Here is a 72089-nt window from a genome sequence, read left to right on the forward strand (position 1 = left end):
TCGATTATCTATCTGCCGCAAACTAGACGAGTTCAAAAAACAAGCAGCGCTCTAGATTGGATGAAAAAGAATTCCTAGAACAAATCACCGTGATCCACGGAAAAGTTTCAACATCAAGATTCTGACCTCATATGCGGAGACATTTATTGCGCTCCGGTTCCGCGGTTCTGCGGCCCTTTATGGTGGCTTTCTTTAACGTTTTTTTTCCTGCGGTCCAGACACGGTCCTCGTGGCGGAAGGGTTATAGCGCAGAGAGTGGTTAATGCTGAACGCATTAAACGATTTTAGCATGAGCTGGTCTGGTTTGAATAAAAAAACTAACTTAATCCACCTATGTGGTTGATGCCATCCTCACTTTTTACCAACAATGAGTAATATGAGTGGTTTGGACACGTATTTTAACTTTTTCTTTTTAATCCAGAAAAATAAGTACACAGATATAACTTAAATGGTCATAACTCGAGACAGGGTTGCCAGATCTTCAATGATGTGGACTCGTTGGAAAGGTTTTTTAATTACCTAACCAACGATGGGTCGGGTTCTGGATCCGGACATTGTTTACATACATTTAAGTGAGATCCGGCTTCAAAAAAGTACATAAATATCACTTAAGTGGTCATAACTCAAGACAGAGTTGCCAGATCTTCAATGTTGTGGACTCGTTGGAAAGGGTTTTCGATTACCTAACCAACGATGGGTCGGGTTCTGGATCCAGACATAATTTACATACATTTAAATGAGATCCGGCGTCAAAAAAGTACATAAATATCACTTAAATGGTCATAACTCAAGACAGGGTTTCCTGATCTTCAATGTTGTGGACTCGTTGGAAAGGTTTTTTGATTACCTAACCAACGATGGGTCGGGTTCTGGATCCGGACATCGTTTACATACATTTAAGTGAGACCCGGATTCAAAAAAGTACATAAATATCACTTAAGTGGTCATAACTCGAGACAGGGTTGCCAGATCTTCAATGTTGTGGACTCGTTGAAAAGGGTTTTTGATTACCTAACCAACGATGTGTCGGATGATGGATCCGGACATCGTTTACATACATTTAAGTGAGATCCGGCTTCAAAAAAGTACATAAATATCACTTAAGTGGTCATAACTCGAGACAGGGTTGCCAGATCTTCAATGTTGTGAACTCGTTGGAAAGGGTTTTTGATTACCTAACCAACGATGGGTCGGGTTCTGGATCCGGACATCGTTTACATACATTTAAGTGAGATCCGGCTTCAAAAAAGTACATAAATATCACTTAAGTGGTCATAACTCGAGACAGGGTTGCCAGATCTTCAATGTTGTGAACTCGTTGGAAAGGGTTTTTGATTACCTAACTAACGATGGGTCGGGTTCTGGATCCGGACATTGTTTACATACATTTAAGTGAGATCCGGCTTCAAAAAAGTACATAAATATCACTTAAGTGGTCATAACTCGAGACAGGGTTGCCAGATCTTCAATGTTGTGGACTCGTTGAAAAGGGTTTTTGATTACCTAACCAACGATGTGTCGGATGATGGATCCGGACATCGTTTACATACATTTAAGTGAGATCCGGCTTCAAAAAAGTACATAAATATCACTTAAGTGGTCATAACTCGAGACAGGGTTGCCAGATCTTCAATGTTGTGGACTCGTTGGAAAGGTTTTTCGATTACCTAACCAACGATGGATCGGGTTGTGGATCCGGACATCGTTTACATACATTTAAGTGAGATCCGGCTTCAAAAAAGTACATAAATATCACTTAAATGGTCATAACTCGGATGATGGATCCGGACATTGTTTACATACATTTAAGTGAGATCCGGCTTCAAAAAAGTACATAAATATCACTTAAGTGGTCATAACTCGAGACAGGGTTGCCAGATCTTCAATGTTGTGGACTCGTTGGAAAGGGTTTTTGATTACCTAACTAACGATGGGTCGGGTTCTGGATCCGGACATAGTTTATATACATTTAAGTGAGATCCGGCTTCAAAAAAGTACATAAATATCACTTAAATGGTCATAACTCGAGACAGGGTTGCCAGATCTTCAATGTTGTGGACTCGTTGGAAAGGGTTTTTGATTACCTAACTAACGATGGGTCGGGTTCTGGATCCGGACATAGTTTATATACATTTAAGTGAGATCCGGCTTCAAAAAAGTACATAAATATCACTTAAATGGTCATAACTCGAGACAGGGTTGCCAGATCTTCAATGTTGTGGACTCGTTGGAAAGGTTTTTTGATTACCTAACCAACGATGGGTCGGGTTGTGGATCTGGACATGGTTTATATACATTTAAGTGAGATCCGGCTTCAAAAAAGTACATAAATATCACTTAAGTGGTCATAACTCGAGACAGGGTTGCCAGATCTTCAATGTTGTGGACTCGTTGGAAAGGTTTTTTGATTACCTAACTAACGATGGGTCGGGTTCTGTATCCGGACATAGTTTATATACATTTAAGTGAGATCCGGCTTCAAAAAAGTACATAAATATCACTTAAGTGGTCATAACTCGAGACAGTTGTTGTGGACTCGTTGGAAAGGGTTTTTGATTACCTAACCAACGATGGGTCGGGTTCTGGATCCGGACATCGTTTACATACATTTAAGTGAGATCCGGCTTCAAAAAAGTACATAAATATCACTTAAATGGTCATAACTCAAGACAGGGTTGCCAGATCTTCAATGTTGTGGACTCGTTGGAAAGGTTTTTTGATTACCTAACCAACGATGGGTCGGGTTGTGGATCTGGACATGGTTTATATACATTTAAGTGAGATCCGGCTTCAAAAAAGTACATAAATATCACTTAAATGGTCATAACTCAAGACAGGGTTGCCAGATCTTCAATGTTGTGGACTCGTTGGAAAGGGTTTTCGATTACCTAACCAACGATGGGTCGGGTTCTGGATCCGGACATCGTTTACATACATTTAAGTGAGATCCGGCTTCAAAAAAGTACATAAATATCACTTAAGTGGTCATAACTCGAGACAGGGTTGCCAGATCTTCAATGTTGTGGACTCGTTGGAAAGGTTTTTTGATTACCTAACCAACGATGGGTCGGGTTCTGGATCCGGACATCGTTTACATACATTTAAGTGAGATCCGGCTTCAAAAAAGTACATAAATATCACTTAAATGGTCATAACTCGAGACAGGGTTGCCAGATCTTCAATGTTGTGGACTCGTTGGAAAGGGTTTTTGATTACCTAACTAACGATGGGTCGGGTTCTGGATCCGGACATAGTTTAAGTACATAAATATCACTTAAATGGTCATAACTCAAGACAGGGTTGCCAGATCTTCAATGTTGTGGACTCGTTGGAAAGGTTTTTTGATTACCTAACCAACGATGGGTCGGGTTCTGGATCCGGACATCGTTTACATACATTTATGTGAGATCCGGCTTCAAAAAAGTACATAAATATCACATAAATGGTCATAACTCAAGACAGGGTTGCCAGATCTTCAATGTTGTGGACTCGTTGGAAAGGTTTTTTGATTACCTAACCAACGATGGATCCGGACATCGTTTACATACATTTAAGTGAGATCCGGCTTCAAAAAAGTACATAAATATCACTTAAGTGGTAATAACTCGAGACAGGGTTGCCAGATCTTCAATGTTGTGGACTCGTTGGAAAGGGTTTTCGATTACCTAACCAACGATGGGTCGGATGATGGATCCGGACATCGTTTACATGCATATAAATGAGATCCGGATATATGTGAAAACACATTTTTATACATAACTTTTGAACTAGTTATCGAAACTTCAAAAAATTCAATAGCGATGTATGGGACCATAAATCAAGTCGAATGCGACCGGTTTGATCAAAATCGGTTCAGCCAGTGCTGAGAAAACTCAGTGAGAATTTTGGTCACATACATACATACACACACATACACACACACACATACACACACACATACACACACACAGACATTTGTTCAGTTTTCGATTCTGAGTCGATATGTATACATGAAGCTGGGTCTTTGAGCTTTTAATAAAAAGTTCATTTTTAGAGCAGGATTATAGCCTTACCTCAGTGAGGAAGGCAAAAAGTTGATGTTTCAATTATTTTTCATAAATTTAATTACCGCTTCAGAGAGTGCGGTGAAACGTAATGGCAATCCATCGTCCCTCGCCGTCATTGTGGTCACCGTCATAACTCGACACAGGCTGAACTGAAATCTTGGCCGGGAACACTTCTCCGTGATCTAAAGTGCCTTTTTAACGAGCCTATTTGAGGCGGAAAGCGCAAATTGCGTGCACCACAAGAACGAACTCGAACTAGTGTTTTCCTGAATTGTCTCATTATCTCACGCTCTGACTGAACACAGGCCAGGTAACGTCACATTTTGAGCGATGGAGGCGTAGAAGGATTGCTGAGTGTCAACGCCAGGCGTTAGGCAATTACCGATGATACCGAGCTGTCTCCAGCAGCATTCGTTTGAGGTTAGGTTGATGAGAAGACGGGATGAGATCCAGAATTTATTGTAGTGCTTCCTGCTGTTTGAATCGCTACTGCCGCTGGTGGTTTGTTGAATCGTTCTTTCAGACTATTAACAGAATTTCACGTTGTCATGTACTGCCCATGTTCGCATAAATGTCCCATATGCAAAAACAGCAAGCTGAGGAAAATTCAGTTGAAGTTTGTCCCACACATAAGGCTACGAGTTAATTTTTCGCGAAAAAACTGGATTTTCACCTGATTTCTAGAACAAAGTACTGGATGTTATATGCTCTTTTGAAAGAGCACACGATTTTGAACCAAACTGCATCAATAACTCAAAAGTGATGAAAATGCATATGGGACATTTATGCGATCATGGGCAGTGTATGCCTGTGAATATTTATAAGGAATTTCAAAAATATCATGTTATTTATATTTCATCATTAAAGCTGAAACAAATATTTCACAAAAAATTTAAAACAGTTAAACAAAAAATAACGCTGTTTTGTAGGAATACGTCGTTTAAAGTTTGTTCCTGAAAAAAGGTTTTTGGTGCACAAAATTCTCTAACTTTTAACCAATAGAAGTATGGATGTCAAAGGATGTTTATAGAAGATATTGAGGTTTTGAAAGTTTTCATTTTTACAATAATTTGCAAAAAAGTTTTGAAAAAAAGGCGAAACAAATTCAATATAACACCAATTACAGGGCGCAAAAAGACAATTCAATGCAACAAAAAGATTTTCAATATTTTCGGACCTTCATAAAGGCTCATATTTGGTGCTAGTTTATCTCATATTCAGACAAACAAATCTAGAGTTTTTTTTAAAAAAGTCCAATAAACTATTGTCTTTCATATGTTTATAGGACCTATTCAAAAAAAAAACTCTAGAAATGCATTCAAATCGGTGAAACTCGATACTTTTCGAGGAAAACTTTATTTAAACTCGCTTTTAAAAAGTCCAAACCTCGTTTTTAAACACACCGTCGGATCTAGAGAGAAAAAGCGTACAGAAGGCGTGTTCACGACTTGTGTCAATCAAGTTAACGCCATCTTTGGCAGTACAACAAGATGCAGCGGGAATCAACCCTAGGAATAATGTTTATAGATTATTAATGTAATTTAACGAAAAAAATGTCCGAATATCTTTTCAAGTTTTGTGAAACTTTGTTCAGAACATCCGGTTTTCAAATTTTTCAAAGGGTCCAACATGTAATGTTCTTATGGATGAATGTTGTTTTTGTAATGCCACTTTTTGTCGTTTTTTTTGTTGTTGAACTTACGCCGCTATCTAATCTAATCTAATCTAATCAGACCCTAGCGCAGCCAATCTTTCGAAGGGATCCTGGAGAGTGCCTTAGGTTAGATGACGCCTGCTTACCAATCCAAAGGACGGAGGATCGAAACCCCGCCTCGAGCGACTTTGATTTTTCGTTCATATTCATCATTTTAAATTTATGGGTTCTTAAATTTCTCGTTAGGAGCAGTTGGGAATCGAACCCAGAACCATTCGCTTACAAAACGAACACCGTAACCAGTCAGCCACGGCCGCTCCTTTGTTTGAACTTACGCCGCTATAATAATAAACTCCAAACTATGGACTCAGGAGAAAGTAGCATTTTTAAGAAAAAAATCTTCTATTTAGAAATGTGTTCCAAGTTAAAATCGAATAAAATATATGAGAATTCAGCCTCCAGAGGCTGTCTTTGTTTTTTTTTTCTTGGACAAGTTGTTAGGAATATGTATGAACTTTCCTAATTTGCAGATTTATGCTTATAATTATTTATTAAAAGTTTATCTAAAAAAGACTTGATCATATTTAAATTTGCTCTTGCTGATAGACAAACCAATTGTAATTTTGAATATGGCAAATACAGAAACCAGTAAATTAAATCAAAGTGTTTATAAAATGTTTATACTAAAATCAGCTTCACAGGTTTGCGTTGAGGACTCTCTTGGGGGGAAATAATGTGGCCTTTTGCTGCAATTTCTGCTTTGAGAGGAAGATGAACGCTCTCATGCGGAATCCATCCTGAACACCAGCCGCCGTGGTGGATAATGAACAATATGACAAATTTTGCGTACATAGTATGTGAGCCTCGACTAAAACAGTGAAGGTGGCAGAAGCATGCACTTTTGATTGTTCTTGACACTCTGGTTGAGCTTTGAAGGAAACGATCCTTGGCGATGACTATTGTAGAGGTAGACGCATTCATGAACTTTCACGATGAAGACGTCAAAAAGTCATGATGAAATTAGGAAACAGCTGGAATAGCTCCTAAATTCCATTCTAATGACAAACATACTTTAATATTCTAAATAACTGCAACAGAAAACGTCTCCAAGCTCTCTTCAGCGCTGAGCGTCGTTACGACTATTTCATCCTTTCCACTTACTCATTTGAAGTTTTCATCTCGTCAAGATTTAAAACGGAAAAGTTTTCACTGCTTATCCTTATTTGTTTCCGGGTTATTTTTTTCACTTCCATCCCCAGTGGAACACTCGACAGAGAGAAAAGCTCGACTCACGAGGACTAGACGACCAGCAGCAAAGGAGTAAGTGAGAGCCATATACAGGAACGAGTTGCAAACCGCCATAAAATTAAACAAAAAGAAAAACTAAAGAGCGAAAAGAAAAGTTTAGCTTTTTAATTAAAATTTATCTGATTAATTTATAAGCAAATTTATAAACATGAGCATTGAGACGGGGGAAGATTTTTTTCTTGCGACTATGGCTAGATTTGCCGTAAACTGTGGCGAAATGCTAAACAACTTACGATAGCATAAGAAGCTGATTCTCTAATGGAAAATAAAGTGCACTTTTAAATAGTTCTATCGAGACAATCCCTACATTATCTTGACCGTTGTGCGTTGTGATTTTATTGTCGCAAATCAATACAATTGTGACTGAAACCATATTTGGATTGCTCATTTACAAACTGCACAGTTAAGAAGAACACATTTTAATTTGTACCTACTATAAAGTATTAAATTAATGTATTATTATATGTATGTTTCCCTATTTTATTTTATACTAAACTAATTGCCAATTATTTATTAATTCTGAATTGTCTTCAAAATGGCAAAATGACTTTAGCTGATTCATCCAAATTGATCCAAAAACGATACAAGAAATCCTGACTTTCGACTTGATAGAAAAATATAATTTAATTAAAATAAATCTCAATGCATTATTTTAAAACTTCATTAAAATGCGTGATTAAAATTGATCTGAGTTTACCAGCAAAGCACTAACTAAGGGCTTCAAACAAGCCGCTGTAAATAATCGAAAGGCGATTACTGATATAAGTGCTAAGTGAAATCAAATGGATTTTCCTAAACATGCTGATTTGAAATTTGCTCTCAGCTCCCTCCAAAAACTGTTAATGGGTCTTACTCTTATCCATCAAGCTCGGCGAGCTTTTAAGCCCATACACGCACACATACACATGCTCAAACAAGCTGAGCCTCAAAACATTAGGTGCCTGGAGGCTTTTTCCATCCATTTCCACAGACAATAACATAACCTCTCTCTCACTCCGCACAAGTAATTCAGCGGCTGGAAGCCCCAAAATTCCACATTCATAATAATTAACGCAAGTCATGCGTGTTGAAACCCCTCCGAGAGGGGAGGTTGCTCACCAAATTTTAGAACACCAGCAAATCATACACCACCTCCCTCTTTTCACACCGATCCTACGCCACGTGGATGCGATGTGGGTGGGACAATAGTGTGATCCTGTTCAGATGGGCGTTCAAATCGTTTCGCAGTGCTTTTCTCAAAACGTATCACACTATTGGGACACGGATGTCGCCGTCGCCATGCGTTTCCAGCTGTCCTCGAAATATTTCATTGTTGAATATCGTGGGTGGGACTGTCAACCTGAAGCCCACTGGACGCCAAAACTTTAATGCTTTACCGTCGCAGGTCCGGGAAGTTCATTTGGGACCGCCCAGTGAGTCGGAGAAAATTAACTCGGTGATCACGTGGAATATGCACGCTGATCTGTGTGGTTTCCATTTGGGGTTATGACCATTGTTTGTGTTACATCGTGGCGAGGACTGATAGCATTTTTTTTCGGAGAAATTTAAACAATCTTGAATTCAAAAATTTAGATACTTATAGCGGAACAATCCGAGAATGTTTATTTGTCTATTTGTTTATTTCTTGTAGCGCAAAGGAAACCTTTCCTCAAGTTTGATGATTTTATGGAAAATAAATTTTACATTGAATTGAATTACATTGCGGTTCCGATTGTGGTCAATCATTCTTTGAAAATACTTTTTGATTTTATAATATTATTTCACCAATCCCAAAACAATGTTTGAACAAAAAATATACTTGTTGGGCTCCTATTTTTGTTATCGTGTATACTCTCAAGCTGGTGCGTATATTTATTGTCATCTACAGTAAGATATAAACACGTTTTAGTTGATATATGTTATCATCGGATTATGTAATGGCAATATACAATAATAAAATTACATGCTAATCATTTCTATTTGATTTTTTGTGTTTTTTAAAAAACTTTACAAATAAAAATGAGTGTATGATAAATTCTTTTAAAAATTTCTTGATGATTCGTTATTATACATTTTGGTGATAATATATTAGTGAGTTATGTTTCAGTTGTTTTGCAAAAAAAAAAAATAAATGAATATTAACCAAATAATAAAAGCTTAACGTGAAACGGGACGCCAGTTCTTGGACAACTTCTGTTCAAATCTGAACTCGACAGTTTGCTTGCTATCAATGCATTTAGCGTCTGCGAAAAACAGAACTTCGTAAGTTACACCATTTTTCTCAAAGGTGCTTCCAAAAACTCGAGTTATAGTGTCAGTATGGCGCTACCTTTCCGTTTCACCTTAATCGGTTGAAACTACGATTTGAGCAGGCGATTTAATAATGGTAAATTGTTTAAACACGAACAAAGCATCAAAAGTTAAAATACGAAGTCGGAGTTGACATATATGAACTGCTGCAGTTGATGTCGGTGTGGGATCAGCTAATTGTTATTTTTATGGGACTCGTTGTCGGAATCGAAATGTCTGAATCGCAGTTAAATCATAAGAAGCCAGAGTCAAAGTTACAGTCGGAGTCATAGAAAAAGAATTTTACATTTAAAATTCGTTGCACATATATTTTGGAATATTTTGATGAATTATTACAAATTTACGTCACAGAGAACAATTTTAAGAAGGCAATAGTGCCATGTCTTCTAGGATTATAGTTCGTATAAATGTATCATTATAACTATAGTTAGAAGCGTTTTATAACAAAAACGTGATTCTAACGTGCAACCTGCTAACCGGAACAAAACTTTAGCCCCAAGCCACGAAGCTGATCAATTAAACCCGACAAAGTTCATCTTCGTACCTGATTTGATGCCACCAATTAGCTGTGATTGAAAACCCACCCTTTTATCAATAGCAAATAACTGATTCGACTGCAAGCATGAGTTTTCACCAACCCACATCACGAATTCTTCAAACTTTGGTAAATCTACGCTTCACCAACAGTTCACGTTCGTTTTCCCGAAACTATTTCCGATGAGCAACGGAACTGTTCGAAAAAAACACGACCTTGTTTCTGCAATTAGATGCGGGGAAAATTTAATATAAACCACATCGTTCTGGTTGCATCCTTTTCTTCTCCTCCCATAAAAAAAGTACACGCAAAAGTTTTTCAACCAGCGGAAAATCCACAACACCCTGCTGAAACTTTTTTCCCCGCTCGTAGTTCCCGTGGCCCGGAGCACCTTTCAGCGGTTCAATAGTTTGGAAAGTTAATCACGGCGGAAAACTGAACTCGTCTGATTTTCGCGCTGATCAGATTGGATCTCAAAGCAAAGTGTGAGGGAGAGAGAGAGAGAAAGAGAGAGTATCTCGTTCTTATCAAAGATGGGATGGGTTCGGGACGGCAGAATCGTGATGGAGAGAGCAATTAGCAGTGTAAACAGGTTCTTTGCACACAACTAAAACTGCCGGAAGCCATCATCGTCACCGGAACGGATTCGTGGAAAAGGGTCGTCGAGACGGTGAAACGGAGGAAAGGGAGAGGGACGCTTGGTTGATCGTGAAGCAACAGTCTACTGCCGGAAGAAGAAGACGAACAGCGCTTTTGTTGAATTGATAACAATGGCCTGGAAGAGAACAAAACGGAAACTCTCAATTGTCTTCCGGTTTTCTGCGAGCCTGTGGCTGTGTGTGTGCACTTTCGTGCTCATTGCCATTTTAGTAATCAGCTTAGTGAGGGTAAATTATGGCAGGAGAGAATTAATTCATTGGTTTGGAAATTATTGAAAAAAATTAAAGGCTATTTTATTTTGTAATTTGAAAAATAGTATTGGACTGCAATAGAATGTACTATTTCAGTATTCAATTGCAATAAAAAAGAATTGATTACACTGACCAACAAAAATTGACAAAAATGACTGCGAAGGCTCAACTCGAGGGGAAGCATAAAGTTTGGGGTTCCCAGAAACCCCTGCATTTTGAATTTTTCAAAAATATTTAGTCTGCAACGAATGTTTTTTCTCCAAATTGTGCATATGAAATGAATATGATTTTCTTAGGAATATAATAAGTTTTAATTGATTGATTTTGTTATGAGTTAGGATATTTCGATAAATGTGATTAATCAAATTTTATTATCAATTTTATTTCACGTTACATTTTGTCTAAAATAAGTGATTTACGCTCTGCTCAAATGTCAGGCTAGATTTCATAAAATATTAGTGTATAAGAGATCAAAAAAAATGTATTAACAGTTTCAACGTCCAACGAGGTAACGTTAGTTGAAAAATGCGGGCTATTAAAATAAAAAAAATGCTCTAAAACAATAAGAAAATTTTAAAATAAAATAAAAATACGTATTTAAAGAATTATTTAATCTGAGTGACCAATTTTCCCTAAAAAATGTTAAGAGGCAATATTTGTAGTATTTGTATCGGTTTGTTCTAGAGGTCATATCGAGGTGCTCCGATTTGGATGAAACTTTCAGCGTTTGTTTGTCTATACATGAGATGAACTCATGTCAACGGGCTTTTAAGTTTGAGGTCCAAAACACATGAAAAATCTTAAAATTGCTCGCATTTCCGTAAAACTTCATCAATTCCAACTTTCTTATATGCATTCGAAAGGTCTATTGAAGCCCTTCAAAATGTGCTATAGACATCCAGGATTGGTTTGACTTTTTCTCATAGCTTTTGCAAATTACTGTTAAAAATTGATTTTTTTAAAACCTTAATAACTTTTGGCAACAGCCTCCAACACCCATACTCTCATCGGTCAAAAGATAGGTAATTTCATGGACTATAAGCCTACGGTAATAACTTTTTGGCCAATCGCGGTTTTTCTCATAGTTTTCCGATTTTTCTAGAACAAACATTTTACAACGTTAGTTTTTGCCCTGTAGACCAATAAGACGGCACTTTTTGGTCTCAATTTTGTCATATTCGGAATCCTCGGACAATTTCACGTGAGTTAGAAGTATTGGAGTTGTAATTTTGATTTAAAAAATAATTAAATAAAAAATTTTTTGAAAAAAGAAATAGATCTTATTTACCCTATGATCAATACGTCAAATGCTGTATCAAGTAGGCGAAAACTTGTTTTACCCCTAATCCGACAAAATGTTAAATAATATTTTAATTAATTCTAAATCGCATTTTTTCCAATCAAATTCAAAATTCCAACACCTCAATCTAATGTAAAATTTTCTGAGATCACCTCCGTGTACGCACGAGTGCAAGCAGCAGTCAAGTGCTCAGTGCTCCATCGCTTTTTCGAAATTTTTCGCCGTAATTTACCGGGATTAGCCGCGAGTTTGCTCCTGCAGCATGCCAAGGGCCGGCCGTGGCCGTGGCAGTTCGAGTGCGGCCTCGAAAAACCCGCGAAGTTCGTCTACCGGCCGTGTGCAAAAAGGTAAACAAACCAACGCCGCGTCGTCCGCCATCGCGCCGGGGAGTGTGTGCGCCAAAGGATTCGACCCCAAGTTATTACACCCTAATTACCGCGTCCAGGATCGCAGCCCTATTAGGCTCCGTTCAACTACTTCCGGCAATCCGTCGACCGATGGCGCTTCAACATCCGCCAACATTCCCACCAGTAACAAGTTCGCGAGACTGAGTGACGAGGAAAGCAACAACAACAACACCGACGGTAGCACTACCGACGACGACGACGACGATGGTCGTACACGGAAGAAAGTGATTTCGCCAAAAAAAGTAATTACTCCAAAGGAACGACGACCACCACCAATTTTCGTTTTGGACACGTTGGCGGACGATGTTGACGAGCAGCTGGAAGGCCTCGTGTACTGCCTCAAAATAGGTAAATCGTCAGTGCAAGTGTTCACATTTGACCAAAAGAACTTCAACCTGGTTGTGGAGAAATTGAAGCGTAAAAACTTCAAATTCTACACATTCGACCCCGTGCAGAAGACCGCTGTTAAGATCGTCTTGCAGGGGTACCAAGACCGCCCGACCTCCGTCCTCAAGGAGCACCTCTCGGGTGTCGGAATAACGCCGCGAGACATAAAAGTCCTCTCGCGGAAGACAACAGTCACAGGTACACACATATTGTACCTGTTGTACTTCGATCGCGGCACCGTCAAACTTCAAGACCTGCGGCGGACTAAGGCGTTGGACGGTTTTTGGGTAAACTGGCGGTTCTACTCAAAGAACCCGTCGGACGCAGCACAATGCCACCGTTGCCAGAAATTCGGCCACGGCTCGCGGAACTGCAACCTCCCGCCCCGCTGTGTGAAGTGCGGTGAAACACACCTCTCTGAGGCGTGTGCACTGCCGTGCAAGGCGGACCTGGGGGACAAGGCAGAGCAAACCAAGGCGCGCATCAAGTGCGCGAACTGCGGCGGTAACCATACCGGTAATTACCGCGGATGCGTCGCGCGGAAGTCCTACCTCGAGGAGCAGGAAAAGAGGAAGAAGAAAGCAGCAGCGTCCCATCCTCCTCAGCGAAGTACGAGCGCAGCCGTTCCTGCAGCTGGCCAGCGTACGGTTCCAGCGGACAACCCAGCGTTCCCTCCTGGATGGGGGCGGTCGTTTGCGAGCGTGGTCGCTGCCGGTAGCGGCGATGCGACCCAGCAAGGAGTCACCGCGGAAGATCTCTTCACCCTGCCGGAGTTCTTTGCTCTCGCGGGGGAGATGATGACGCGGTTTCGGACCTGCCGTAACAAGGCGGAGCAATTTCTGGCCCTCGGGGAGCTGATGATCAAGCACATCTATAAAGGATAAAAAATTGTGATCTAGTTTTAAGCTTTCTCTATTTCTATCCCCTTTCCCTTGCAATTTTAGTAAGTTTTTTTTTCTTATCTTTTTCTTACTTTCGGTAACCCCTTAACTACAAGCAACAATTGTTCCAAAATGGATTATGATGTAACACACAGCTGAAAGGAACTCCAAAACTCTGTTATGTATTTCAAAAGAACTTATTGTATATTGATAATTCACCAATAAAACCGAATTGAATTGAAAATTTTCTGAGGATTTTAAGATTCTTCATGTGTTTTGCAATTTTAAGATTTTTCATGTGTTTTGGACCTCAAACTTCAAAGCCCGTTTTACCCCACTTCCCTTTGTCGTACAGGGCTCATATTTGACATGAGTTCATCTCATGTATATACAAACAAACCCTGAAAGTTTCATCCAAATCGGAGCACCTCGATACGACCTGTTTCACATCGGTGAAAAACTCGCTCTTAACCCTCTACAACCCAACCCGGCCATAAGATGGGCTTCGATCTAAAAATTCGCCAAAAATCAATTTTTCAACAAATTTTTGATGTTTTAAAAGCACTAGGAAGCAGTACTCTTAAAATTTTAGAACTTTTTTTTGGGTTTGATGTTTGACATGTTTTACAATAATTTGGATTGTAATTTACAGTGTTGTTTTTGAAAGCTATGCAGCAACATTGAAACCAATTCTTGAAAGCTATAATTGCGAATCAATTCAACCATTGGCAAATGGAGTTTTACAAACTTCTGGAGTCCTCCAAAAAGATCAGCAATTCCTCTAAACTCGTTCTTAATGGATTTGGAGAACTTCATAGTAAATTTTATTATGATTTTTTGAAAGATGAAAATCCAAACTTTTAAACAGTCTTGCACAATGAAAAACTAAATAACTTGATCAATGCCCTTGTTTTGACAGAGATCCGCTATCAAAGTGTTTCACTGCATCAAAAAAGGCTTCCTGAATGTCTTAAAGATATCAGATTCGATACAGCAAGTATTATGCATATTATGTGATGAAACATGTAAATAATTTGAAGTTTTACCTGCCTCGGTGGAGTCGCTGGTAGGCAGTTTGACAAATAATCCAAAGGTCGTCAGTTCGAATCCCGGGGTGGATGAAAGCTTAGGTGTAAAAAGAGGTTTGCAATTGCCTCAACAATCAAGCCTTCGAACACCTAGTTTCGAGTAGGAATCTTGCAATCGAGAACGCCAAGGCAATGCAGTAGAGCGAATAATTTGATTTGATTTTTTGATTGTTCCCGTTAATGTTCATGATGAATATTATAGTGGAATAATCATTAGCAATGATGGTTAATGGCTTTTTTTTTGTTAATTGGAGGGTTGACAGAGGAATGTTAATTGAAACACACAAAGACTCTTCTTTTTAAAAGCAGTTTTCAAATAGGCAAATTGCAAGTAATCTGTAGTATTCGGAAATGGATTTAAATTGAAAAGCTCAGTAGACTTTGTCCAAATATTAGACCACATTTTCAGCCTGAGAAATTGGTTCGCAGTATTTTCCGGCCCCGTATTCGATTTACGTGAAAAATGTATGTTTAGCCCCTGATCACAGATCTTAATTTTTCCTAAAATTGCGATAACTCGTAACATAATTGTCAGTTTTACAACATTGTAGAGCTTTGTTACAAAATTAAATCAGGGACCAAAATTGCCCCATTGGACAAAGTTACACCCAAATCGCAGATTTCCGATTTCGGGTGAGTGTCAGAAAATGAGCAATACAAAATTTGATTTGCAATAACATGCCATCAAGGGGTCGATCAAAGTCAAAAGATATGAACTAAATTGCATACATTTGATAAAAAAAATCATAAGGATGGGATAAGTAAAGTTAAATGAACTTTAACGTTATTAGAAAACTATAGCAGAAGTTATATTTAAAAAGAAGTCAATATAACTTATTTGAACAAAAATATTGTTTTGAATTTTTCACTATTAAGTGGAACTTTGTTGCTCAATGCAATGAATTATTCATTAAATATTTAAATATTCAAATGATTATAAAATGATAAGATTATACAAAGAGATAGTATACTATAAGCCACCAATATAAACTGGATACAAAAGCATCTAATTTACTCATAAAAATCCTTAACGTGGCAGCGATAAAAAGCAATGAAAATACACGCAAATGAAACAATAAAACTAAATAAATTTCCACTCCCAAAACATCGCCTGTTGGTGCTCGAGAAAACCATAGTCTACGCGATGCTTTCGTTGCTGGCTGATGTTGGTGCTAGCTGACTCCACGCTGGCCGTGGCCGCGGTTCCGTGCGTTTTTGGCCTTCCACGTGCTGTTTGGTCTTCGCGGGGGAGAATATTCGCATGCATTATTTTTGCCGTTTTTAAAAAGGCACCCCGTGTTCCGTTCTAACTCCCGTTGTTTCTCTTCCGCCAACAGGAAGCATGTTTCCGCTTCCTGCCTTGCAGACCCTTGCAAGTCATGGTCTAGGACTGTGGAGGGGGGATTTTCTTGCAAAAGTTTTTCCCACCCCACCAGTTTGGCTTTTCGCCCGAGGCTTTGGGGTGTAGTAAAAAGTTATAATTTATTGCCGCTTTTCCGAAGGCTTTTTATTTTTTCTGAATAATTGGAAGCCAAGTGCGGGGTGCAAATACACAGTAAAAAACATTTCTTCAAAATGTGGTACAATGTTCATCTAACCTTAAAACAACATAAGCAAAGTGGAACATGAATGTCTTATTTTAAACCCTATTTTAAATACATTTGTGACCGTGCAGTGTTGCCAGAAAGAAATGAGGTGCATCAGAAATTTGCGCTTTCGACACCGCGTAGGAGGAAGCAAACGAACAAATTTTCAGGCGATTCTGGCTTTAGCGAGGGATCAAAAGACCAGGAATTGTGAAAGCATTTTGTTTTGTTTAAACGGAGGTTTAGCTGTTCCACGGAGCAACCTTGAGAAGCGCGAGAGTAGTGGGCGTTCAATCGAAACATGCAATGCTTTGAGTGGGAGTGCTTTTTGCAAATTGATATCAGTGCGATAATAAAAAGAGAAATATTGTAATGCTCGAGTGCGAACGTTTCACAGCAAAAATAATAAAAATGAATTCTTTGGTTAGAGGTGATTGAAAATTTTAGCAGGTTTCTTTAGATTTGATACAAACTGATGGCATGAATATTGAGAAATAGAATGTGAACTTGTACTTGAAAAGGCTGTTTCAATGACCAAAGCGGTCGTATTTCGAAGTTCGTCAGATTGGATACCGGTGGTGAAAGGTGAAAGATGTTACAACAGGAATTGATGAACCCAGAAATCTCTATGGCCGTTTTTGTCTTTTTACATATAAAATATAACGTATGAAAATGCAGTATCAAAAACAAGAACAGCATTTAGATTTTTTTGTTATTCATAAAGTTTGTAAAATATCCTCAGCCTTAAAATCATCCCGCAAAAATTATTCAAATAACTTCAAAATGCAAAAGAAAATAGAAGCCTAATCAACTTAAAACTATTTGAAATGCATTTTCCTGCGTAATCATCATATTTAAAATGTTGGGTCAGTTTAAAAATATATTGAATTTTTGTGAAGTTCCAAAGTAAAATACTACAAAAAGTTTTTTTGGCGATTGTTCTTTCATCAGTATTTAGATTTCTTTTGTAAATCAATGATTGCAAAACAATTGGACTGGTGTAAAAAGCATATTACACCACTTTTAAATATTTATATTAATTGGCGACAGCCTAATACAAGTACAAAAACAAAATACCTTCCTGAGCAAAGTGCTATTTTGAACATATGTTTTCAATATTTTGAAATTTTTATTACGCAATGTGAGTTTTTATTAGCATTGTATGCCTTATTTTCACCAGGAAATTCAAACATATTTCAACATAAAACAGTCAAAACCCTGTGACGACATGCAATCATTCACATCCGTCGGGGGCGGCAGCCAACACGCGGCTCAAAAGGATATTCGAGTGTTTCTGAAGGGGTGAGCCAAATAAAACACTCCACATGAGGTGGGCTTCCTCTCTGTACTCTGACTGTGTTTGCGACGATGATTTGGGAAGCAACCATAAACTTCCCCTTAAATTTCCTTTGTTTGTCGCGTTGCAACCACTAAGGAACACCGCCTGATGTGGGGGGTGCCCTTTTTGGTTTATTAATTCTTACCACCCTCGCATTGTTAAAAATTAACCCCTTTTGCTACCGGCTTTAAAAACTGCAGTGAGTCATTTCTTTGGAGGGGTTGACTATACAGAAGGGTTACACATTGCTTTTTAATTAACGCCGTGCCACTTTGTAGATGAAGGACGCCATGAAACTCGGCTTCACCACCCCCGCTGGCATGCACCTTGCCTTGGTACAAATAAAAGAGGCTTAGAATTAATTTTCCTTATCATTTTTGTTCATCACAGCATTTTGCTGAAAAGAGTTATGATATGCAAGGAAGCCCCTCTTCGGGTTTATTTTTATGTATGCATTTCAAATATTTTGTTTATCATTTTTATCCCGATTTCTGAAATCAGAGTTCGATTGACTCTTTAATAATATTTCTTAATTTGAATGCATTGAAATATTTGTTCTTATCAAAGACATATTACGAATTTGTGCGTAAGAATGGTTCAAAGTGGCTCCATTTCCTTCGTTACTGGGGATAATTCAGTCTGTATACAGAGCTCGAATCCCAAGCTCTAGGGGCTTTTAAAAAAATCCTTAAAAATAAAACTTCTTTTTCATTCTTCTAATAGTAATTTCTCATTCAAAACTGTTTTGGCTCGGGCTGATCGAGTTCACAACCAATCGAGTTCCAACTATAGAGATTTGAGCTATGTTTACCGCCTGAATTATGCCCTGTAAATGCATAGCAATTTCTCATAGAGTTCTGAAAGGCTCTCATTCTTTAAGAAGAACTAAATCTGATTAATTCAAGAAGTTTTCAGCAAATCACTTTCCTAGAAGTAGCGGTGTTTGTATTTATATGTGTCGAAGCTACTGATTAACTTTTTAGAGGATTTGGTTTGATTTGCTGTGTGGATTTTATTTAAATTACTATTTAACTAACAAAAAATATATAAAAATATGTTATATTGTATAAAAATCCAAACATTCCATACAAAAAGCACAAAGCCTCACTTGTCAACAAAAGGAGCAAAAGAGCAGCGTCAAAATTCCACTTTACTGCAAAACTATTTTAAGATATCAATGTTAATCCTTCAATCCGGCTCGAGAGCAGCAAATGCCCTCGGGGAACGTGTTCTAGTGCCGTCTGCTGCCGTTCTATTCTCCGAGTGGCCACGGCGACGCGGCCATAGCCAGGACAAGTCCGACCCAGGCTAGGCAACACAATTCAGCCATCCCATTGTCTGCCATGGTTAAACCCAACGGCAGTCGCGGCTGATGAAGCACCGTGATGCGTACCATTGAATGTGGTAGCTTTGAAAATTGAAATTTAAATAAAATTTCAAGAGGGAATTTGCACATCACCTTCGTCAAAATAAACACTTAACTGCATGTACAATTTTTGCAAACACAAAAAAAGTTGCAACCGAAGGGATTCAAACCCAGCACATACAGTAAGGACTGCCGCCTTAGCCCACTCGGCCATCAGACCGATAAAAAGCTGAAAGGATAAACGCATATATGATGCCCGTGGGAGTCGCTCAACCTGCATTCCTGTCACACATGAGGTTTGCACAGCTGATTCCACGTAGATTTTTCCCGCCAGTAATGACAGGAAACGCTGACAAACGGAATATGTGCCAAAATCATAAGTGGTTTTTAACATATAAAGGGAAATCATCGTGAACTGGAACTGCCGGTCGTTAGCCCGGGTAAAGTGGAAACGTTGAGATGATTGCTCTCATCTAGCAAAAAGCCTTATAGAGAACCACGTTCCATTCAACCGGCTCCGTGGCTTAATGGTTACGGCTTCTGTCTCCCAAGCAGAAGGTTCAGGGATCAAATCCCGGTCGGTACCTTTGAAATTTGGAATCAGGAATTTGAATAAGAATAAAAACTAAAATGAAATCAGATGGGATTCGAACTCACACCTTTGGATTGGTGGTCTGGGACGCTAAGCAGTCGGCCATCAGAAGGTTTACACTCTAGCAGTGAATTGATCCGTAGTGTTGAAACATGTTATCTTCTCATATTAAATACGCGCTGATCCCTGATTTGCCTGAAGGGATTGGAAGTCTAAATATAGATCGAGTTTCCTTCAGATGCTTGCTTCTATGTTTAGGTGGGGCCAAACAATGCCCAGCGACCTCGGAATTGGATCGCAAGGAGCTCTGTCATTCTGAAATGGGTCGTTGGAAGCAGCGCGAGGGCTATCACCACCTAATACCCGGGACTGAGATAAGCTGTATCAGCATTCGGCATAAACACAGTCTGATACAAATTATACTTTCCCATAATTTCGCTATCGGTTAGCGGGTATTGGATTGGACCACACACACACACACACACACACACACACACACACACACACACACACACACACACACACACACACACACACACACACACACACACACACACACAGGATAAACGCATATATAAGCTTGACATTTCGGTTGAGTAGGTTTCCCATACTGATGGGCTACATATTTCAGGGTGTAAAATTACATAAAATTTCCGATCTACCACTTACGAGGCGGAAGCGTTACCACTGGGCTACGTGGCTCGGTCAGGCGTTGTATAAGCAAACAAAAATCAAAGTCACCACGGTTTACGGTGACAGTGTGAGGATGATGGTACAGTACACTTCACCACTCGCAGACAAGCGGTGAGTGAGTTGAGCAGAAAAAAATATGCTGGATTTTCACAGAAAAGTGCATCTACATGTTTGAGAGCAGAAAAAAGTACACACGTGCCACGACACACACAGACACATGATTCTGACCGTGAAGTACTTGGTGTGCTCCATGAAACGCCTCTCTGTCCGCCAACCGGAGCAATGTCATTCCGATAGATGGATTTTTTCCCTCCTCTTGATTTTGCCATCTTCACATGGAACGACGTCGAAATTGAGACAACATTGCCATGTGTGTGTGTGTGTGTGTGCAGTGTGAAGTTGTAGGAAAATCTCATTTACACCATTATTTGTCGAGCGGATTGGAAACAACCTGAACGAAACGTGCGACGAGCAATGTTCAAATGCTAACGAAACAGACCAGTGAACAACTGATTGAGTTGGAAATTCTTCCATGTGGATGTTCATTTTATGCGAAAGTTTTTGCATTTTGATATGGTAGGATCATTTTAAAACTCGAGAATTTTAGGAAATAACCATTTACACCTAAACTCCCATGCTCGAGAAAAAGGGGGAATTTATATGGAAATTCCCCCATTTTCTTGAGCTTGAGAGTTTAAGTGTTAAGGGGTTGCATACATGTAGAAAATCTCAAAATTTCATATTACAGAAAATTTATTAAATCCACTTAAAACATGATTTTCAATCACTCCGGAAAGTTTCGTGATGATATTTCATGATTTAACTGAGTTAGAGACGATTTAAGCTCAGAATTTTGCCATGCGCAAAGCCAACTGTCTAATTTTCTGAGTGTTTTTCTCTGAACACCAAGTTGATTTACGGGTGCCACGATATCTCGAGATGGGACGGACCAAATTGGCTGAAATTTTGAGTGAAGACTCCTAAGACATGTCCCATGTGCATACGAAGCCCGATTTTGAAATCTTGAATGTTCAAAAAATACAAAAATCAAAAACTGGCGGTATTTTATATGAAAAACAGAAAAATAAACTTATTGAAAATCGGCCTTCGTCATGCACACGGGACCGGTTTAACGAGTCTTCACCAAAATTTTGAGCCAATTTGGTAGAAGCAATGTTTAGATATCGTGGCACCCGTTTTTTGAAACTGCTAACTTCAAATAGCTATATCTCGGCAATGATACAACCAAATGTCTTCAAATTTGTTTTGTTAATAGATGAAAATGTATATTTTAATGCCCTAAAACAGATTTTGAAAAAGGTTAAAAATGTGCTCATACCATGTTCTCTGACATCTTTGCCGACTTACATGTATGTAACCCCTTAATTCATGCTTTCATGCATGCATGCTTTGAGTCCATTTTTTTCAAAATTAAATCTGCAAAGTGTCCATTAGTTTACGAAGCTTTTAACTTGGTGTGATTTATGTTAAGAATTTCTGATTTAACGGTGGTAATATAAAATACAATGAAGAATTGTTGAAAGTGATATTTTTAAACTAAAAATCAAGCAGAAGTTTTTTTTTATCCGAGTTATGCAAGAAATAAAAAAAGGTGATATTCATCAACATTTCTCCACAAAACCTTGCTATGTATTGCCAGCATGACCTAAGCCCGATCGATCATAAATCATAGCCAACTATTACGCCAAACTAAACAGTCCTTGGACTTAATCCGCATCCTGCAGCGCAACGCAGCCAGTGTTACACCAACTGCTTGTTGATATTTCGCCAAGCCATTCTCACACACACACACGAGACACGTGGCCGCCGATGCTGCTGATGCTGCTCCTGTCGACTGTGGCGCTTTACGTAAACAACGGTAACGTAATTTATGTTGCACATTTCGCATAAAATCAATTTGTCCAAACACCATTACCAGCAGGCAAATTTCCTCGCAGTCTGTGCGATTCTCTCCCGGTGGAGATTCACCCCCGGGAGAAATTTCATCCTCAGCGTTGTTAGCATTACCCGGAAACAGCTCGCATTGTATGACCGGCAAAGCGCACATATCACACCATTGTCGATACTCTGTTAGGATGGGAGGTGGGGCAGAACTACGTAGAATTTGTTAGAGTTTAGCAGGAATTCATTTGTATCAAAATCTAAAAAAGTAACAATTTTCCACAATCCCGAGCAGGGGTAAATAACACGGGAATACCAAATTTTGGTATTACTTGAGCAAATAACAGCGACCACAATGTGCCCTTGGTTGCCCAGTAATAGATGGTAAAATACCATGAAATCATACCAAAGTCTTGTATGTGGAAGGATACAACAATACCAAACCATGTTATTCCAAGGGTAAAATAATACCTCAAAATAGAACCATTTCAATACCAGGTTGAGGTCTTCTGGATTTTTGAACATTGCTTGAATACCAAAACTTGGTATTGCCATGGTTTTAATTTTAGGTATTCCCGCGCCCTTGGAAAATCATATTTTGGTATTCCTGTGGCCTTCCACATACATGATTTTGGTATGATTTCATGGTATTTTACCATCTATTACTGGGCAACCAAGATCACATTTTGGTCGCTGATATTTGCACAAGTAATACCAAAATTTTGTATTTTGATACCATTTTTAGTGCAGCAGTTGCAGTTAGTGAAAAAACGGAAATGATCCATATGCAACAGCCAAATCTACTCACCTGATGATTCCATGTTGTTCTTAGTGATATTCTTCACCACACCGAATGCATTTGTCATTGATGAACGGCCTGTGCATGAAGTTCTTGAAGATTCTGAAAAATAACAAGATTGAAAAATAAGTGTTATTAAAATAAAACTGGATTGAAATTCACCAAAATTCAATAATCTTTCGATTGACTCGTTTTTCAAAGTATTTGGTTTTTTTTTTCAAGTCATTTTAGCGCAAAATTTATTATCTTGTCCAAATTGGTAAAAAAAATCCCATAGTTTCAGAGAAAATTGATGAAACACTTTAATACCAAAATAATACCAAAATGTGCCATCCTGACTTAGAAAATGTTCAACAATTTCAAGTCATTTCTTTAGGGGGTATATCAAAAATGTTTAAAATCAAGTTTGAAATTTCCGGTTTTCAATGAAAGCATTCGCTTTGAGACATCATTTTAGTGGTAAATCTTTCCCAGGCGCCCCGGAAGAGCCGAGGGGTTGTCCCTATTCCACGCCTCCAAAGACTTGTGGTCAGGGGGGACCCGGGACTTCCGGGCGCGACAGTGGTACTAGATTTCCGTTAGCAGCTTGGTGTTCCGAAGATATCGGAGGAGCGCCTTCTCCGCCTCCGGGTCATTACACAGTGCTCCATACACGCTTTGGGCTCCATCATCACGAAGCCCGTCGAACTTCCTGCAGGTGCACAAGATGTGCTCAACGGTCAGTGGCACTCCACATGTATCGCACGTGACCCGTTCGCCCCTAAAGAGACCCTCATGGGTAAGGCGGGTGTGTCCGATGCGGAGGCGGGTTAGCGCGCGTTGTTCTTCTTGGCTGTCTCGGTCGGTTCCTGGCAGGGTGTTTGGTTTGACCCGGCGAAGAAAGAGATCCCGTTCGCCATGCCATTCCCTCTCCCATGCTAGGCGGATGAGGTTTTTGGCCCATAACAGAAAGTCCTGGGCCGGGACTGGTAGATTAATGCGGTCAAGCCGTTTGGCCGATCTCGCCGTTTCGTCAGCGCGTTCGTTTCCGATAATGCCACAGTGGCCGGGAACCCAGCACAATATGGCACCTGTGCGTCTCATTTCCCTTTCAATGGCCTGTACCCATTTACCAGTCAAGAAGAACCCACGGGAAATCCGGGAGACTCGGGGCCCCCCTAACCACAAGTCTTTGGAGGAGTGGAATAGGGAACACCCCCGGGCTCCCGGTTTACCGCTGGAAGAGGACGCAAAAAAGGGGTTTAACCCCCTGTTCCCTGGGAAGAAACTAGGAGACGGCCCAGTAGGCCCAGCGTTGGAGGTGCTGCTACGACAACAAGCGGCGGTTACATCAATCGGCAATTTCTACGACGATCAGTACGGACATCGAGCACAACGGAACGAACATCACCACAAAACATAATCGTGTTAAATAGGCTTAGAATAACAAATTTATTTAATTTTTACCAACGGGAGCGAATGACCCATAGGGTTAAAGTTCCCCTAATAAAATCAACAACAACAACAACAACATCATTTTAGTGCAAAATTAATTATTTTGTCAAAAATGGTCAAAATTTTCCCATAGTTTCAGAGGAATTTGATAAAACACTTTAATACCAAAATAATACCAAGATGTGCCATCCTGACTTAGAAAATTTTCAAAAATTTCAAGTCATTTCTTTAGGGGGTATATCAAAAATGTTTAAAATCAAGTTTGAAATTTCCGGTTTTCAATGAAAGCATTCGCTTTGAGACATCATTTTAGTGCAAAATTAATTATTTTGTCAAAAATGGTCAAAATTTTCCCATAGTTTCAGAAGAATTTGATAAAACACTTTAATACCAAAATAATACCAAAATGTGCCATCCTGACTTAGAAAATTTTCCACAATTTCAAGTCATTTCTTTAGGGGGTATATCAAAAATGTTTAAAATCAAGTTTGAAATTTCCGGTTTTCAATTAAAGCATTCGCTTTGAGACATAATTTTAGCGCAAAATTAATTATTTTGTCAAAATTGGTCAAAATTATCCCCTAGTTTCAGAGGAATTTGATAAAACACTGTAATACCAAAAGAATACCAATATGTGGTGTTCGACCATTGACAAATTCTGCAATTTTTCAATATCAAAACAATACCTTAAATTGGTATGATACCACATTTTGCTCTTGCATAATCCTCAAGACAAATTTTAAAGGGTCCAGGAATACCAAAATTTGGTATTGATACCAGAGAAAGGTATTATTACGCATTTCCCTTGTTATTTACCCATGCTCGGGATGTGCATGTGAGAAGATGAATTCAATATTAAGCGAGTGAGTGAGAGAGTTAGTGTGTAAGTATTTTTCAACAATTCGAATGAAGTTAGTACAGAGACAAGGGTGCATTAACGTGAGTTACTCACTAACAGAGTGAGTAAGTGAGTGAGTGCCTGAGTGAATGAGTGTGTGAACGAGTAAGTGAATGAGTGAGTGAGTGAGTGAGTGAGTGAGTTAGATACCTCAATATTATCGAAACAAGGGTAGTGAGTGAGCAAGTGATTCAGTCTGCCAATCAGTAAGTTAGTCAGTCAGTGAACGAGTGAGTAATTGAATGATTTGATTAGGAAGTGAATGAGTCAGTCAGTTAGTGGCTTAGTGAGTTAATGAATGAGTGAGGAAGTAAGTAAAAAAGTAAGTGTACAATAGACTGCCATATTGAAAAACCCCTTCTTTCAATCAAATTTGTCACATTGCTTTCGAATGACCCTTTTTCTATGCTCTTGAAATAATATTGCGCTAAGCAGATCGTCGATTCAGCCTTGGGTTCTCCGCAGCCAGGTGATTCTTACTCTCGTGAACACGTGCTCTAGAATTCCATCGATTCTGGTGGCCTATCGCTAGAGAGAGTGGATTAACTCACGGTGATTTATTCTCTATAAACACAGCGTTTTGCGTATTTGTGGGATGCCGAAGCCGGACCCACGTGAGGATTCGTCTGCGTTTGGCATGATGAAAACGGTAACTGTTCTCAGCACGGCATAGAAGACAAATATACAAACAAATGTTACGATGTCAACACTGTCAGTTTTAAGAGTCATGATCTTTGCAGCTGCAGTCACCGTGATGAACACATCTCATTTGGTTGGGAGAAAAGGTGAAAAGAGCAGTGGCTTCTAATCTTATCAAATTCGTTAAGTATTCAATAGGTACAAACTTGAAACTATACATTTTCTGTTTCACTCATTCGAAAAAAAAAGTTTGCCCATGAAAATATAGTTGTCCCATGAGAATATGCAGAAATGTATGATAAATCTTTTAGATGCTTTAAAATGTATACAGCACAAATATGCATTTGTGAGCAGTACATTTTTAGTCAAATTACTAGATTTAAATTGAACGAAAACATCAAACAATGAATAATGTCATAAGTTTTGTTTCCAAATCTCTCAAACAAACAACACCACTTGCATGACGGATGGTACTGCCACAACTTAAAAATCCACCCCGGGTCAGCTACAAGATTAATTACGGCTGAAAGGTCAAGAATGGCCGCCGCTCTGTATGAAGCAATCACCTCAGGAGAAAACACTTTCATCGCAATGCGGATTAAAACGAATAAATCATGGCGGCCGAGCAGAGGCAGTGCGAGCCAGCCTGAGCTGTGAGTCTTAAATTATGGTTGTCATAAAAATTAAAAACTGTTTTTCGGGCCCCTCACCATCACATCGCATCTAATGTTGCTTTTGCGATGTTTTTTTTTTTTGCCAACGGTTTTTCGCAATATTCCACGGTTAGGGGGAGGGAGAAGCCCAGAGATGGATGCCTGCCAAGTGCCATCTACCCTTCTAAGTAGGAACTGGTGGGTTTTTTTCCTCGATAGGGAAATGCGGAGCTTATTTTAATTGAATTTTTTCTTCCCGTTATTCTCAGTTTTTATGGTCCCTTTCCGTTTATTTGTGTAGTTGATACACGGAAAAAATATTGAAACCGTAAATGTTAGACATTTTTAAATTTTCTTTCAAGCATGTAAATCTGTTGTTAACAAAGGAATGGTTGTATGATGGAATTTTCTAAAACTTTTGCTCTTATACACAATATCACTAATTGAAAAATTAATATTTTGATTCCTGAACGAGTTGGTTGAAATTTGAATTTTTGCCAGCCATTTCTTTGCGTGACGGAACAACGAAATGAGCAGATTCATGAAAAAACTCCTCTCCTATTCAAAACTCCTTTGGATTGCATACCTTATTTGTTCAACATGTTTGGCTTATGAGATAAGAAAACGTAATTGAAGCACATTGCAGTTATTGAATCATTATAAAAATTAAATCTCTTTTGTAAAAAATTGAAAAAAGTGACATTTCGGCAAGGGGAAAACCACTCTGATCAAAGAGCCCTGGGCACCATCGGGCACGTTCTCGGCACCTTCAGGCACGTTCTCGGCACCTTCAGGCACAAGCTCGGGCACCTTTCACTCTGACTTTGACATTCGAAAAAATCTTTTCAAAATATCAAAGTAATCAGGATTCTGTCCCAAACATTACAAATTATCCGGAGAACTGTTGCTGGTTCAAGTGCATTTTGTTCAATTAAACTGATTTGTGAGCAATAAAATTTGAGTTTGTTGTGAAATCCTGTGTAGTGAAAATTAGTATTCTTCGAAAGAAGAAAATTCCATACAGATTTGAGATAAATTGCTAATGTGGACATTCTGTTTATAGGCCAAAGGAAAATAATTTCTCAATCATGACTTTACACTTGTTAAACCCACCTTTGTTTTCTAGATGCAGGAAGAAAAACTCGTGCCTAAGGATGAGTTCGATTGAAGCAAAACTTCAAAATTTAAAATCCGACTATTGAAGAGCTTTATTTTTAATATTTTATAATGTATTTAAATTGTACAAAAATAAATAAAACAATGGCATGCTTCAGGTGTACCTTTCACGAAAACTGAAAAATAGTCAGAACGAGGTTTATGGTTTTGAAACTGGTTTTGTCTGTGCACGGGTCCCCCACAGACCGTTATTATGAAGAAAAAATTTCCACCCAAACCAATGATTGGACATGGTTTCTGGGACCATTCTGCACCTCTGGGCCAAGTTTCAAAATATTTGCCGGCAGAAAAATTTCGAATACGGTCAGTTTTAGTATTTTTAGTTGAAATTAAGGGGAAATCACATGTAAAATGCATAGGAAAACTTCAAAGTTTCAATGCTTAAACTCTGAAACGTTACTGATCATGGTTTTAAATTGTACTTACATGTAGCAAAATGATATAAAACGTTTTACGGAGCTGACTTAGCCGGATTAAGCCGTAGTTAAGTGACTTAAGTACATTATTTACAAGTTTATATCTAAATATTTTTTACATTCCTACATTAGGCAATTTTAAGTCTAGGAAGACTAGATTGCATAAAAATAATTAAAATGGGGTGACTTTGAGCCAAGGGGTGACAATGTACAAAAGATTGTTTTGATAAGCATTAAGTTTATGTCAATATTTGTTTGTAGACTGCTTAATTTGGTCTATTTATGTTCCCAAACCCAAAAATAATTTGATGATATTGCTTCGCAGATCGCAAATTAATATGTTTGAATAGGCCTATTGATTTTAAATCGCCTATAAGTGACAGATTTAAAAATGCTGCGCACATGTTCCAGTTCTGAATCGATTCGTTCTGAATACAAATAAAAGAAAAACAATTATGTGACGTGGCAAGTTTGTAGCATTGCATTAATAATAAAATTGTTTTTTTGTTTTAAAACGTTTAGAAATTTGAACCATATGAATGAAATGCAGTGAGTATTTCAGCTATAATTTAGCTCAAACATTTTTGTTGCCCTGTATAATGATTATAATTAGCAAAAGTTTAATGGCACAACTTCTCACAGGATTAATATCTCAAACTAATTATGATTTTGCAATATTGCAGGTAACCATCATAAAAACTGTATTTTATAATTGATTAATGTATTGTTGATACAGTTTGATCATCAATGAAATTCATCAAAACTTATTATTGATCAGCAAGTACTTTTACTGATAATATATTTAGTTAAAACAAAACCTACTCCTGTCTCATGTGAAAACACAACCACTCATCCACTATTTTAACAATCCCGACATATCTTAAGAAAATCGCTTCGCTTCGCTTCGCTTCGCTAGGAGACGGTGATTTTAGCGGATTGCAGACTGGATTTTCGCCATGTGATGTGATGATTGTCTAAGCCCAAGTTGCCTAGGAATCGATAATTGGGAATAGAACCAATTCCACCTGAACCAGATTCTCACCACCATGGCAGCCGTCCATTGCCGGCCGCTCCCATCTCCACCGCGCACCAGGGACAAGGAAAGGGAATTGGAAGACGGGAAGTGTTGATGCTCCACTTTTTTAAGAGGATAAGGGAAGATCTCCACGTTATCCTCAAGGAAGTTTCGCTTGGAGTTGGACGGTTTTTGACATATCTTAAGAAAATGTGAAAATAGTATAGTCTAATATGTATAGGTTACAAGTTAACCCCGACAAACTTCGTCTTGTCATTTTTTCACTTCTTGACGTTTTTAGCCTCCTGTGATCAAAATTTGATTTTACGCAACTTTTCCCATACAATCTGCAGATCTTCCAGAATCGGTTCCGGAGTGGCCAAAGTTGTAACATTATGGCGTAAGAACCTTCCTTGGGCTTACACGAACCCAACGCAACAAAGAGCACCTCGATCCGACGCTCCGTATTGAACTGATTCGCGTTCGAACAAAACCGTCGAAATTTTTTATATATATAGATTGAACTTATAAATATTTACATATGAAGGACGATGTAAGTTTTCAATGTAGTTTGTGTCTTAAAACTCTTGTCAGGCTAGGTTCTTATTTAACTTTTTATGGAATTTTTCAAAATTGTGGGAGAGGACAACAATATTTGCAACGAGTAATCCTTACAATTCAAGCTTATCGAGCTTGTTGTTAAGCTATTTAGTTATTAAACAAACGTAAAATTTGGTACAATGTCACCCCTTGGCTCAAAGTCACCCCATTTTAATTATTTTTATGCAATCTAGTCTTCCTAGACTTAAAATTGCCTAATGTAGGAGATTTAAAAAATATTTAGATATAAACTTGTAAATAATGTACTTAAGTCACTTAACTACGGCTTAATCCGGCTAAGTCAGTTCCGTAAATCGTTTTATATCATTTTGCTACATGTAAGTACAATTTAAAACCATGATCAGTAACGTTTCAGAGTTTAAGCATTGAAACTTTGAAGTTTTCCTTTGCATTTTACATGTGATTTCCCCTTAATTTCAACTAAAAATACTAAAACTGACCGTATTCGAAATTTCTGCCGGCAAATATTTTGAAACTTGGCCCAGAGGTGCAGAATGGTCCCAGAAACCATGTCCAATCATTGGTTTGGGTGGAAATTTTTTCTTCATAATAACGGTCTGTGGGGGACCCGTGCTGTGCGAATCGTTTCATAGAGAGATTCCTGCTCGAAATTTGGCGTCCGATGGTTTGATTATTGAGGCAATTGCAAACCTCTTTTTACACCTAAGCTTCCATCCACACCGGGATTTTAACTGACGATCTTTGGATTGCAAGTCCGACTGCCTACCAGCGACTCCAACAAAACAGAACTCAGGAAGACGACTCCTACACTTGGACTGAGCTAACGACCTAACTTCTAGGTTATACCGGGGCCAACATTTACTTCCCCGTCCGACGGATGGCTTGATCAGACAAATCACGTCTCGAAATTTGCCACCAGGACCTTCTGCGATCGAATTCAGGCCGACTGGTTAAGAGGCAACCACGCTCACCCCTACACCACGGGTCCCGGTCGAAATGATCATATATCGACTTCAAATTTTAAATTTCGAGATCGTCGATTTAATTAAATTGAATGTGTTGAAATAGATGTAACCTTGTTGATTGTTAGATTTTATCATTCGAACTTTGCCATATATTGTAAAATAAACCCTTTGTTTCAAGTAAAACTTCAATATTCTTGTTATTTCTAATAAACACGTGTTTTTTCTTAAAATTTTATTGATATGGTATCGATGATGGTGATTTTGTTTTTGTTTTCTTGGCACGTGTTCCAGGCCCTGCAGCCGTATCGTGGACACGTCGTCAATGTGGAACATGTCCAGGAGCAGACTCCGAATTCGGCGCAGTTCCTCTGTGAGTTTCCACTTGTACACGATCACGGGTTTGACGAAGGCTGAGATTTTCTCGCTTTAAAAGTCCTGCAGGCTTTTGCACTGCTCGATGCCGAACTCGACCATGTCCAGGATTTGTCCAGGGCTTTTCGGCCACGCGGAATAGATCTGAAACCAGCTTTGAGTCATCACCGAGATATTTTTTTTTTTTTTTGTTCGATGCCACTATCCACTGCGACCAGTAATTTGATCTATTGCGGACTTGCGATTCTATTTATAGAATCACAAAGGCTTCATCTGTTATTAGGCAAATGGGACACGCACACACGCTATTGTTGAGCAAGTGTGTCGAGCGATCCAAAGCCGTAACTTTGCCGCCGAAGAGGTTTGAATGTTTGAATGTACTGTCCAAATGTATCGCTAGAACCGAAGTGCACATTTACGTTTTACTTATACCCAGTCCCCCACTTTAAACTCTGGTTTCTGAAAACTCGTCCCTTTCAAAGCACATTTTTGCGATCGGGCCGTGGAACTCTGCAGACGCAAATACAGAGAACAGTATGGTCCTTCTACATGTGAAGAGTACAGGGGAAAGGACTTGCCAAGCCATGTGGGTTTGAAACCACGACCTTCCACTCATAAAGCGAAACCTGTAACCATTAGACTACAGGAGCTCGGCACCGAGATATTTAGTAAAAGGGTGACCTGGCCGGGACCAGTTCTTAATAGTAGTAGAATGACTTGCTTTAATTTTTCCTGGAAAGACAAAGTTTCTGATCAAATGAAATTCTTTAGCTTACATAATGCTTCTTACCAATAAAGAAATAAGAAATATTTGCAATACTAGAATTATTCCAGTGAATTAAAACTGGAAATTGCTTTAAGGGTGCACAGCAACGAAGGAAGTTGTTGTCTTCTTATTCCAAAATTGTCTAACTTACGAACCCAATCCTGCAACAACGGGATTGTAAAATTTGTCAAACTTTGTTGTAAATCACTTTGTGGACAGTACTTTAGGGGATGAATAAAACAATATTTCAATAGTACCCGTAATTATGAAGATATTAAAATGTCTGTAACAAAAATCTGGGTGCAAAAGCTCTGGTTGATGTGCACCGTTAAACTAAGCCAAACCAAAAACTCAACACTGACAGGATTGACAAATTTTACAAACAAACATTTTAACACGGTTGCTAAGCTATGTATCGGGCACCTTCGGGCACGTTTGGGCAATTTTAGGGCACAGCTTACTCGGGGGCAATGAGCAGAGTGGTTTTCCCCTTGCATTTCGGTGTAGCTTCGCTAGGAATCGGTCATTGTTGTTTGAACATACCGTGCTCAAACTCAATTCAATTCAACGAATCATCTCTGCGGTAAACTTTACGAAGTAGGCCTGGCCACTTTGACGTTTGTGATGGCGCACTACAAATGTTAGTAAATTACAAGATGGAAGCTAGGCGTAATCTAAGGCTTTCTTCAGGATCCTTCAAAAGATTGGCTGCGCTAGGGGTTTTTTTTAGATTGAATTTGATAAGAAACATAATAAATACGAAAAAAGCAAAACATATTTAATGCTCTCTATTCAATGTCTTCAATAGGCAAAAAATAATCAAATTATATTTTCCGTGCATTTCCTACTGTTTGTGAGTGAAGGACGGAAGGACTCCTCGAAGGACCAGACCAGAATACGAGCGCGCAAACAACAAATAACAGCCAGAGTCGTAAAACAGGAAATAAACATTTGAATGAAACGGTTGCATGTGTCCCCGGATAAGGGGGTGGAGCTGGTGGGTGGGTGTACCAGGATCCGGAAGGCAAAAAAGGTGAGCCGGGGGCAGCATAATTCACGGTCAGCTCCAGATGTTTTACATCTTAATTTTTATGCCCCCGCTGCCGCTCGGACGGGATCTCGGGGACCATTATTATGCTGTTACGCTCGCCCGACAAGGACACCATAAGAAGGTCACCCCAGGCAGGTCTGAACCTCTCCTTGCAGGGTGACTGGAGGAGGAAATTGAAAATCCGTCACCGAAACAAAGCTCCACGCAGAAATGAGGGAAAGAATGGTCCTCCCTCTCCAGCGTTATGATATTTTCAATTAATCTTTTATTTATTGAAAAACTCGCTTAATTTCCTTTCGGCAATTAATCTAGCGCGAAGCGAAAGCGAAACACTAATGTGCCGGGAGGGGCCCTCCTTGGAGAGTTTTTCTTTCCGATTTTTTGTTTTTTTTTTTTTTTTGGAGGGGGGAGGGCTCCCTTGCATAAAACACTAATGCCGCCTCATCAAACGGTTGTGAGGGGCGGCCAGAATCGGGAAGCTGAATTATGGAAATCGGTCGGACCCACGCACTCTTGACTGTTGAGTACGCACCAGAGCAAGGGAGCAAAAAAGAACTCGCGAGCGGTTGAGTTAAAAGTGTAATTCAATAAACAGGCTACAAATTGTGGCCACGTGTTCCGTTTTAGGGAGAACGGATCTTGTTTAGGCTAACGCTGGAGGAACCATGAATTTCAATCACGGACTATAAATGTTAATTGAGTGTTTTGGGAAATGGACGAAAAGGACTTTTTGCCGCGCGATGTCGGCTTTTTAAAAAAGGCCTAATCAGGAAGTGGACCAAGAGGAGCGGAGGGGACTGAAAGCAATCGCACGTGTCTTAAGGTTCAACGAAGCGCACATTTTGGGGCATTATGAGTTCGATAATAAATAACGGCTATTAGTGAGAATTCGTTACATTACATGCAACTGACGCATTTGTAGATAATAATTGAGCTATCCTTTAACTTGTGGTCCCAAAATATAACAAATTTAGGCAGAAATATGTTTTTTAATTTGAAGATTTGGCAAATAATATACAAATTCAAGATTTTTGCATGGTTTTTTGTATCATCGGTCTCACCTAGTATATACATGTTGCAATTCATATTTTTTGTAATTATTTAAATAAATTGATTTATAAGTGGCTCCCTAATTCCTTTCGTTGTTTATTTACATCAATTAATATCAACTTTTAAATTTATCCCCATGTACACTAATCTATGGTAATTGCACGCGAGGCAATTTAAACTTTGTCCCCCCAGCAGCAGCGAAAGTGGAGAAAAAAGTGGACAAATATTTTTTCCTCGAGGCACTTTATTTCGCAGCAGCAGTTACTAGCTTTATACCCCGTTGAGCGTTGTCGTCGTCGATGGTGACCGTAATGAAGCAACAACGCCGGTGCTGGTATGCTGGCATGCTGGACAGTGCTGTGTGGGGAGTACACCCGACCTGGCCAAGCACGCTGTGGGTAAATTACGCAAATCGTTTCTCGCCACTGCCGTTGTCTCGGCCATCGGGGGCAAACTTCCGTCCAATCTCCCTCGAGAGGATGAGATAGAGAAGTGGAAGCTAGAGACGAAATCGGTGGCGTAACCTGTGTGTGTCATTTCACTCACTTGACTCTTGCTTGAGACGTCAGAAATATTAAAATTTATGCACTGTTGATTTTGAACCTTTCAAGCAATTTGTCTAACAGTGAAATGACACAGACCCCCAATAGAGAGAATTTGTCAGAAATAGTTCGTGATTTATTTGTTCAACAGAAGCATTAATAAAATTCTTTCATTTTTTCATCTTCAGCTTATCATCACAGTAATAAAATGTGTAAATTTCAAAGGTGTAATTTTGGAAGGTTGAATATTATCTCGTTTATGATGTAATTTTACCTTGATTTAGACTGAAAAAGTGACATTACCCCAGAAATGTGGTAAAATTTCCCATTTTCAGTAGTAAAATTACACATTTTTTCTGACATAATTGATGTACCCCTTCTGATGAAATTTTCAAAAATATGTTTTAAATAGAACAAAATATGCCCTTGGTTTCGAATTCATATCTAAGAAGTAATGTGAAGACGGATGGCAATACCTTCAGTTAATATACACTTTCCTGAACAATCATTCAGCAGAAGGTTCTCCGAACAAATCCTTGGTTCCCACACAGCAAATGAATTGCTTAACTATGTTAATAAAACATAGCCGAAAAAAAACGAGCGACAACAAAAAAACGTGGGCACTTTCAATTAAAAATCGAGATGGCCAGTAATTAACACAAATGAGAGCATAATTGAATCTCTAAAAGACTCGGTGACGACGGCGGCCGGGGTGGTGGCCAGGCCTGAGAGAATGTCGAAAGGAGAAAAAAAATACATATAAAACATTCGCCAGACAGCACCAGACACCCCAAAATGTCATCCCGAGCGCATTTGCCTGCTCGGCGCTAAAGTTCCATTTTACGGACGATGGACTCGAGTGGAAAATAAAATATAAAAAAACGAAATATGAAAATAAATTAAATCTGCTTGAGAGTAAGCGATGCCAGTTTGAAAATGTGATGTGAGCTTGAAATGATGACATATCAAAGTGCTTGGGTTGGTCCGAGAGGAGAGAAAACATACCAAAAAACATGTTGAGTAATGAACTAATGGATCAAAGGTATACGAACTGGGTATTAGACGAACCAACTTGACTGAGAATTGGAGCAGTATGTGCAAATGTTAGAATTTGATATTTAAACTTTCCGGTACTGGTGTGCTTTGCAGATGTAAACTTGTGAGATATAGATATTATATTCTATTATTTTATGAAACATTACGTAATGATAATGCTTGTTAACTTTGACAGAAATAAAATATAGTTAATTTTATTCACTTTGAAAAGCTTTCTTATTCAGTTTTACTTTCTCAGTTCAGTTGCAAGAATTATCAAAAGGTTGAATATATTTTTTATAAGCAAAATTTCATCGTTTCTCAAGTGTCTGATTAAAACAATAACAGCATCTTTTGCATCAACATGTTGAATAAATATTAAACGGGTAATTCTCTACCAACTCACACGAAATCGGGAAAAGTTGCCCCGACCCCTCTTCGAGGTCCATTTTTTTTATATCTCGTGACGGAGGGGCGGTACGACCCCTTCCATTTTTGAACATGCGAAAAAAGAGGTGTTTTTCAATCATTTGCAGCCTGAAACGGTGATGAGATAGACATTTGGTGTCAAAGGGACTTTTTTTGTAAAATTGGACGCCCAGTTTGATGGCGTACTCAAAATTCCGAAAAAAAAAACGTTTTTCATCGATAAAAACACTAAAAAAGTTTTTAAAACTCTGACATTTTCAGTTACTCAACTGCGTCGTCCGTTTCTGTCAAAACTTTATCAGTATTTAAAATCGTGATAACTCTTGATGTTTATATGCAAACCGCTTATGTTTATATATCACATTTTTTGTAATTGCATACTCTACTGCCCATGTTCGCATAAATGTACCATATTTAAAAACAGCAAGCTGAGAAAAACGCATTTGAAGTTTGCCCCACACATAAAGCTACGTGTTAAGTTTCCACGAAAAAACTGGATTTCCGCCTGATTTCTAGAACAAAGTACTGGATGTTGTAGGCTGTTCTGAAAGAGCACACGATTTTGAACCAAACTGCATCAATAACTCAAAAACGATGAAAATGCATATGGGACATTTAGATGAACAGGGAAAACTACAACTTTCAAAACATTGTTAGACTCTAAAAAAATAACTCTAACTAAGTTAGCATGTCATCTATTTTCGCATGTTAAAAAATGAAAGGGATCGTCCCTCGTCCCTCTGTCACGAGATATGAAAAAAACGGACCTCGGATTCGTTACCAGGGACAAAAGTTACTCCTTAGGACAAAGTTTCACGCAAATCGAAGAGGGGCTGTGTGAGTTGGGTGTGAATTACCCAAATAAAAAAAAATTAAATTAAAAATTACCCTTCTTGGTAATAACAATAGCAATGGCAGATTCGAAAAGTACATTAAATTTCCCAAAATATTACATGTTACAACAATATTTTGCAGTTCAGTAACGAAACTTGGCAAAGGTTTGAAAACTTTATTTGTTTTTTTTTTGTCGATGAAAGATAGTTTTTTCCTGGAATTTTGAGTACGCCAACAAATAAGGTGTCCAATTTTACATAAAAGTCCCTTTAACATTAGAATTCTAAATCATCACCATTTCAGGCTGCAAGTTATTAAAAAATGCGTCTTTTTTAGAATGTTCAAAAATGAAAGGGGTCGTATCGCCCCTCCGTGACGAGATCGTGATTCACGATCATGGACTAAAATTACCCTATAGTTTCACTCAATGAAATTTAAACATAAAACTTTTCTTAATCCACCATTAAATGGTTGATGCCTTCCTCACATTTACAAAGTAATAATGAAAATAAGTTTATGAAAAAAATATATACCTGATACAGACTTTTCCAGAAAACATGCAGACTCTCATTTGAAGCAATGTGGCAACCGGGCGTTTCGCATCTGGCGCGACTCTCGAAAGTGAACAAAAAGACCCGGCCTTTTGAGGTTATGCAAAAAATCATCCTTTTTTGTAGATACAAAAATCTTTTCTTAGCATGACTTTTTAAATACTTTACTTAACAGAATAAATTTTAATATGATCTTATGGGACCCCAAAACGAATCGAATAAGGCTGACCCGGCCAAAATCGGTTCAGCCAGTTCGGAGAAAATCGTGTGGAAAAAAAAATCATGCACAACAAAAAAAAGTTGAATTTTGGAAGGTTGAAAATTTGGCAGGTTGCATATTCCCTCTTTTTTGAGTAATATTACATAACAAATGTGTAAAAATGTGAACCTGATGAATATTCATCAAAAACTGATGAAAATTCATCAATTCCTGATGTAATATTAGACATTTTTTTTCGACACAAAATCTGTCACCATTTCCTGATGAATATTACCATCATTTTTTTTCTGTGTGTCTACACACATCCCCACAGACATTTGTTCAGAATTTGATTCTGAGTCGATATGTATATGTGAAGGTATATTTAGAAGGAATATTTAAGAAGTTCAATTTTCGAGTGATTTTATAGCCTTGCCTTAGCGAAGTGAGGAAGGCAAAAATATGTTTAAATTACATTGACCTAGTTCAAGTACTATTTATGTATTAAAGAAATATTTCAAAAGAAAATATTTTAAAGAAGAGAAAAGTCCTCAGCATATGTTTGTGTTCAAACTTTTTCAAATATTTTTTCAAAGGAACTGGTAATTATTAAAAGTTTAGAAAAAACTCTCAAAAATATTTAAAAGTTTTTAAGTGTCGAGCTGCATCTTACTAAAATTATCTTTGTCCAATCGTCGCAATTGCAGATTGTGGCAAAGCAACGCTATCTGATCGGCAGTTCATTGTATATGAAAAGTGCCAACATTGCACGAAATTGTTACAGGTTTTGATAACCTCAAGGTCAAATTATGCAAAAAAATTGTTCATGGCCGATATTTGGCTAATCCGACAACTCTATGTTGTCAAATTTGAAAACATCGAATTGTTTCCGTATTTTTTTTCGATTTCGTAGTAAATGTTTTAAAAATCGACAACATAGTTGTTCAAAACCGGAAAAAAATGTTGACGATTTTGGAAACATTTCGATGTTTACAAATTCGACAGCTTAGAGTTATCGGATTAGCTAATTATCGGATAGTAAAATTTTGCAATGAACAGCTTACAAAATTTCTATCCGTGAGCAATTAAACATCTTACAAGAAAGGTATTTTTTTTGTTTTTTTTTTTATGCTTGATATTCCTTGAATCTGCAATAATTGCTAAATCGATTTGGATCAATAAGTCAAACCTAGAATTGCTTAATTTTAATTGTGCGAATCGTACAAATCGAACATTTCAAGTCGCAAACCGATACCGATAATCAAAAATATGCAAAAACCCATTAGAAACCAAACCAGGCCACTCAAACTCTATTCACCCCCTCCAATCACGGCGATCCTCCGAAACATAAAAGCTAATTACTAAACCATTCAGCGTGAATCCCCCGCGGCTAGGTGGGACCACTCCGACCGACCGCCGTAAATCTGAGCCACTTCCGGTCGGGCGCAAAAATGGTGCTCCCAGAATCACTCACTCAATAACAGTAAAATCCGATCACCAACCAGGCTCCAATAGTCAACGGATGGTGGTGTCAGTGCAATGAAAACCGTCTCTCTCTCTTTCTCTCTCTCTCTCTCTCTCTCTCGCCTTTCATAGAAACCCCGTTTAGGCTCAATCTGGGTGTCCGATTCTGGGGGCTTCGGCACTGAGGGTAAACTTTTTACTGCCTGACCGGCTCTTCTTCACCCACCACCCAACGTTCCCGATCCGATCAAGTGTGAGGGGGGGTAAACAATGGAAATGTTCCCTCCCTTCACCCCCTTTGGTGGGTCAAACCATCGTTGGATCAGAAATTTTCCGAGGGTGGTGAAAAAGGGCCACTTCGTTAATGCTCGAAATAACTGTTATTGCTTGTTGAATGGGAGATTATGGAATTTAAATTAGGACGAGATAAAGTGAAATTTACATCCACACCCAGCAGCAGCAGCAGTTGGTCCTCACCAGAAGGGAAAGTTGGTCCCTTGGAAATTAGCATTGCTGTGTGAACATTTTTGAAGTTTTAATAAGGCATCGAAACCAGAAACTGTGGGTGTGAACAGTGTCATTTCCATTGACCTTCCGGAATACCGATGAGGACGACCAAGGCGAAGAACTTAAATTTTGACGACCAAAGTCAAAGGATTCAACCTCAAACAAAAGAAGGTCAAAAATAATTCTGAGCAATCTACTCCTAATTGGTCCCCCCTAATTGCTCATTTCCTAACGGTATGATGAATCATCAACCTGCCAAACAAACTCTTTTCTTGATTTCTGAGTGGGGTCAACCCCTCGTTTTTACGTCCATTCTATCAGCAGGAAAATGATGGAAAGATAAAGTCTGATTTTTCGATTTCCTGTCAAAGGTAAATACTGCATTCCATTTGTCGACGAATTGCTGGCTGCTCCGCGGGAGAGCAACGATTTCTTAATCTAATCTAGGGGAAAACTTTCTCCTTCGACGTTCATTATTCTGACCCGTCCGTCATTTCACCAGAAAAGAGGAAAAACAAAGTTTTTTCATTATTTTCCCATTAGAACAATAACTCAAGCGAATGTATTCAGATCGATATGTCCTGCCAACCTGCCTATGGGTTTATCATTGCAGAAGTTGAGTTGTGATTGCCCAGTACACACAAGCTAATGGAAGGGTGGAAAAATATATATCAAAATCTACAACAGTGGATTTGCTGCAGAAAATGTTACATTTTATAACAGTTTTTGCAGCAAGCTCATAGCTCATTTTTGCCCGCGTGTCAACATGTCAGCGATATGCAGTTCTCACCAACACATATAATGCTGGCGCGTCCCCGAACAACACTCCAGAGAGAACAATATATTCGTATATATTCGTATTCAAAATTCATCAAGCGTCCATGGTACAGTGGTAGCGTGTCGGATCAGCAACCAAGAAGTTGCTGGTTCAATCTTCGTTCTGTTAAGATTTTATTTCTGCAATACAATCAATCAGCCGTCGGTAATGTCGATAATTGTCGGTAACGGGCAAAAATGTCATACCCCTATATCGCAAAAAATGCACGAGGACAGATTTCATGCAGATTCTGATCAACTAGGATTCGGCAAGTACATAAAAAATATATATTTATTTTTAGAAATATCGGTGATCCATTCCAAACATATTTTTTACCAAAATACTTAAGTCGAGGTAGGTCTAGGCTAAAAAGTTCTTTATTCGAGTGATTTCAAATCCTTTTCTCAGTGGGAAGGCAAATACAAACCTCTCCCCTTGTTTTGTCACAAGCATCAAACTTTACCCATCTAGAACAAAATTAGTTCTTAAAATCGGCACCCTCCAGCATCAGCAGCCATGTGGCCGACTCTAGCAGCATAATTTACCGGTAAACATAATTAAAAATTTATCCCCATCTTGCCTTGATTCCGACTTGTTATGCGTTATTTACACCGCACAAACACACGTACCGGAATTATCTCCCACACATATCCGCGCGCGTTCCAGCATCACCACGAGCTCAGTACGACAAGGATGCCATCCACCGCAGAAAAACAACGTCCAAATTGGTGTTGAAACCACAGTGTTGCTCCTTGTGGGTTGATATTTCCTTTGCGTGAAAGTTTTATTTCCGTTTTGTGAAAATTTCAATCATACTTTATTTTATGAAAGTGTCTCAATCAAACATATTTAAAAAAATAAAAATAATTAAAGTAAACTCACATTACCCGCAAAGGTGGATTCTTTTCCGCGGAAAATACATGGTATAAAAAAAAAACGTTCGTCTAAGAATATGCTGAGTTCCATCCGAGTCCAAACTAACACGGCAGGCCAAACATTCGCTCTACACGGCGGAATAGTCTCGTGCCGCCAACGTCGTCGTTGCCACAAAAGTGCAGAAGCAACAGGGAAAATTGTTTAGCCCTGGCAAACATGAAACCCATTTCCGAACGCGAAAAACTGTGCTCAGTGGTGGCAGAAGCACCGAAAGAGTATAATATTGTAATTTTTAAAATCCTTTTATTTGTATTTCAAATGTTAAAGTGAATTCACATTTTTGATAAAATAAAACATATTATCCCAGTATATGTCCGAAAATCAATCATTTTTTCACTTACCCTTTCGTCCGGATGTTAAAAAAATATTGTTTAGGATATGACGGGAAAATGATTTTCTTGACCATACGAAAATAATAGGCTAGTTTAGAAAAGTTTGATTTTTTGTCAATTTAGCGAATAAGTGAAAAATATGTAGCTTTTTTATGCCAGATCTCACATATCTGTTCGAAAACTGTGTCCAGATCTATCATCAAACCTATTGTTTGATTGGTAATCGAAAAACCTTCCAAACCATTCTTTAACATCGAAGATCTGGAAACTCTGTCAATACTTTCTAGATCTTTATTAAACTTTGTTGGTTGCATAAATAAAACCATGTTTCTGAGCACTTTGTTTCCAAAAAGTTTAAAATCCAGTTGTAAATTATTTCCGGATCCTTTGTGTGACCCATATTTGGTTAGGAGTGAGGAAAGCACGTATGTGGATTATGTTTCATTTTGAATTCTTGTTTTAACTAAAAACCAGAAATTGAATAAAAATAGTTTAGAATCAATTGATTCTAAGGATTAATTGCATATCTGTTTTAGACAAATAGGATCCTATGTGTAATTTTTTTTAAAGCTACAATTAGTAAATTTTTAGCATCTCTTCGATATTTTTATTATTTCAGCTTTCAGTGTTCAAGCAAGGAAAAAAACATCAACAAAAAATACGACCCACATGGAAAAAAAGTAGTTCCGTTTTTCTTTTGCGTGCGCTCATCTTGCGCTCCATAACTCACACCGAAAAGAGAGAAACAGAGCGAGAGACACACACACAGTTCGCGAAAATACAAAACATGCATTGCACTGCTACTGTGTGTGTGAGTGTGTGTTTCCCAACATCAAGGCTCTTTGGTTGCCTTTTCCGAGCAGTGTGGAAGTCTGCTGTTTTGCATGCCACGACCGACAACGACGACGACGACGCCGACGATGATGGAAACCGTTCCGAGAAGCCCGTAGAAGGAAACGCGATGTGCAACTTGGTGAAGGAAGATGTAGGTGGTGGGTTTTGGCAGCGTGAAGAAGCGGCAGACTGCACGGAAGTGAGCGCGAAGGAAATGATTTTTCTCTATGGTAGATAGGAGCTGGTAGTAGGGTGGTGCTGCAGAATTTGATGATTAGGACTGGGGCAGTACGGTTTTTATTAATTATTATTTTTTCAAGTTTTTATTTGGTTTTCCATCAACATCCTAGAGGAAAATAAGAATTATTCTTATTCAACTGAAATTCAAAAGGTTATGTTGCCAAATTGGCATGGCAGCCTTTTCAAATTATTTACAATTGGCCAAAATGAACATAATTATGAAAACCAATCCAGAAATACGTTATTGACTATAGCTTTTTATTGATTGATTTCAATTAGATCGCTCAAATTGCTGATGAGCTAATTCAAAAGTCTAAAAAAAAGTCAAATCAAATCGCAAACGATATTGCCAATCACGAAGACCCACCCCAACCAGTAGCAACACTATGACGAATGCAAAACTTGCCACCGCATCTCGCACACACATCAGAGCGAAGTGGATTTGTTCCGAGAAGAGCACACAATGTGCGGAAATATTATGCATCGTGTTTAACACGATCAGGAAGTTTTTTTGTCGGATGGCGGTGCGCGACGAACTGCAAAAAATAAAATGAAATAAAATAAAATTGTATGGAAAAGTGTGTTTCGAATAAATTCCAGTGAGTTAAGCGGAAATATGCTGCCCAATTTCCGGTTGATGTCTTGCAGGCTTATATATCTGTGTTTCCTTTAGTGAAAACAATCTTGATGGATCAGAATGTTTCAAAGAAGATTTAGAATGAAAGTATTTTTCAGATACATTTGGATCATGTAATACGTGTAAATAGACAAAAAGTTTAATTTGGTGAATAATGCCACATAAATTTTCTAATATTGCCTAGAAAAGATACAAATAAATCCCCAAGGGCATTTGAATACATGCACAAACCGCAATTTGTCATCGGAATCAACCAATGAAATTTGAAACAAAATCAAATAAACACTGACAGAGCTGTATGATGCAACTGAGATGCAAAATGTGCTTAAATGCCACTCGTGCCATGCCCAATCACGTCCTTAACCACTGGAGAGTGTGTTGGGTTTGTCAATCGAAACTTGCTAATTGATTGTCACTCGATTTGACAGTCCCTCGTGAATATTGTGGAGTGCGACGTGATGGGACAAACGAGGTCAACGTGGATGGTTGGAATGTTGCAAATTTGACTGCAGCCAGACACTTGCTGTAACCTTTTATTCATTTCATTTGGCAATTTTGATTAAGATCCCGATAAATTGATGAAATTAAACTAGTTACAGTGAGCCATTTTATCAATTATTTCTGACATTTGGAATCCATTACATATACATTATATTAATAAATTTATATCACATGTCGATGTTGACGCTATTGAACTGAGAAGTAAACTATTAAAAAGTTAGTCTAGATCCAGAACAGCACATTCTCTACACCCGTTATTAGTTTTGGTGCTGTGAAGGACTTCAAATACTTCTGTTTCTATCCAGATTGTAGTTCCGATTCCCCCGCTTGACTTGCAAACTTTCTGCGTTCTGAAAACTTTTTCAAACATTGAGTTGTTGCATTAGTAAAACACTTTTGTGAACATTGGAAATTTTGAAAGAACATTTCTGAGCAACTTTGAAAGAAAATATAAGCGTTTGAAATCTTACAAGTTATTGTTGAGTCTTTGGTCCAAGTTTTTTGGAATGACACCTAGTACCTTCGAGTAAGACGTAGTCCTACTTCAAAAGGGATTAGAGGATGGGTGAGAATCGGAATGCCACACAAGAATATTCGATAAGATATTTATAATAAAATCCCAAAAAAATCATTTTGAATTTAATTAGTGCCAGTTCCGTAGCTTACTGGTTGCTGCTTCTACCTCGGATGCAGAAGGTTCGAGGATCAAATCACGGTCAGTTCCCTTGAAATTTGAAAACTGAAATGAACAAAAACCTAACACTAAGATGAGTCTATAATCCTGCTCTAAAAAAACGGACTTTTCACCGAAAGCTCGTGTCTTGCTCGTACATTCAAAACGAGTATGAAAGATCTGGTAAGCCTGTCTCAAGTAATGACCACATAAGTGATCTTTATGTTATTATTGTAGCTGGATTTCGGACAACTTAGTTGTTCCAAATCTGCCTTCTTTTTCAATTTACTTTTTGAATTTATGCTGTGTTTTCCAAAACATTACATCATTACATACCTACTATTGCTGATTTTTCTATTAAAAACACTTTTTCATTGAAATGTTGACACCGTGGCCTGTAATTTGAATTATTTAACTTTTGACAAGTGAATCAATGTTTTATAGGACAAATTTTGTATGGGAAAACCCTTGTAAAAGAAGAAGGGTAAATCTTTATGATAAAAGCATAAACTATTATGAAGATTATAGTTTGCAAAACAAAACCATTTCTATATCTTCAAATAAAAATCTAATAAAAAGGGCAAATCTCAATGAAGTGCAGAGAGCTAGTAAAAAATACTCTATCCTCAAAAACAAAAACGTTTCCTAATCCATAGCTTTTTGGTAATATAAAAATTTCCTGCCTGCAAATGTTCTCTAAACATAACTAAAAACAAGAAAAATATTTGTTCCTGAATCCTGTCAGTAGTCAAATATAATTATTTGTGGTGATTGAGAAGATGTGATATTCTAAGGAAAAAAAGTTGATTCTAAAACATTCCCTCGATAGAATTTTAGAAATATCATTTGTAAAAGTATTTGTAAGTATCTAAATATCGCTTCATTAAATACAAATTTGTTCCCCTACATTGCGCAATTTCAAGCCAGTGTGTCTCCCTCATAATGTGTGCAAAAAAACTGCACGCCATAACCTCAAACCCCCCGACGACGACGTGCCAAGAACCCGTTTCATTTTCGCTTCAAAGAGTCAAAAATTAAAATTACCCGACCCAAATCGGCCAACGCAAAACGAAACACCTGTCCCTTGAGTCTCAGCACCACTACACGGTGAGTTTGATTTGAGTCGCTCCCCTTTTGTATGAATTTTTATTTTGTTTTTTTTTTGCACGAAGCCAAGTCAAACCAAGGTTATCGACTCTCACAAAAAAAGCAATTCTGCGAGAAATCGACGTAAATTCTTCGAACGAAACTCGCTCCGTTCGGCCACGTGCACCTGGGCAAAGGATAAATGAGCAAAACAATAGAACAGTAAATTCAGCGGGGAGTAAGGAAAACAAAGAATACACAGAGAAAACATGTAAAATCCTACGAAGAAACAAGGAATTGAAAGCCCTTGCGGTAAAATTAACATTAATGATAAATTACAAAGTGTAAAACTCGCGTACATACGCATCGTATGCTGAGCAACTTCAGAGCATAAAAAAAACAAACGTAACCAAAAGGACAAAAAAGTGCAGCACTGCAATCAACCTTGGTTTGCTGTGTGTAAGTGTGTACGTGAGTGTATGTGTGCAAACCCTTACAAAACAGGATACACGCTTGCCATTAACATTTTTGCGTTGTTTCACTCGCTTTTTTGCGTGGCCAAATTTTTCACTGTTTTTTTTTTCGTTCGCTTTATGCTCTCTTGTGTGGTATTTAAAATAATTATGATTGGCGGTTATCATTAAAAATGGTTGGCGCTGCACGTGTGTGACATACTTCTGGCCAAGGAGCCACCACTCAAAAAGTGAACCGGCGTAACGGCAGAAAAGGGTTTTTGTTTTCGAGTGTGCGGTTGTTGGTTTATTTTTGTTATTTTTGCGCTGCCTTTTGCTGTTTCAGATCAAAAGTGCTCGCGCACGAATCACATTGTAACACAATATTACAATTATCTTCGTGCTGGAATGTGGGTCTTTTGGAATGAAACTGACTAGGGCGTCAATGATTAAAGCTTTATATGTTTTAATTCAAAATGTAAACAAATAATTGATTGTTTTTATATTTACAACATTTTATAAATTTTAAACTATATTTTAACATAACAATATTGCTAAGTAAATATTTTAAAAATATGTTTTATATCTATACTAGGTAATTTTCTACCAACTCACACGAAATCGGGAAAATTTTCCCCGACTTCTCTTCGATTTACGTGAAACTTTGTTCTAAGGGGTAACTTTTTTCCCTGGTCACGAATCCGAGTTCCGTTTTTTGATATCTCGTGACGGAGGGGCGGTACGACCCCTTGCATTTTTGGACATGCAAAAAAAGAGGCGTTTTTCAATAATTTGCAGCCTGAAACGGTGATGAGATAAAAATTTGGTGCCAAAGAGACTTTTATGTAAAATTAGACGCCCGATTTGGTGGCGTACTCAGAATTCAGAAATAACGTATTTTTCATCGAAAAAAAAACCCTATAAAAGTTTTAAAAATTCTGCCATTTTCCTTTACTCGACTGTAAAAAAATTTGGAACATTTCATTTTAAGGGAAATTTAATGTACTTTTCGAATCTACATTGACCCAGAAGGGTATTTTTTTCATTTAGAACAAATTTTTCATTTTAAAATTTCGTGTTTTTTCTAACTTTGCAGGGATATTTTTTAGAGTGTAATAATGTTCTACAAAGTTGGTGTCAAGTCAATTAAAAACATTTTTATATAGAGCAATTCCATCTCAAATCAGGAATTTTTCTGGTACTTTTGTACCCGACCCTCTCCGATTTCAATGAAACTTTGTAGACATGTTATCCTAGGCCTATATAAGCCATTTTTGTGTATATGGAGCCAATTGTACTCGAAAATGACATTTGAGAAGGGCGTAAGTTATTTAGATATTTTTGTATTCTGTAATTTAAAAATGACTGTATCTCGAAGCCGTTGCATCGTACCAAAAAGTGGTCAAAGACAAACTTGTAGGAAATTGGACGGGCTTTCTGAAAAAAATACACTGAAAGAAAAATACACGCCACTTCTATGGGATTTTTCAATTTTTATGCTTAAAAGTTAAATTTTAAGGTGAAGTCACGATTTTTTTTCGTTCAAAATTTTTGAGGAAATAGCCTAAAATGTTACAAAAAGACTCACGAAAAATGCAGGATGGTATGTCTCTCCTAAAAAAATACAAAAATCATTTACTAAAACTGTTTTTTTGAAAAGTGGTCTAAACGTCAAAATTTTCAAAAACCGATAGCGGGAATCGATTTCCCAGACAATTTTACATAAAAGTCTCCATATTGACCATTGTCCTAAGTCCAATACTTGCGAAGTTACAGCGGTTTTAGAAATAAAAATGTTGAAAAAACAGCTTTTTTGGTGGTTTTTGGCATTTTCTATATGACAGACTTGATTTTTCAGTCTCGAAAATATTTTTACCGGAAAGCTCGTCCAATTTCCCATAAGTTTGCCTTTGACAGCTTTTCAATTGGATGCATGGGCTTACAGATATAAGCTTAATTACATTGCTCATAACTGAAAACAGAATATTTTTTTCAGTGTGGTAGAAATCTGGATAGTAAATCATTTTACGTAAATGTTAAAACGAGTCAAATTGAAAAGCTGTCAAAGGCAAACTTATGGGAAATTGGACGAGCTTTCCGGTAAAAATATTTTCGAGACTGAAAAGTCAAGTCTGTCATATAGAAAATGCCAAAAACCACCAAAAAAGCTGTTTTTTCAACATTTTTATTTCTAAAACCGCTGTAACTTTGCAAGGATTGGACTTAGGACAATAGTCAATATGAAGATTTTTATGTAAAATTGTCTGGAGAATCGATTCCAACTATCGGTTATTGAAAATTTTGACGTTTAGACCACTTTTCAAAAAAACAGTTTTAGTAAATGATTTTTGTATTTTTTTAGGAGAGACATACCATCCTGCATTTTTCGTGAGTCTTTTTGTAACATTTTAGGCTATTTCCTCAAAAATTTTGAACGAAAAAAAATCGTGACTTCACCTTAAAATTTAACTTTTAAACATAAAAATTGAAAAATCCCATGGAAGTGGCGTGTATTTTTCTTTCAGTGTATTTTTTTCAGAAAGCCCGTCCAATTTCCTACAAGTTTGTCTTTGACCATTTTTTGATACGATGCAACGGCTTCGAGATACAGTCATTTTTAAATTACAGAATTCAAAAGTATCTAAATATCTTACGCCCTTCTCAAATGTCATTTTCGAGTACAATTGGCTCCATATACACAAAAATGGCTTATATAGGCCTAGGATAACATGTCTAAAAAGTTTCATTGAAATCGGAGAGGGTCGGGTACAAAAGTACCAGAAAAATTCCTGATTTGAGATGGAATTGCTCTATATGCTTATAAACATCACGAGCTATCGCGATTTTACGAAAAAAAAGTTTTGAAAAAGTATCTTCTTGCGTTTCTCTTTGTTTCGCCGTCTTTCTCTGTCGCGGGTGACGATGAACTGTCGCGGGCGACGATGAAATCGCGATAACTTGTGAGCAACTCTCTACGAAATCGGTCTTTTTTCTTCAATTTTAATTTTTGTATTTTTTAATCCGACTGAAACTTTTTTGGTGCCTTCGGTATGCCCAAAGAAGCCATTTTGCATCATTAGTTGGTCCATAAAATTTTCCATACAAATTTGGCAGTTGTCCATACAAAAATTATGAATGAATATTCAAAAATCTGTATCATTTGAAGAGATTTTTTGATCGATTTGGTGTCTTCGGCAAAGTTGTAGGTATGGATACAGACTACACTGAAAAAAATGATACACTGTAAAAAAAATTGGTGATTTTTTTATTTAACTTTTTATCACTAAAACTTTATTTGCAAAAAAACACTATTTTTAATTTTTTTATTTTTTGATATGTTTAAGAGGACATAAAATACCAACTTTTCAGAAATTTCCAGGTTGTGCAAAAAATCTTTGACCGAGTTATGAATTTTTTAATCAAAACTGATTTTTTTCAAAAAATCGAAATATTGGTCGCAAAAATTTTTCAACTTTATTTTTCTATGTAAAATCAAATTTGCAATCAAAAAGTACTTTAGTAAAATTTTGATAAAGTGCACCGTTTTCAAGTTAAATCCATATTTAGGTAACTTTTTTGAAAATAGTCTCAGTTTTTCATTTTTTAAAATTAGTGCACATGTTTGCACACTTTTGGAAAAATATTTTTGAAAAGCTGAGAAAATTCTCTATATTTTGCTTCTTGGGACATTGTTAATACGACCTTTAGTTGCTGAGATTTGCAATGCAAAGGTTTAAAAACAGGAAAATTGATGTTTTCTAAGTCTCACATAAACAACCCACCATTTTCTAATGTCGATATCTCAGCAAGTAATGGTCCGATTTTCAATGTTGAAATATGAAACATTCGTGAAATTTTCCGATCTTTTCAAAAACAATATTTTAGATTTCTTTTCAGATAAAGACTAACATTTCAAAAGGGCCAAACATTCAATATTACGCCCTTTTAAAATGATAGTCTTGGTTTCAAAATTTTGAAAATATTGTTTTCGAAAAGATCGGAAAATTTCTCAAATATTTTTTTTCCAAAAGTGTTCAAACATGTGCACTAATTTAAAAAAATTAAAAACTGCGACTATTTTGAAAAAAGTCACCTAAATATGGATTTAATTTGAAAATGGTGCACTTTATCAAAATTTCACTAAAGTACTTTTTGATTGCAAATTTGATTTTACATAGAAAAATGAAGTTTAAAAATGATTGCGACCAATATTTCGAATTTTTTGAAAAAATCAGTATTGATTCAAAAAATCATAACTCGGTCAAAGAACAACCTGGAAATTTCTGAAAAGTTGACATTTTATGTCCTCTTAATCATATAAAAAAAAATAAAAAATGTGTTTTTTTTTGCAAATCAAGTATTAGTGATAAAAAGTTAGATAACAAAATCACAATTTTTTTTATACATTGTATCATATTAAAATTTAAAAAATCATTTTTCAATTTTATATGAATTAAATCCTGGGTGAATCACCTTAGATCTATATCCATTAGTTTGAAACTTCTTTCACCATTTTCAATTCATTCTTTTTCAGGTATGCTAAACGGTGTTATCCTTTAAATTGCTTCGAACAAAGCGATACACAGGAGAGACAACCCCTGCAAGGATCTTAGAGGTGAACGAACGGGCAACCACGGTAAAATGCAAATTTTACGACAAATCCCCAGCTATGTGATTTGAGTCAACCGTCTACTGAAAACGAAATTAAACCGAACCGACGACGACCGAATGAGTGCTTTAGATTGTAGCTTATGCATTTGCATGATTTCGATTTCATCAAAAAGTGGATTGAAGAAAAAAGAATCTCAACCAATTTCATGGCTTGGGGTGTCCTTTTTGTCGCAAAAAGAAAAGCAAATTAGTCAACCTGGATCGGTAGTGGCGCACTGTTCCCATTTTCTTGTCATTATATCGACACTCTTTCACCAGCGCCCGAATGGTACAACTCATTTTCATTTACCTTTTCGGCAGATTTTCCAAGAAGTACCTCAATCCCGTGCTCTTAACAAATTGTACACGAAAATTTCCTCTCAAGCATTTGAATTAAATCGATTTGGTCTTTTGTTCGCGCGAGATTCCTTTACCTCTCAGCGCTGAGCCCGTTGATCGATCGATGCAAACGATAAATTCCAAAGAGGTGGGAAAAAATAAGTTCCTCCGAGTCGATTTGAAGCTGCGGAATCCCGGAACAAATTGGAATACCACGCGCGAACTGGTTCCCATAGTGAGCTCGCTCCCAGAAGTGTCTCGTGCGATCGGAGCGGAAAGAAGGCAAATTAGGCTGATTCGGCGTGAATGGTTCGAGCAGCCACAGCACAGCCAGCGAGCGAGCGCTGATGGGATTCTTTTGCAATTATTGTGTCACATCATCACCTTCCATCACCGGGCACCGGGCGCAGGTTGGTAAATAGCTGTCAAGTCATGTCGATGCCGTTGCCTAACGGTGGCGTAATTGGATGGTGGTGGCATGTTTACAGCGGAGAGAATTTCTGAATATTGGATTAACAGTCGAACATGATTTTGTCTACAATCAATTGTTTATTTAACCTTTCGGAAGTCGCGTTTTTTGGCCGACAAACGTCCTTGCAAACGGTGCACAAAGTACACTTGCGCGAATCTTGCATAAACTTGTAATTCACCGAAAATCCATTTCAGTGCTTAGAACTTACGGATGTCAATGCTCAATTACATTTTCTTGAAAGAACACTATTGCTAAAATGCAGCTTGTTCCCGCTGTGAAAAGTGTCAAAAATTGTCAGACAAACGCCAAGAAAAACGCTCACTCCGTCTTAAATCAAATAATGATGCAAAACATCGTTATCGCAATCAACATTACATCGGCGTTGACGATGACGACGAAAATGATGATGGCGATGACAACAAAGACCGCGATGTGTTGTCGTCCTGGAGACGACAGTCGGCTGACTGGTTGGTACAGTGTCACAGGCGTCCCCCCATCGGTAGGGACAAATCCGTCAGACTGTCCAAACCCCGGGAGTCGTCACTTGTCGAGGGGGTGGCAAAGTCTGTTGTCGTCAGCTGTGACAGCAGCTCAAAAGGCTCATGATGGTGGTTGCCCTCTTTCTTTTAAGGATCTTAACAAAAGGAAATCACGGTACATTCTTCATATTCATGCAAATTGAGGTTATGACATGAAGTCTTAATAGGGATAGTAGATGTTGCAATACTGCAAATGTTAAATTTTTAAAAACATGTTAACATATTTATTTCGTGTACAGGTCTTTCTTGGAGGCTCCCTACTTTCTCCTGCATTAGTAAGGACGACAACTGCACTTTCTTCAACTAACCTCCCATTTTTATGCTCCTTTCTTTCGTTTTTGTACCCTTTCTGGGGGGGGGGGCTGGATGGCGAGTTGGTTGTACGTGAGGCATCAGTCACTCTCGATTGCTCTCGTTACTCATCGTATTATCATTACAATCAGCACCTAGTCATCACCGGATGGCGTGCACTCTAGAACCAAACAAGGAGTGATCGTTGTGCAAAATGGAAAACAAAATCAAAACAAAAACTGTTTTATAGAAAAATAGGGTCCTAAAGCCTAATGTTGATTTTTATGTAGGTAACGGTAAAAAATACGCTTGAAAACCATTTCCATTTTAAACCCTTTGTGGTCGTACAATGGTTCATAGTACTCAGAGAATTAAGCTATATCGTTGTGAACAATAATATCATTTATTTAAGAATAATTTTAGGACCGAATTCTGATAATGAGAATAAAAATATTATTGCGTTAAAATCATGATGTTGACATATTTTACTGGTTTTTAAGACATCCCAAGGAGCAAAAGATATAAAGAGAATTATAATAAAAACTAAGCACTTTTGTAGCAACAAACCTGGGTAAATGGCAGTGGATATTAAAAGAGAACGATCCATCGCAAGAACCTGCTGAATGATTACGATTCCTCACCTGTGAAGGGTAACAACTGTGAGTTATCCAACTATTTTGGAAAAATGTTGGTAAACTAACTAAATTACTAACTAAACTAGAACAATCCTACACGGATAGAAATCATGTTAGCTTAACCGGTAACTCTATGTTGTTGAATTTGTAAACAGCTAAATGTTTCCAAAATCGTCAAAAAAAATCATTTTTCTAAATCGACCACATTGAATTTGAAAACGTTTACAGCAATATCGAAGAAAATGCTGACATTTTTGGAAACGTTCCACTGTTTACAAACTCAACAATATAGAGTTGCCAGATTAGTTTACAGAATTTCTATCCGTGTAGGTTAAAAGGTCGATGCAATTTAATTGGTTTTTATTATTTAGAAATGACGAGAGGTGTTTCGTTTTTGACCCATAGTCACCCCCTCTGGCGGAAACCATTCTTTAAGATTGAATGTTTTTGTACTCATGTTGGGATATTTTAGGGAAGCAAAAAATACAGAAATAATGTTTTTGCAATTCCGTCGTGAAACTACTTACTTTTCCTGTCATTCTTGAACGACGAAATAGCCTACTTTTCGTAACCAAACATAACAGAATCGAATAGCAACACTTTTAAAAATAAATGCTGAAAAGTTCTACTTTTCAGCACTGAAATGGATGTTTTCAGCACTTGTTTCGAAAAGTAACACTTTTCAACATTTTTTTTATTTTAACGATTTATTGACAAAATGCATGAAAAATTGACTTAAAATTTCACTCAATGGATGTTTTTCGGAATTGCCAAAAATGTTGTATGGAACTCGTTGCAAAACTTGATTTTTTCAGCACTCGTATTAATCCAACTCGTTGGAACCTCGTTGGATAAATGTACAACCCGTGCTGAAAAAATCCTCTTTTTGCAACATGTTGCATAAACTACTATTGTAACTTGTTTTGTCAGAAACAGAAATGTGTGCTGTACAAAATTTCTATATTTTTCAGATTGGCTCAAGGTAATGAAAATTCAGTTGACAGTATGTTTTGCAAACAGAAAATTTAGGGTAAGCGCTAGCAATTCAGCCCAGCAGAATTCTTAACGTTTTTAAATTTGTTTATTTTTTTAAATATCCTCAAAACCTTTAAAATAAATATAAAAAAATCTTTGAATGGAATTTTCAATACGACATTTTTTGTCAAAAATACCCATCATTCTTGACCAACACCAAAGCTCCATACCGCACAAAACTCCACCTGATTGGTTCCACATCGAGAACTCATCTGTGCCACAAACTACAGTGACCTGCTTCGCCATACTGATTATGTTATTTAATTACGAATTTGTTCATTCGATTTCGGTCCCTTCTCCACGTGTTTTTGGTTCAGCTTCCGCCGCAACAGCCGTAGGCCGGATTGGACCGCGGTAAATTCCGTTTCTTCTTTACAAACACACACACACACATTTCCGATTCATCACCGAATTCAAACAAGGTTAGCATCTTTAATTTCCATTTTTAAATTGGAATTACCCCGCCACGTTCCGTGACGAAGAGGAAACGAAACAAAGTTGCGCTCGCTCTCAAAAGCGATGCGGTTCCACGGGAAAAACTTAAGGATAAGTCTACACAAAACTCTTTGGGTGTCGGACATTGCGGTGGCGTGATCGCTTCTCAAGTTTACAAGTTCATTACAACGTCTCCGCTTCGTCTTGACGGCTTCCGATCGCTATGTCGATGCAGATCGTGGTAGATAATATTCCCAGTCAAGCTCCAATTTGGGAAACACTGTTCTAGGTCGTACATTCGATTCACGTGGACCAGTTAGCATGGTAAGATGCTGGGATCGATTGATCCGATGACTTGGACAAAGCGTGTAGAAATAATGTTTGAACAACGAGAAATCGTTATCACAAGGTAAGTAAAAATGGTTGGTGTATTTTATTTGATAATGTTTACAGATTTTGTGTAATAGAATGATTAACCTTAACAAGGTTAATGTGTAAATTTGGATATTTTTTATTCATTACATTAAGGTGACGACTTCCATCATTGCCATGAAGTTTGGTTAGGCGATATAAATTATGCTTCGATTACAATATTTTCACAAAATTCCTTCTACAAGTTGTTTGGAACAGTACCCTGCACGTGTGTAGGGTACTGTTGTATCATGTATCATGTAACAATTTTTCCTTCCTTGTTATGAAAATCATTATTAATCAATGGTTCTCAACCAGGAAGTCAATAATTGCTTCACAAAATTATATAACTTTTGAGACACTATGAATACAAAGAGACGAGTTGTTCCTTTTAATTCCGCTATATAAAAGGAACAACTCGTCTCTTTGTATTCATAGTAATGCATTCTGCTAAAACGCTCAACCAAACCACAATTTTGAGACACATTTTATTTAAATCAACAACTCCTTCAAGGCCTTCAAGAAGAGTGCAACTGGCATATGCTTATTTATTTTGGTGAAATTTTTTTAAGAGTGATGGTCATTTTTTTAAATAAAACAACGACGCCATCCAAGCCAGAACTGTTGGGATTATTTGAAATGTGCTTGCAAGAAATCTGGAGCAACATTGAAAGGGGTGGTGCGACATTGCTCTTACGGCAGTTTCAAAACCATCAGCTTGGGTTTACATCGCTTTGCATCATTGCATTGGTTTTTGAGAAAAACTCGTTTTAATGTTTGACCTTGGATAAACAAAAAATAAAAAATAAAACGCAATATAAATAATAACAAACACGTTTTGTTTGGCTGACCATTCTGTTCATTGTCCCGAAGTTTGGTTGAATTTGGCTTCCGGAGTCCTGATTTATAATTACAAATGTTTATGGTAGTCGGGCATGTACGTGTGTCAAACGCGTTCTGACCTCGAAATCACTTTGGCCAGTTGTCGCACTTACAACAATTTTCAAGGTGTGTCAAGATAGCACGACACGTTTGAAACTTTTTTCGGTTTTTATTGAATGTCTTTTGGAGATCTGTGAAGGTTCGCATTCAGAGCTATACAAAATATCTTTTCTAACTCAATTTGGCCTAAAATACACGTACGACAAGATAGCACGGTGAAATGTAGTTTATTTTAGTAATGATCAACTCACACAACATAATTTCATAACAACACCGATAACTGAAAATACATTAGGAATGGGTTTTCTCGATTGAGTGACCATCAATTTGGTTGAAAGGTTTTCTTTATTTTTGGGAGTGACTTCTACGTATAAAACAAGCTGGAGTTGTAATAGGATAAGGTCAATTTTGCTCGAAATAAAATATCCCAGATAGCATCAACCACTTGGGGAAGGTCACAACGTTCAACTTATTTCCTTCTATCTTTTTCGAGCGAGTCATTCCAAATCAACAATATTAATACTTGCAGACGGTTTTGTCACCAAAGTAAAATGTTATACCAAAAAGTCAAGTCCCAAATATAGTATACATTTGAGTTGAATGGAATTTCCCAGTCGGTCCACTTTCTCTATTTCTGGTTTCTGCGGCAAACACACGACAAATAGGAAACTTCTTGTCCCCCGAGTGACCAGCTAGCCATGATGTATGGATGAATTCACTGTAATCACTCAGGTGGAATTTAGATTGTAATAAATCAACAAAAATGATCCCTTCCAGGCAGAGTGAAACCAGTAGCAGCAAAAGTAGCACACTTTTGTGAGAAGGACCCAACCCCGGGAGGACCTGACAAACGAACACACAATACTTGCTCAAAGGACAATGACGAATGTGGAGCACCGTGCTGAGTCTGAAGGGGGAGTGGATTTTGATTCAAGGATGGCAAAAGAAAATTTGGAATAACAGGATGACAGCTTGCAATCGGTCAGAAGGCCTCGACAATGTAAGTACATTGGCTGGTTTTGTGTGTTGAAAGGTTATCTATTGTTAAAGACTTCATGTTTGATTCATTGTCGTGATTTGTGTTAGATTTGAAAGAATATCGTCTTCGTTAACGTGCTATGATTATTTGTTCAAAACTTTTAACCTAAATGACCACCAGTGCAATCGCACAGAATCCAAGTTTCTCATCAGTCATAAATACTGACGCGCGTGGTGGCCACGCGAGCCCGCCATAAATAAACAACGATCATCGTGGTCCATTTATGGATGGCGCTGATTGCAGCTGATCACCGGCGAGGCTCGAAGTGGCGAAAAGCAATCACCCTCTGTGTTGATGCTGCGGGTCAATTTAATGCACTTATTTTATGTCTCATCCTCCCTTTTCGAAGTGTCTTCAACAGAAAGGTAAACATTATCCTGTTGAGAAAGAAGAAATACCAAAGAAGCGATCATTTCACCGCAACAGAAAAAAACAAAAACAGCCACATCGAACGAAAAGGAGCTGAAAGATCGTAAAACCTGATCCTCGTTACCTTTTCCCTGGAAATCTCCTGCTCATTTGAGGTCTCAACAACGACGACGACGACGACCTGTCATGATCGAGGGACCTCGGCTTGCGTGACTCGACAGAAACTAGTTTTTAAGCAGGGACTCCAAAGCCTAAAAAAGAGTGTGAGAACTCGTGGCAGGTGGATTTAACTCTTTCTTACTGCCTCTGGTATGATATAGGTACGTGATACAACGTAATGACCGAGGGCCGAGAAAATGAAAGCCCAGATCGTTGATGGTTAAAATTGCAGCAGCTATTAATTCTGGAATGAGTCCTGTGCCGATGCAAATCATTTTTAAATAAATTTGTCAACAGCTTTGAAAGCAATAACACAAATTGGCGACATGATCATCAACAACCCCGAGAAACTGCTAGCACTGAGTCTCAGAACAAAACTAGCCTAATACCAGCACTGATTGCAGTATTAGGTTTCAGGCCAGATTTTCAAAATTTATTGAATTATACAGTTTCAAAATTTAATAAATTATACAACTTTAAATTAAAATTTTTTAAATATTGTAATAGTTTTGTTAAACTTAGTTAAAATTTAGAAAAAGGTGATTTAAGATAAATTATTATTCCACCAACGTTTGTACCATTCAAAAATAACCCGATATACAACAGTTGAAACAATAATTGAACACATGGTCAAAATAAAATATTCACTTCGTCAGATCGCTCAAAAATGAACAGAAAACAGAGGCAAACTTCGAAACGGTGATGGCAGTAAATCTGAAAGCAAAGGCGCAAATGTGACGATCACAATTTTATTTCCCTTTCAACAGTTCAATTACAGCTCGCAGACAGGTGACAAGCTAAAAATATTATGTTCGGATATTCCAATCACGTTTTTCCAGCGACAAGTTTATTGAAACAATATTTGGCTTTCCCCGCAACCGCAAAGACAGCCACAAGACAAGAATTGAATGTCAATCAAAAAGCCTTTCCACAGCTCTCACTGCCGTGTGTTCCTCCATAAACAGAGCCATTCCGGGGGGCGCTCTCTCTCGCTCGTGCATGGCCCCAGAAGCATCCACCAGGGAGCAACAGCAGCAGCAGCCAACGACGTTTTATGTCTCTATGTAGCGTCGTTTGACGGACGCGATAATACTGAGCAGTGATTTTTTTCGAGTGTAAATTGAATTCATCACTTTGTTTCATCAGCACGCTTAAATATGGTCTTTGTTTATCTTAACTGTCAGCCACATCACAGACTGGAATACTGGAGAATCCGAAATTGATGCAGCCTTCAATATAAATAAATTAATATCAATTTCCCCATGGTTTGTGTGTGTGCGGTGCCTGTGGTTCCGCCACTTTGCTGGGGATATTTCCAAACATTCCAACTCTATTAACGATTCCCTTCTGATTATTTTATATTTCACTTTACATTTGACGAGCTGAAAGTTTTAGTTTACACCACAAACATATCAACAGACAACACAATCTGGTTTCATAATTTACGGCCCATTTCGTTCCCGTTTCGATGATTGCACGCCGCCGAGAGTGGATTATCTCTAGAGCTGATGATGTTTCCCCCGTTAGAGATATGGTTTCGAAACAGGAGAATAAATATTGATATTGATACGGAATACTGATAAATTACAGCCAAGAAGCACGAGTGCAATTCATTCACAGTTTAAGGTGGACCTTTTCATACAAAAAAAAATGTTTACTGTGATGATTTCACTATCAATTTCAGCCAAACTTTTCTGAAAGAAGCTCAATTGTTGACCATACAAATTGTGTTACATGTTATCTAAATTTAACAGAAATTAGTTTGTATTAAATAATTTGCCTACAAAACAATTGTACTTTTACAATTATTACTGGTATGAAAGGCTTTGGTTCACCACAAGCATTTTGCTTATTGGAATTACAGTAAGATAGTGCTTCGTCACCCTCTAGACATCTAACGATCACATTGAATTCAATACGGTGTAAGCTAATTTATCGCAATCAAATCATAACGACGGAAACCTACTTAGCATATCAAAATCATTAGTGCGTCCATCCCGGGAATTCCCGGGACAAAAATCCCGGGATTTTTCCAAAACCGGGAATTCCCGTATCCCGGGAAATTTCATAATTTGTCCCGGGAATTCCCGAAATTGAAAAAAAATCAAATTTTTGTCTGAAAATTCAAATTTTGTTGTAGAAATAGATGAACAGTAAAGTACATAGTTATCGATACGAACTTTAAATCATTAAAATTTGTATTCGGCATATATCAGCTATAATTTGACTGATAAGGGAAAATTGATTAAAATTTAGTCATAGATTCCCAAAATGCCTGGCGCTTTAAATATTTTCTTTTTAATTTTACGTATTTTTGAAGACTATTTATCATATTTATATTTATGATATTAAAATTGAAAATTATAATCTTAAATTATTTTCCATCAAACTCCGGATTTTGGGAAAAGTAACGAAATAAGACAGCTATTTAAGAAAAAAAAATGCATCGTGTTTTGAATTACTTCGGTTAAAACAGGAACAGAAAAAAAAAATAGTACACCGATTTCCAAATGTATTGCTCTGAAATCTCCTGTACCTTTTCAGTCTGTATTCCTGATTTTCACTAGTTGGCGGTAGTAACTTTAAGAGAATTATTAAAATATGTTTTATATAAAATAAAACATTCAAAAGTTATCTAAAATTTTGCATTGACTGTTTTTTTTTAATATGAAGGACAATAGCTTATAGGACCTTTTTTTTTAATAAAACACTCTTGTTTTGTTGTCGCTTCTCGTTTTTGTAGATATTTTCAAAGAAATTTGTCTTGCTTTTCTAGTTATGGCATATATTAAAATATATAGAAGAAATTTATTTATAAAACACTTATTTAATTTGAATGACATTGAAAATTTAAATTTTAACTTTTTTTTTAAATAAAAAAAAAACAATTTTAATTTCTATTAAGTAATTTAAAAACTGTCGTCCTTGTTTAGACTAAAGTGTAGATTGTCACCAATTATTATTATTGAGCTTGAAAACATATCAAATATTATGAAAACATACATTTTATGACTGCTTCAAAAATTTCCCGGGATCCCGGGAATTCCCGGGATTTCAAAAATATTTTTCCCGTTTCCCGGGAAATTCAAAACCCGGGAAAATTGGACGCCCTAAAAATCATTCCCAGCACACGTGTTTTCACTAATAGCTTACACAATAAAGCAGCGAAAAACTGTCAATCTTCGTCGTAAGCACGTACAATTCACACATCAGACGTGGAAATCCAGGGGAAAACTGCCGAGGCGTAATGATAGCTCCCACCCCCTGCTTTCTCTGTAACTGCTGTGAGGTTCACTCATTCGCACTTTTTCACCCCCTTAATCCCACGTGGTGGTTTCGAGCGTGATGGGGGAGGTTTGTGCCGTTTTATGCAGGAAAAAGTTCACGCTTTTCCGCGACAACCTACAACCGGTGAAAGCTTTCTGCGTCTCAAATCAATAACATTTACATATGACAAATGGCTGATGGCTTTTCTTCTTCCTTCTGAGAGGTTTTTCAAGGAGAAAGGGAACGCAAACCGAAAGACACCCACAAGGTGTCTCTCAATTTCCATTAGGTTGGTCACAGAGGGCAAAATGATGACATTAAACATTAAACATTAAACATTAAACATTAAACATTAAACATTAAACATTAAACATTAAACATTAAACATTAAACATTAAACATTAAACATTAAACATTAAACATTAAACATTAAACATTAAACATTAAACATTAAACATTAAACATTAAACATTAAACATTAAACATTAAACATTAAACATTAAACATTAAACATTAAACATTAAACATTAAACATTAAACATTAAACATTAAACATTAAACATTAAACATTAAACATTAAACATTAAACATTAAACATTAAACATTAAACATTAAACATTAAACATTAAACATTAAACATTAAACATTAAACATTAAACATTAAACATAAAACATTAAACATTAAACATTAAACATTAAACATTAAACATTAAACATTAAACATTAAACATTAAACATTAAACATTAAACATTAAACATTAAACATTAAACATTAAACATTAAACATTAAACATTAAACATTAAACATTAAACATTAAACATTAAACATTAAACATTAAACATTAAACATTAAACATTAAACATTAAACATTAAACATTAAACATTAAACATTAAACATTAAACATTAAACATTAAACATTAAACATTAAACATTAAACATTAAACATTAAACATTAAACATTAAACATTAAACATTAAACATTAAACATTAAACATTAAACATTAAACATTAAACATTAAACATTAAACATTAAACATTAAACATTAAACATTAAACATTAAACATTAAACATTAAACATTAAACATTAAACATTAAACATTAAACATTAAACATTAAACATTGAACATTAAACATTAAACATTAAACATTAAACATTAAACATTAAACATTAAACATTAAACATTAAACATTAAACATTAAACATTAAACATTAAACATTAAACATTAAACATTAAACATTAAACATTAAACATTAAACATTAAACATTAAACATTAAACATTAAACATTATACATTAAACATTAAACATTAAACATTAAACATTAAACATTAAACATTAAACATTAAACATTAAACATTAAACATTAAACATTAAACATTAAACATTAAACATTAAACATTAAACATTAAACATTAAACATTAAACATTAAACATTAAACATTAAACATTAAACATTAAACATTAAACATTAAACATTAAACATTAAACATCAAACATTAAACATTAAACATTAAACATTAAACATTAAACATTAAACATTAAACATTAAACATTAAACATTAAACATTAAACATTAAACATTAAACATTAAACATTAAACATTAAACATTAAACATTAAACATTAAACATTAAACATTAAACATTAAACATTAAACATTAAACATTAAACATTAAACATTAAACATTAAACATTAAACATTAAACATTAAACATTAAACATTAAACATCCAACATTAAACATGACCCGCTTTACCCCAAATGCCCCCAATGTTTGTTTTACACAGAAATTGCCAGGAATTTGCTGACAACAACGCAACGGGTTGGAAGTTGAGGCAATTTCGGAGGGTTTTTCGCTGCCTAAGCCAGAGGACTTTGGCCAGGATCAGCGCACCTCTCGCGGCCATGTACCGAGACAACAGCCCGAAGGTCGTGACTGTGGGCACACAGGGAGGTGGCAATCAGGGACAAGCGTGGAACGTGCCACGAAAGTTGAGCAGGATCAGCAGGGCAGTGATGCCAGCTCGAAAGCTCGTTCGTTCGGCCCACTTATCACACGTCACGCAGCAATGTCACACGCGTACCAAACAGATTTGAGCTTTTCTGGGGGGTGGGGGCAGGTCGAACCAAGAACCAAATTGCAACATTGAGCGTGATCCCACGGCCTTTGTCAAAACTGAAAATTCGTTGGAAAACATTACTTTGTGGTGGAATTTCGAGACAAACTTTGCTATTGAGGCAAAATTAAATTTGCTGTGAAGTACAATGTTGTAGTTCATTAACGAAACTTTCTCTGGAAGGCGCTGTGCCATTGGTTGAATGTTAAATTTTCTGCGTATGTACGTACCCACATAAAAGAGACATAAAACTCAAAAAGTTTGATATGATCAGTTTGAAATAATAAGAAATGTGTATATTTCGAACAATACTTTTGGCACTAAACTTTGTTCAAATTGCAATGTAAAAAAGGTTGGGTTTTGCGAAAAGGAGAAGAATAAGAACCAGCTTCTAAAAAAAATGATACACGTATCAAGTATTTTAAGAAACATAAAAAATGTGTATCGTTCGTTTTATCTGTTTTGTTTGGTCTGTAGAACTGCTGGATTCAAAATCAGGTTAAAAAACTCATATTTTTGGTTTAGTTGGGCGATTCCCGAGCATGGGTAAATAACAAGGGAAATGCAAAATAATACCATTCAATGGTATCAATACCAAATGTTGGTTTTCGCGAGCCCTTGAAAAAATGTCTAAAGTGTAAGTTAATACCAATCTCTGGTATTATACCAAATTTTGGTATTGTTTTGTTATTGAGCAAATGTTAGAAAAATATCGAATTTTGACATACTGTTACTTACTTACATACTTAAAAACGCAAATCTACTCCAAATTAAAGCCAACTATTTTATTTTGGTCTAAAAAAGTCATTTGATGATCTTTATAAATTAGGGAATACCATACATTGGTATTGTAAAGGTATTTTAAATAAAAATATTATAAAATAAAGGTGATTCATAAAAAAAATCTATTTTAAATGATGTTTAACATTCTTAAAAGTATGCTGATACATTTGAAATTGAAAAGAAAAACATTTATATATTTAGACGATTAACTTTACGACAACAATAGGTTTAACGTGAAAAAATTTAAATTTTAGAATGGATTTTATTTAACATTGTGTGCCTTTTGCGTCATAATCGATAAACTCAAAAAAATAATGTCAATCTTTGTTAATTTGATGAAATAACTCTTTCAATACCAAAATGTTGGTATGCATGTGGTATTCGAACTTCGTTCTAAAATCCTTTTAATATTGAATTTGTGTTGAATCCTATTCAGTTGGAATCATGCATCCTCAAAAATCTCACGAAAAATGCCACGCTGCCTGGGCTATAACCTTTCTCGTTCTGGTTTAGTTTGTTTCTCTTTCGTTGAATTTCCTGATATTTTTGCCTGCAGCTAAAACATGTTGATGCAGCAGCAGCTCGTTTTCAACAAGCGTTGATAGCTCAGTTGGTAAACGGGTAGCTAAAATGGTGTCTGCACCTTACCTGTCATGAGTTCGATTCCAGTATTCCTCTAGTTTTCTTTACCTGATATTTTTTGGCTCTCCAAGCAAGACTTCGTTTTCCTGCCTGTTCGAAGGATTTAAATATAGCATCAAAATTCTACCCATATCTCATTGCAATCCCATTAGCCAAATTGAATTCCCGTTGTAATTCTATAGAGAATTCTCATTGTTTTTTGTCCAACGAGATTTTTATTTACCCGGAAAGTTGTAATTTGTCTGGTATTCATTTGCCCTTGGAATGGCACGTTTTGGCATTGCTTTGGTCTTCCCCATACAGTTTTTTGGTATGATTTCATGGTATTATACCATCTATTACTGGGCAACCAAGGGCACATTTTGGTATTTGTTATTATACCAAGTAATACCAAAATATGGTATTCCCGTGTTATTTACCCCTGCTCGGGTTTTTTCACCCCATTGAAAAAGTAACTTTTCAAGTAAAATTTACCGCCATTCATCCATCTAGCCCAATAAAGTATCAACGCCAGTCCAGTCGACTGTTCAATGGGGTGTCCAGAATAAAAATGACTTCATTCTCCACAACCGGGAAGCTTTTTTTGCCGATGTGCCAAAGTTGAACGGATTTAGTCAATCTTAAAACATTTATGTATACTTCAAGTCAAAACTAGCACAAAAAATGATTTGCATACAGAAAGTCTTATTTTTGAATCGCTTTCACGATTAAGCGAAATAAAAATAGTTGAAACATGAGATTCTTAATATTATTTACAGAAAACTAATAGGATAATATTAACCGATTTTGCTCATGATTGCCCCAGATCGATAGAATACCCCGAGGAAGAATATTGAACTTGTCAAGCAAAGTTTTAAAACATTTTCCCACATTTTGAACGCCCTAGTGTTCAAATTAAGGAGAAGAGCACAAACCCCTTGAGGCCTCTAGAGCCTGCGTTCCATATATATATTCCAGCCTTTCTTTCTTGTGTCCTGGCCGAATCCTGTGTGTGTGGTTTGACCATTTGCGGTTTTCCACCCGAAGAAGTGTTCGTGCGGATTGCCCTTTTGCTTGCCATATCTTTACGACAGTTTCATAGGAGATAGACGGGCTCACATCACGTTATCACACGCCAAGAAATTGCCCCAGTAACTATCACTCTTGTGTCTTGTGGTGGTTTACTTGGAAGATGGTGGGGGTGGTGGTGGTGGTGAGTTAGGGATAATTTTCTTTTGCGTTTCCTTTTTTTTTTCGCCAGTGAAATGGCACACGAGAACAAAAAAAGAACGTTCACACCAGCCACAGTTGGGGGAGGAGACGACGTTTTGCGGTTAGCATAAAAAAAACGAACAGTGGACTAATAAAAGTACACGCAAAAAGTCACATTCTCAGCTCAGCCGAACTCAGCTCGAGGACATGTTAGGCCAAGTGCAAGTTGGAAGAGCGACAAAAAAAGAAGCAAAAGCAAGGAAATGCGGTCGTAAAGTGGCTTTAATACGACGAAAGCGTGGGATTAGCCCACATTCGAGTGCAACGTGTGGAAAGGGGGAAAAGAAAACAAAAAGAGAGCAAGGATATAAGCACTAAGCAGCAGTTGTATTACATGAATATGTGACGTTAAGGCGTTGAAGGCCAATGTGAAGTTCATGTGATATATTAGCGTACAGGTCTTGTTATTTTTCCCGAAAAAGACGGACATTTTAAATTCTAAGAGGGGTTGAATCAAACTTAAACAAACCATTCATTTTAGAAATACCTTGCTTGTATAAAAAAAATGTTTCAAACTTGATAAATATCTGGTTTCATTTTCATGGAATAATGTTTCGGTAGTACAGTCCAGACTCGATTATCCAATACCTCACCTCGATTATCCGAAGTTTTGATTATCCAAAGTTCGGTTATCTGAAGGTTTGTATGGGACTTTGGACAATTGAATCATGAACAAAACATTTTTTTCCTTTTTTAATTTTACTTTCAACATCAAATGCGAGTTCTGTGACCCTATCTAGTCAAATTTGAATTGTAAACTGCCTTAAAATGGTGAATTGCATTTTTTTTTTTCAATATTTTATCACCGCTATTTTGGCCACCATCTTAGATTTGACATTTCTTAATCATTTTGACGTAGTTTAGGGGTCATACTTAGACTCAAAAATTAAAAATAAAACATCGTTTTTTGTGATTCTATTATTCAAAGATTTGACTATCCAAAGTGAAATTTTTCAAAGGCCTTCGGATATTCGAGTCTGGACTATACCATCAACAGCCCCTGCTCGATTATATATGGTTGTTTTTGAATTTGTGTTCTTAACATCTATCTAGAGTTTTTTTTAAGTCCAATAAAGATTTTTTTTGCTTTTTGTTTATTTTTGAATACCCCTGACTCAAAGCGGTTTCAAAACACACAAAAAGCAAAAAAAAAATGAAATATCCATTGAGAAACTCAACATATATTTTAACACAACTAGTTTTGTATGAATTGATACATAAACGTATTGATATCAACTAATGATGTTGCCGTCTATCACTCAATTTGAACCTATACTAATGAAAGCAAAAAAAAAAAAAAAGTTTCAAGCCAATCAAATTTCTAATGCAAAAGTACCGAAACAAAAATGCCCTTTCCTATTTGTAACAACTGCTACAAAGACACAAAACCTAACAAAATGTGTTTTAAAAACAAATTTATATATAATTTTGCAATCTGACAAACTATTTACATAGATGTATGATTCAAACATTTATGTCAGTTTCGTACATAATTGAGGCCAACGCATATTTTATTTCAACTTTTTCTTTCCTTCAAAATTTTCTTTAAAAAATTAGGGGGGAAAAACTATATATTTCTATTAAAAAAGCATGTCAAATTAATTGTTTGCTTTTAAGAAAACAATGACAAGTAGAACTTATATTGCCATTTAAAACCAAATAACAGTTTTCAAAACTTTTGCCAAAATTTTTATTACGAATTAGGCCGATGCAAATATTTTTCAAAGTTTTTGTCCCACGGCTCTGGCCGGGGTCTAGGGGGGGGGGGGCATAGTTTCAACATTTGCATGGAAAAAGGCGTCATCCATAAAGTATGTCACGCTCTAGTGGGGGAGGGGGGGGGGGGGTCTGAGCAAGTGTGACATTACATGTTATTAGTATTGGAAAAGCGTGACAAAGGGGGGGGGGTAAATTTTGGCTGATTTTAGCGTGACGTACTTTATGGATGAAGCCAAAGTGTATTTAAATGCATTTTACACTAGTTTAGATCGAAAATTTTCAAAAATTCAAAAAAAATTTAAATCAGCATATTTTTTTTTCAAAAATTCAAAAGATTTTTAAATCAACCAAACATGCTTTAAACAATTTGTGATTCTTTCTGCTTGATTTTTTTGAAAATTGAGCTTGTAATTTGAATTATTTACCTTCTCCTCAACCTTAGAAATTGTTGTCAGGTTATTAGAAAATTGTCAAACTTGCGGAACCCGCAACTAGAGGGTAAAGCTTCTCGAGATTTTCAATTTTCCGGGAATCGGAATTTAACTTTACAAAGATTGACAGAGTGTTTTTTTCCAAAATATTACTGAATATTGAGGTTGACGTATAACACAAAATGACTTTTTGACAACAATAAAAGAAATAACCTTGATACAGCGACTATGATATTTTAATATAGAAATAAGAACCGAGTATTGCTTCGAAATTTAGTTCCAAATGCTTGCAAATCATAATCAAGTAATTTAAATTTTGAGTGGAATTTTAAAAGCAATAAAATGAATATCGAGTTTTGCATCATACAATTATTTCCTAAGCAAAAACAGAAGCTCCATTCATACAACAAGCCACCCTCCATCTGGTAGTCTAGTGAAAATCTCGAATAATTTCCGCCATCTGGCTTAAAACGTTTTTGATTAATTATCTCCTCCAGATCCCTCCCTCCTCTCCCGCATGGTCTAGTATTTACCCCTCGTTGCTCGGTGTCGAGCCGAGAAGCCGAAAACAATCCTAGTCATTTATTTATACATTCTTGCACGATAATTTTCAACATTCCAGCTTGCCGGATGGGGGAGGGAGGGATGGGGGTTCTCCTGTGGCGGGCGCATAAATTACACCAAACCGAGTGAGAGCGAGTGGTGCGCGTAAACAAAAGGTCATCCGCGCGCAAAAGTGGACGACGCACCACGTGCTGTTCCTAGTAATGAGGTGGAGGGGAGGGGGGTAGATACCGAGGAGGACTTGGCTCATTAGCCACGTGCTGTTTATGCGAAACGCCTCCCTCGTTTTAGCTTTTGTATTTCTCCTTTGCTCGTATTGTAAACAAATGCCACGTTTTTGTTTTGTTTTCGTCGAGGACTCGGCCGGGAGGAACTGAAAAGAAAAATCAAGTTGATGCATATCAAATGTTTGACGCGTGATACCTGATCATTACTCATTTTGGTAATGCTTTTTCTGGCGTTCATTCATGTATACGAACACGTAAAAACTAAAAGGGGAATGCTGAATCCTGAAAAATTAAGCAGAATGTGGTAATTATTATGATTTGCCCCAGGACCCAGGATAGTGAAATTTTATAGACTATTTCAATAAATTATTGGCATGTTTAACTTTCGTGTTTCATGTGACTTTTTCAATTCAAGAGAGCCCATTTTTCCTAGATTGTAGAAAATTTCACCTCAAACATTTTCTTCTACAAGCAAATGTAATTTAGACCCTCCTGAGCCGAGATACCTATTTGAATTTCTGATTGCCAATTTTCAAAATTTCTCAGAGTTCACAACCCAAGTAACATTTTAGGCTTTATCAAAGCTGTCACAACCGCTATAAAACCTATCAGCCAAAACCAACATTAAAACCCCTTAGTCGTAACACACTCCCCAGAACCTTGATAAACCCCACTTAAAACCCAAAAGGACCTCCGCAAAAGGTTGTTACGGCCTATTTATAAAACCAACATAGGAGTTCAAGGCTTTACAACTGAATCCTAACAACATCCGCAGGGCCTTGATAAAACCTTTGTTAAAACCTAGTCAGGAGTTATGGAAAAATGACATTTCATACGTCTTTAAACGTCTTATGCCAAATAGGTTTTATTTTGGCAAAAAATAAGTCTTCGTCTTGCCAAATGAAATTATGGAGATGGTTGTCAAAAATGGCGATGATAAATAATAGATATTAGAGGTAATCCAAATAATTTGAAAGCTTATTTCTCACAATTGATGGCTCAAATTCAGCTGCGGTTGAAATTTTATTGATAAATGTAGGGGAGCTAGAGCCAAAAAATTCAACTCGCTTCATCAAAAATCAATATTTTGTAATCATAGTGTTTACTGTTAAAAAATATTTTATTGCAATTCTTTGAAAAAAATGTTCAAAATATTTTAAAACATCTATCGCTACATAAATCATACCAGAAATTCAGCATAAATGTGTATTTTCATCAAATTTAAATCAAATTTTTCAGTTTTCTATTTTTTCAATCAAGATGGCGGTCAATCATATTCAATCAGAGCACGCGTCTAGCGCCATATTTATGCACTGCTATTTGGCCGCGATAAATGCTCTTTAAGGAGCTTATGGTTTTAAGTGAGCTTTTTACATGCCTAATGGCACTTGACAGCTACAACACCCTAGGTTTTAACAAAGCATGCGATAAAACCGTTTGGCATGGCTTTGCCATCTGGTTTTCAAGCCTCTGTTAAAACTTTCATAAAACCTTATTGAAAGCCAGTCGGCTTTTATTTCCACCCGGTTTTATGTCCGAGGCATAAAACCCTGTTAGAACCTATTAATTAGCTCTTGCTTGTTGGTTGCGGTGAATGCCCAAATAAAACTATTAGGCAATCAAGATGCTACAATAAACCCTTAATAAAACTTGGTGGTGGCTAGCTGGTTTAAAAATGTTACTTGGGAAGCACGGCCTACTAACTACACGACATAATTTCCAATTATCTGTAAACACTGAAGATGTGAAGTTACGTCTTTTTAAGACAATCACACCGTCTTTGCAGACTGAATACTAATATTAACGGGACAAACATTGAACGAAAAGCTCCAGGAGGATAAGGCGGGAATCGAACCCGCGCCCCATAGCAACTTAGGGATCGGCAGCCGAAGCCGCTAACCACCGCGCCACGGGGCCCTTTTAGTTATGTTATTGTTATTGGGATAGGCTAGTATACATTTAGGGTGCCCAGAATATGGGACTTTTTTTTCAAACCTCGCTCTACAAGCTGAATATTGATCCTTGACCTATTTTAGGACTCTGGGCCAAATATGAGCAAAATCGTCCAACATTTACCCATTGATACTCGAGGGTGAAGTTTGTATGGAAAAATCGAAAAAATGTATGGAAAACTATAGTTTCTTACGGTTTGGTCTGCACGGTGCGCTACTTCCATCCAAATATTCCCAACAGTGAGATTCTTATTGAAAAATTAATGCTCTACAACTTTGTAGAACATACTAAATCTGTAAAACTCGATCCTGAAAAGTTATTAGCAATTTAAAAAAGTAATTTTAGCATGAAAACATTTTTTTCATTAACTGTAGACTCGGGTATCAATGGGTTAATATCATTCAATTTCGCTCAGTGTCTTGCGAACCTTCGAGGTGAACGGACACTTGAGCTGCGGTATTTTTTACTACCTAAGCTCAGAGTTATTTCAAACAAAATTCACAGTCTTTTTAAAGACTACCTGAGTTACTTTCCAAAATTCTAAACAGTCTTTTCAAGACTAACCACACCTGAAATTTTGTTGTATTCGGGAATCGGAATTTAACTTTACAATGATTGACAGAGTGTTTTTTTTTTCAGAAAAAAAAAAACTGAATATTGAGGTTGACGTATAACACAAAATGACTTTTTGACAACAATAAAAGAAATAACCTTGATACAGCGACTATGATATTTTAATATAGAAATAAGAACCGAGTATTGCTTCGAAATTTAGTTCCAAATGCTTGCAAATCATAATCAAGTAATTTAAATTTTGAGTGGAATTTTAAAAGCAATAAAATGAATATCGAGTTTTGCATCATACAATTATTTCCTAAGCAAAAACAGAAGCTCCATTCATACAACAAGCCACCCTCCATCTGGTAGTCTAGTGAAAATCTCGAATAATTTCCGCCATCTGGCTTAAAACGTTTTTGATTAATTATCTCCTCCAGATCCCTCCCTCCTCTCCCGCATGGTCTAGTATTTACCCCTCGTTGCTCGGTGTCGAGCCGAGAAGCCGAAAACAATCCTAGTCATTTATTTATACATTCTTGCACGATAATTTTCAACATTCCAGCTTGCCGGATGGGGGAGGGAGGGATGGGGGTTCTCCTGTGGCGGGCGCATAAATTACACCAAACCGAGTGAGAGCGAGTGGTGCGCGTAAACAAAAGGTCATCCGCGCGCAAAAGTGGACGACGCACCACGTGCTGTTCCTAGTAATGAGGTGGAGGGGAGGGGGGTAGATACCGAGGAGGACTTGGCTCATTAGCCACGTGCTGTTTATGCGAAACGCCTCCCTCGTTTTAGCTTTTGTATTTCTCCTTTGCTCGTATTGTAAACAAATGCCACGTTTTTGTTTTGTTTTCGTCGAGGACTCGGCCGGGAGGAACTGAAAAGAAAAATCAAGTTGATGCATATCAAATGTTTGACGCGTGATACCTGATCATTACTCATTTTGGTAATGCTTTTTCTGGCGTTCATTCATGTATACGAACACGTAAAAACTAAAAGGGGAATGCTGAATCCTGAAAAATTAAGCAGAATGTGGTAATTATTATGATTTGCCCCAGGACCCAGGATAGTGAAATTTTATAGACTATTT

Source organism: Culex pipiens, chromosome 1, assembly GCF_016801865.2.
Source record: "Culex pipiens pallens isolate TS chromosome 1, TS_CPP_V2, whole genome shotgun sequence".
NCBI classification, from domain to species: domain Eukaryota; kingdom Metazoa; phylum Arthropoda; class Insecta; order Diptera; family Culicidae; genus Culex; species Culex pipiens.